We start from the raw sequence: 70,189 nt of genomic DNA, 5'->3' as shown, positions 1-70,189 counted from the left end.
GTAAACTTCTTTAATGTGCAGAACTTGCCACACTCTCTGTTTTTTTCTGAGTTGGAGGGAGTCAGGCATCTGCTCTGTGACTCATTGGATGTTAATTAGTGACTGGTGAGCTAAGCTGGAAACGATGACCGGTTAGCCATCGGAGTGCTGCAGAGAAGCTATTCGGATGTCTGTTTCGTTTCATTCGCCTTGGCTCACTATATTCAAGGGCTCACAGTGAATTTTCCCCCTCTCCCTCTCTTCCTGACATTCAGTTACCCTGGGTTTAGTGAATGTGGCTGGTGCGTGTATTTGTGTGTGTGTGTGGGTGTTTGAAAGGGGAAATGGGGAGAGAGAGGATGGAAGCATTCAAACCTGCCTTCAACAAACCGTACATTAACATGTTCTTGGCCTCATTTGGTCACCAGATATAGGAAGACGAAGGCACAATCCTGACTCAGGTGTATCACAGCTCAAAATAGAAGGATATACATAATTGCAAGCATAATCCACATATATAATCATCAGGGTGTTAGTAGAACTCTATAGTTCTCAAGCTCACAGTCAATTTTTATTTGTTCTGGTCCTTTACAAATGACTCCCTTTCTGGTGTCCTACAAATATATTTTCTTTTTTAATATTTTATTGATTTTTCACAGAGAGGAAGGGAGAGAGATAGAGAGCTAGAAACATCAATGAGAGAGATACATCGACCAGCTGCCTCCTGCACATCCCCCACTGAGGATGTGCCCGCAACCAAGGTACATGCCCTCGACAGGAATCGAACCTGGGACCTTTCAGTCCGCAGGCTGACACTCTATCCACTGAGCTAAACTGATTTTGGCCAAATATATTTCCTTTTAAAATAGTGCTGTATAATAAGGAGAAAAGATCTTGAGAGCTGGGTAATGTAGGAGGAACTTTAAATTTTGTTCTGCAGAGAGAGTGGGCCTAATCTGCCAAAATCCCAGTGGCTGTCCTTGATTCTGTCAGATAGAGTGCATTAAAAAGGCCGAGTAGGGCCTCGATGCTGTAGCTCAGTGGTTGAGTGTCCACCCATGCCCCAAGAGGCACCTGTTTGATTCCCTGTCAAGGCACATGCCCGGTTGTGGGCTCATGCAGGAGGCAGCTGATTAATGTTTCTCCCTCATCGATGTTTCTATTTCTATCTCAAAATAAAATAAAATAAAATTTAAATTAAAAAAATCAATATAAACATATTAAAAAAGAAAGGAAGAAAGAAAAAAACAAAAATGGAGTTGGGCCCTGGCAAGATAGCAGCTCAGTTGGTTAGAATGCTGTCCTGATATGCCAAGATTATGGGTTTGATCAAGGTTGTAAGTTTGATCCCTGGACAGGGCACATACAAGAATCAACCAATGAACCTATAAATAAATGGAACAACAAATCAGTTTCTCTCTCTCTCTCTCTTCCTCTTTCTAAAATAATTTTTAAAAGGGGTAGGCTTTTGTTTTTGTTTTATTTTCTCCTTACCATTTGTTTAAAAAAACTAAGCCTGATTTCATGGATTTGCAGAGTGATTTAGTAAATGAAGTTGAATGGAAGGGTACTCGTCTGCATGCATTTTTTAAAAAATGTGCATACATAACATTTACTATCTTAACCATTTTTACGTGTATAGTCATAACCACAATGCGATTTCACTGTCCTGTGGATTATAAACACCCTGAGGGCATATTTCCAAGGGTAAATGCCACAGCCTAAATCCCCCCTCATCCCCAGCAGTTAGCCCCGCACCCTTAGCTGCTCGCTGGACTGCTGGCTCAAATGACCAAATGCTCGGAGCCAACCTGGGGCCTGGGGTAAATCTGAGTTCTTGTGTTTCCCGAAGCCCAGGCATCCCGTGCAGATGCTGCCTGGCCTTGAAGAGCTGCCCTAAGGAAAGCGTCTGCCCCCGGGGTTATCCCAGCCATCTCTTCAGGAGTGGGGCTGGCTGGAATCCAGCCTGGAATCTGGTGGTCCCAGGCAGATTTGAGGAAGAGACTCGGATCCAGCTGATTCTGCCGCCCAGGGACCAGAAGCATCTGCCAGGTGCAGGGGGAGTCGCGGACAGGGCCCCTACGGGGCTGTAGGAAGAGCTTCCGCACCTTCAGCTGCGAGAGAGCCCCCAAGGGAAGGCAATGCCTCCGCCCCCATTCAAATTCTGATCTATTTTCTGCGTGTGATTTCTGAACTGATACTCTTCTGATGACAAGGGAATAAAGCGATGACAGACATCAATCATCTTCATGTGCTCAGTGGGAGAAGTTATCTATCTATCTATCTATCTATTTATAGGTATATAGATAGATAGATTTAGATAGAAATATATATTTATTTATTTTACTGCCTGGTAATAGAAGAGCAGGGTTTTACCCACCACAGGACAGACAATGTCCACCTGTTTCCTTGAATTAGCTTCATGTCACTGAGAGCAGCAAAAAAGAGATTGGGGCTGCATGTCTTACTCATAAATCATTCACTAGATCCTAAGGTAATCACCCTGTTTTTCTTGAGCATTTTTGTGCTCAGGCCACAGATTGCTGAAAACAGCTTGCTTGAGTAGCAAGACCTTTCTTTATGGATTTTTTTTTTTTTGGGGGGAAGGGAGAGGGAGAGAGAGAAAGATAAACATTGATGCAAAGCAAAACCTAGATCGGTTGCCTCTTGTATGCACCCGGACCAGGGATGGAACCCCCAACCTGGGCATGTGCCCTCACTGGGAATCGAAACGGTGACTCTTCAGTGCTTAGGCTGACCCTCAGCTGAGCCACACCAGCCAGAGCAGGTAGCAAGGCCTTTCAGTGGTAGAATATCTCATTGTTTCTAGGACCAGAAGCATTTATTTGAAGAACTTGTTGCCGGGCTGGGAGACATTAGAAGTGGCTCTTTCGCTTGCAGTGGGGGAATGAAGGTTCCTGGGCATGCGATGCATGAATTCATGAAGGAGTTTCAGATGCAGTCTGTGTAGTGCAGCGCAGAGCAAGACAACTCAAGTTTAAGGGTCTCCTCTGCTCCTTATACTATTAAGTGTCACATTGGACGAGTCACTTCATGCCCCTGAGCCACATATGCTTATTCATCAAATAGTCATTGAGCATTGGTGGTATATGGAATGAATGAATGAATGAACGAATGAATGAATGGATGGGTTTATTGAGCACCTGCTAGGCTCCTGGGACTGTGGTAGGTATCTCTTCACAATTTCCTTCTCTGTAAAATGTGGGTAATACTGTACCTGCTCTCTATGCCTCCAGGGACTCCATGGGACTCAAACGAGCTGATGTGTGGGAAAGTACTTTGGAAGCTGCAATCATATAACCCTGTGGAGGCCTGATACCTTTGCCGTTAATTCAGATTTTTCTACTTCCTCCGTTTTTATTTCCCATCCTCCCAAGACGATATGAGTTTGCCTGGGTGCGGCTCCATGGGGCTGATTATTCACCAGGTCACCCAACTCTTGTCAGACTCATAGCTGGGAGTGTAGCATTTCCTTCCAAACTCATGCCCTCAGGTGCACGTGTCATCTCAAAATGTAAAACATCAGTAAGAACACCAGTTTCCCACCTGCCATGGCTGGATTGTGGTTGGTTATGTGTGTGAATCATGTGAAGTCGAAGGGCAGGGTTCCGTGTCTTTGTGCTGCTCATTCCCGCATCGCCAGAGACAAGATCCGAGCCAGCAGGTGACCTGGATCTCCCGCAGCCAGAGTTAGACCCTCCAGGCCAGACCTCTTTGCTCTTTGTAAAAAGATGCTTGGGCCCAAGCCGGTTTGGCTCAGTGGATAGAGCGTCGGCCTGAGGACTGAAGGGTCCCAGGTTTGATTCCAGTCAAGGGCATGTACCTTGGTTGCGGGTACATCTCTAGCGGGGCTATGTGCAGGAGGAAGCTCATTGATGTTTCTCTCGTCGATGTTTCTGTTTTATAAAAAACAGGTTTAAAAGCTACTTACCTGGCAGGGGAGATACTATGACCATAAAGGTGGTTTTCCCAAGCTGAGGCTCACCCATTGCACCCTGGGTGTGCCGACCCCTGCAATTTTCCCAAATGTGGGGAACTTAACTGCATAATTTGCTTCTGAAAAGCAGCAAAAATCAAAGGCCTCGGCCTGGCCAAATGGCCCTGCTGCCTGCCTCCCCCACTTCCTTGTAACTCATAGTCCCCGCCTCCCTGCTAGGGTTGTGATGGTAATGACTAAAGTATCTAGCCATATGCCCAAGTAGGTACTACTCAATAAATACTGATGCTCTTTCTTTTTTTAAAAAAAAAAAGTCATGGGCACAACCACAATATCTAAGGAAATCCTTTTCTTTGTGCCTTGTCAAAAAAGACAACAATGTTATATTTTATTGTTCTTAGTTTCCTTTTATGTCATGAAAATCCGTTTACTGTTTTATTAAACGTGGTTATAGCGTTAAGAAAATCATAGGCACATAAACAAAGTTGGCGATAGACATTCAATTGTAAGAGCACACCATATGGTTCAAATATTGATCGTGGTACCCACCGATTTGTTTAAAATCGGCCCAGAGGATCACATACAGTAATTCTCAATTTGAAACATATCTCAGTATTCTAAGTGCTTCCTGACCCAGGAGGAATCAGGCAGGCTAGAGCATGTTGGGTGAAGAGTCACATATAGTCCATGAGAATATATAAAATGATTATATTTTATCTTGCATTGCACCGTCACATTGATATAATTATAGTGCAGCTTATGCGAAAGGCTCAGAATAGCAGAACACTGATTTAAATTGTAGTTTAGAATTTCTCAAATCACTGCCTTTTCCTAAGACGTCAATGTCCTCATGACATTGTCAGCCCAATTAAAAAAAAAAATCAAGAAGTATAGTGTATGGTCTGTATGTGCGGTCTTCATCATTTCTAACTAGCCACGTGGCTTTGGGCAAGTGGCTAGTTAGAAAATATTTTTGTACCTACCACATGCAAGGCTTTGGGATGGACTCCGGTGGCATGACTCAGATATGCCGTTAGCGGAAAAGGCATGTTGGGTAGGGACTTTCAATAAAAGTTAAGTACAGAATCTGCAATAGTTCTGGAAGCTTAGGGCATATTTAGGAGGGTGGACTAGCAAGTGGTTTGGTGTAAGTGTATGAGGCACGTAGGAGGGTGCGGGCAGCTAAGGTTGTTGGGGAGCTATTAATTGGATACAGAGGTCATAAGGGAGGCAGGTGTCCCAGATTTGGAATCTTGGTGAATTGGAGATGTCTTTTTTTTTAATTATTATTATTTTTATTTTTTAAAAATATATTTTATTGATTTTGTACAGAGAGGAAGTGAGAGAGATAGAGAGTTAGAAACATTGATGAGAGTCATCAATCAGCTGCCTCTTGCACACCCCCTACTGGGGATATGCCCGCAACTAAGGTACATGCCCTTGACCGGAATCGAACCCGGGTCCCTTTAGTCCCCAAGCCGACGCTCTATCCATTGAGCCAAACCGATCTTGGCTGGAGATGTCTTTTAAATAGCATTAGGAAACATTGCAGGAAGAGTTAGTATGGGGAAAAGAATGGTGATTTTGGTTTTAAATATACTAACTTAAAGCCCTAGCTAGTTTGGCTCAGTGGATAGAATGTCAGTCTGTGGACTGATGGGTCCCGGATTCTATTCTGGTCAAGGGCACATGCCCAGATTGTGGGCTTGATCCCCAATGGTGGATATGCAAGAGGCAGCCGATCAATGATTCTCTCTCATTGATTTTTCTATCTCTCTTTCCCTCTCCTTTCCTCTCTAAAATATAATTAATGAAAATATATTTAAAAAATATATTCTAAGTTTATATAATAATTACTAGTTGGATATCCAGCTGGAGTTTCCAATAGGTAGGATTAGAGCTTGGAAAAGCCACAGTAGCTGGAGCTATCGATCTGAGAGTTGTTGGAAGTGACAATTAAACTTGATTGCCTCTCTATTGATTAGGAGGAGTTACAAGTTGATAGAATAGTGGCAGCAAATAATGGTGGCTTAAGCCAAGCAGAAGTGTATTTCTTTCTTTCTCAGATAATGATTCAGGAGTAACCGGTCTAGGGCTGGTATGGTGGCTCTGGGAGGTCAGAGATTTATGCTCCTTCTACCTTTTGCTCTACCAACCCCAGGGTCATGACCTTGTTCATATGGTCCAGGATGACTCAACGTTTCCACATGTGTACCTCCAGCTGGTGGGAGGTGGGGAAAACTAGAAAAAGACATGGCCTGAAAGCATTATGGGACCAGAACCCTAGTCTGCAACTAGACACATGGGTTTCATTAAAATGTAAAAGGTCACATTTCTAGTCTCCCTGGCAGAGAAGTGGCCAATGGGAGGTGAGCAAAAGACATGTGAGCAACTTCTAGGCCCACCTTCTAAACATGTTTTGAATGTCAGTATGTCCTTGCATGCAGAGTCAGAGAGTGTAGGATTGTGAAAGCCCAATAAGGGGAGGGGGTCTTCTGAAGGAGGGTGAGAGCTAAAGATCTTAAAACAGTGGCCCTCAACCAGGATGGTTTTGTTTCCCAGGGGACATTTGGCAATTTCTGGGGACGTTTTTGACATTTGTGACAGCTTGGGGGAGGAGATGCTATTGGCTTCTAGTAGGTAGAGGCCAGGGATGGGGGTGAACAACCTACAGTGCAAACCCTCCAACGGCAAAGAATGATCTTGCCCCCAAATGTCAATATGCTGGAGTTGAGAAACTTTGCATTAGGACAGTGATTTTCAACCGGTGTGCTGCAAGATTTTTTTAAAACATGCAATACCTGACTATTTAGTTAGGGCCACTGACCTCTTTTTCCCTTCTTTCGTCAAATAAAAAAACGACAACAGCCAACACAACATAGCCATCTGTCTTGAACCATCCTATATAATAAAAGGCAAATGGTCCCCTTGACCAGGAGTTCGACCAGAGGGTGGGGCTGGCCAGCCAACTGCCTGCCCTCCCCTCTCTACACCCCCGCCCCCACCAGGCCCAATTGACAGGATCAGGGCTGGCCAGCCGGATGCCACCCGTGCACGAATTGTGCACTGGGCCTCTAGTAAATATGTAATAGCGTTACATCTTGTTGGTCACGCCACATAATAAGGTTGTGCCTGATTGGTTAATTCTTGGTACCAGAAATCCTTATATACAAGGACAAGCACCTGATTTTTTTTTTTTTTTAAAGAGTGTAAGAGAAATCCAAAGAACACCTGAACCTGCCCAGAGAAACTGGTGAAATATATATTTTTAAAAATATATTTTATTGATTTTTTACAGAGAGGAAGGGAGAGAGATAGAGAGCTAGAAACGTCAATGAGAGAGAAACATCTACCAGCCGCCTCCTGCACACCCCCCACCGGGGATATGCCCTCAACCAATGTACATGGCCCCTGACCAGAATCGAACCTGGGACCTTTCAGTCCGCAGACCGACGCTCTATCCACTGAGCAAAACCTGTTTCGGCTGTTTTGTTTTGTTTTAAATACTTTTTTCAATAACTTTCATACAAATTCTACCCACCCCCATGTTTGAGAGTAGGCATGGGAGTTAGGGAAGATCTGAGTCCCTCTGGGTCACGTAAAAGCAACTCTATGACTAAGAAGAAAAAACATCTTTGCGCCACACATACCCACGTGACAGAAGTTTATTCTCACTTCCCCCTTTCTCCTCCCTCAGCCGATCTGCAATGAAGGAGGGTAAAATGGTGATGGCGTGGGACAAGTGACTTGGTTTGAAAGGCAGAAACCGCAGGCCGGTGTTTGTGGGAGGTCGCCGACGAGGGCACCAGGGCAGGTACAGGAGGCTTAGGGGCCTTTGATGGTTGCTGAGCCTGGCAGGGGAGGTGGGGCCCCTGACCTCTGTCACTGTCTGCTGGGCGCTGGACGCAGGAGCTCAGCTCTCTAATCGCCCCATATGCTGATGTTATGTGGTGGCTCAGCTGTGTAGACTGAACTCTAGGAAGAGATGTATTCATTTTCAGATACCTCACCAGATTGCCAATTTCCACTCTGGAAGCATACGTTACCATAATTACTGTAATCCCAAGGCAGAGAGGCAGCTATTCCAGCACCAGGGCAGCGGCTACGGTTAGCACCAAAGCTCTCCACCTGCGGCTCAGGGCCTGGAGAGCCAGGAAGGATTTCCAAGAGCTGCTTTGCCCGGCACGCTCAGATTTGAGAGAGAGGGCATGCTGGGAACTGGTCCTTCTTCGCGTGGGGGAAGAAATGGAGTTCCTGGAAGAGTAGTTTTTCTTAAAAAAAAATTTTTAAATTGACTTTTAGAAAGAGAGAGAGGAAGGGAGAGGGAGAAACATTGATGTGAGAGTGAAACATTGCTCGGGCTGCCTCCTGCACACTCCCTACCAGGGACTGAACCTGCAACCGGGGATTGGACCAGCAACCTTTAGTTGCCCAGGGCAATGCTCAACCAACTAAACTATGTCGGCCAGGGCATGGAGGAGCAGTTTCTTTTGAGTTAGTGGCAAGAGTGTGCAGATAAGCACAGACCTTCGGTCCTGGGCTAATTGGACAGCTGGTAACATGTGTGGCGTGCAAACAGAATGTCAATCCCTCTTTTCTCTGGTCTCGCCCCATCAACACGCTTCTTGGTTTGGCTTGGTTTTTGCATCTTGCTACTCTCTATGTCACGGTTTCACTAATAAACTCTCTTTCACTTTAAACTCTTTAAAAAAATTCCTAAAGAATGACCTTAAACAGAAAGCAGAAGCTACACAAATACCCCATTCCCAGAGGTGGGGGCTAAATATCACTAGCGAAAAAAGAAGCCTAGCCAGGACCGGTTTGGCCCAGTGGATAGAGCGTCCACCTGCGGACTGAAAGGTCCCGGGTTCGATTCCGGTCAAGGGCATGTACCTTGGTTGCGGGCACATCCCCAGTGGGGGCTGTGCAGGAGGCAGCTGATCGATGTTTCTGTCTCATCGACGTTTCTAACTCTCTGTCCCTCTCAATTCCTCTGTGTAAAATCAATAATATATATATATATATATATATATATATATATATATATATATAAAAGAAAAAAGAAGCCTAAAATAACTTGTTACTTTGTCTCATATACTTGTAATATTGATTTAAAAAAATTCTTTAAAAGAAAACTAACCTAAAGTAAGTCTAAGAAATACCAACTAGATGCCAAAGGATGATCAGCTCATAAATAAATATGTGAAAATCCCCACAGGTGAGGATGTAGAGATGTGGGGGAATACATTTTCTTAAGAAGTTCTCAGCATAGGGAGTCTGATTTTTCCTGGCATTTTAAAAATAGCCCTTAAAATAAGAGAGAAAGGAGGAACTTTTGGTTGTGACCAAAAAAAAAAAAAAAAAAAAAAGAAAATGCTAGGTGAGGCAGAACAATTTTTCTGTCTGACACTGAAAAACTTTAGAGAACTTAGGACCCAAAACATCCTATTGGTGATGGCAGGTTGATGGCCTAAGAAGAAGGGGCATTTTAGGTCAGGGACAAATCTGAAGCTGTGCCTGGGCGTTAGACGATAAGGCAGACAAACAACGGGTTGCAACAGGAGGACCTGCCCTGTGAGATAATCCTGGCCCCCTGCCCCCTTCCCAGCTGCCGGGAGGGAGCAGATCTGATTTTTTTTTTTTTTTTTTTTTTTTTTTTTTTTTTTTGTCTTCCAATCACCTGAGCTCACATTAAGGCAGCAGAGGGGCCAGAGTTGTAAACACAGCTCTGCCACCCGCCAGGAGTGATGGAATGCAGAGTATTCTAGATATTTCTTAATGGTTTTCCCCCAATGATCTTCTCCAAAACCTATCACAGTGCTTTCGCACAATACAGATGTTCATTACGTGTTTGATGAATTGAATTTGGAGAAGAATTTGGGGAAAAGTTTAAGGGGTGTTTCACGACTTCACTCTCTCTGGGGTCCTGTCCCTGGGCCTCAGGGGAAAGGGTTCAGGCCGTCTCATCGATGTCTTGAGGTTGGTTCTAGACTCCCCAGTTGGGTCAGGGCCTCAGTGGAGCAGTGAAAAAGGAGCCATCCCCCCCCACCCCCGCCCTCCTTGAAGTCTCTCTTCATTAATAACAAGCACAGCTGAGTGGCAGTTACACACTTAGAAGCAAACCATTCTGATTTTGCCTGCAGAACAGAGGTGTCTCCCCTCAGATCTTGATTTCACCCTTATTTGCAGCAACACCATTTTTTTGTTTGTTTGTTTGTTTGTTTGTTTTTTACAGAGAGGAAGAGAGAGGGATAGAGAGTTAGAAACATCAATAAGAGAGAATCATCGATCAGCTGCCTCCTGCGCACCCCCTACTGGGGATGTTCCCGCAACCAAGGTACATGCCCCTGACCAGAATCAAACCTGGGACCCTTCAGTCTGCAGGCCGACGCTCTATCCACTGAGCCAACCCGGTTTCAGCGCAATACCATTTTGATTGGTGACAGGAAGTCCTGTGACTTTTCTCACCAACTTCCCCTGAGGATGCCGCCTTTCAGCTACACACACTTAGAGTATTTCTGCCCGTCCCCGTCCAATCTAGACTTGCTCAGAGGTTCAGTACTTTCTTTCCCACTTCCCAAGGTCTTACCCAACTGCTCACAGCTGGAAGCAGTCTTTGGGACAGAGCAGAAATAATGAATGAATTGTGGTTAGGGTTGAACACAGACATCAGCCTGGGAATAAGTATATAACCAAAGCCCTTGTTATGAGGAGGGTGGTGGGAAATAATTTTTTAACCATCACAGGTGGTGGTGTGGGTGCTGACTAAGCATAGACTATTTGTTTTACTAATTTTTTAAAAAAATATATTTTATTGATTTTGTACAGAGAGGAAGAGAGAGAGATAGAAAGCTAGAAACATCGATGAGAGAGAGTCATTGATCAGCTGCCTCTTGCACACCCCGTACTGGGGATATGCCCGCAACCAAGGTACGTGCCCTTGACCGGAATCGAACCCGGGTCCCTTCAGTCCCCAAGCCGACGCTCTATCCATTGAGCCAAACCGGTCTCGGCTGTTTTACTAATTTTTTAAAAAATATATTTTTATTGATTTTTTATAGAGAGGAAGGGAGAGAGATAGAGAGCCAGAAATGTCAATGATAGAGAAACATCGACCCGCTGCCCCTTGCAACCCCCCCCCCCCCACCGGGGATGTGCCTGCAACCAACTTACATGCCCCTGACCGGAATAGAACCTGGGACCTTTCAGTCCGCAGACCGACACTCCACCACTGAGCCAAACCGGTTTCGGCTGTTTTACTAATTTTTGTGTATGAAGGTACATTATTTACTGGGAACTATCAATGGCTGTGTTAAAAGGGCCACATAGAGGCCGTCCAAGGAAGGCAATATGATAATGATGAGCAATTAATTATAGTTAGTATAATTTAAAAAATATATAATACCCAAAGGACAACTAGAATGCATTTGACCTGCATTTGGTTCAGCATCTTTAATGGGGAGCAAGAGTAGTATTGATGAAAAAAAATTGTCCAAACCTGTAGAGAATTTTTATGAATTTATTTGAGCTAAAACTGACAGTGACAGTGCTGACAAGCAAGATCTCAAATGCTCTGGAGAATGACAGTTTCACAGTTTCTTTAATGCATGTGAAACTGAGGGAACACAGGGAGATTACATGTAGGTGGGAGAAGTCAAAGCAGGAATTCTGTGCTTTCTTGAGGGTGGTTACGTCTTTGAGGGGGTATTCATTCTGGCATTTCAAAAGCATATTAACCTAGATGCACAAGAACAGTGGAGAGGGCTGGCTTACAAACTTTTCCTTAGTGAAGTTATAGGCCTGGGGCATGACTGCTCACCATGACCTGCCCAGTTAGGAATTTAGAGTTTATTACAGCACCCCCTTGTCCTCCACAGTAGGATTCTACGTGCATCTGTGTTTGGGCTGTCACGTTGTCAGTACCTATGTATTTACTTGTTCTCTTCAGCTTAAGAAAAAAAATTCCGTGGTGTAGCAGGTAATATGTGTGTTGCATAAAAAATGTTCACTTCGGAAAACATGCATTTAATGGCAAATGTAAATAAAATTTAACAAGTTTTGCTATTAATATTTACTATGGAGATAAATGTTCAATAATTTTCAAATAATTAGAAACGTTTTTATAGTATTATATTGTTACTCTTGCTACATGTTATGGTTCTGTAGCCCCCCACCCCCAGAGCTTTTAAACAAAACAAACTCCAGGTTTCCTCCCTTCCAATCAAGTATTTGAGGAAAGCAGAATATAAATCCAATTTAAAGGCAAAGAAGCACAGCCGGGACTGGTTTGGCTCAGTGGATAGAGCGTCAGCCTGCGGACTGAAGGGTCCCGGGTTCGATTCTGGTCAGGGGCATGTACCTTGGTTGCGGGCGCATCCCCAGTAGGGGGTGTGCAAGAGGCAGCTGATCGATGATTCTCTCTATCCCTCTCTTCCTCTCTGTGAAAAATCAATAAAATATATTAAAAAATAAAATAAAAAAAAAATAAAGGCAAAGAAGCACAAAGAAAGGAAGTCAAATGGAATAAGCCCTTGTTATCCCAACTCCAAACTGGCAAATGGAGCATGTGGAATCAGTGCAGGATTTTCCATTCTGCACACGGGGGAAAGGAGGAAGAGAAAGGAGAGGGGTAGGAAGAGGTTAGATAGTACAGACCTGACTTTTTTTTTTTTTTTTTTTTTTAAATCCTCACCCAAGGATATTTTTCCATGGATTTTTAGAAAGAGTGGAAGGAAGGAGGAGGAGAGTCAGAGAGAGAGAAACATCGATGTGAGAGAGATAACATCGATTGGTTGTCTCCTGCACACATCCCGACCTGGCTGGGAACCGAGCCTGCAACAGAGGTACATGCCCTTGACACTTGAGTCTTCAGGCCAACACTCTTCCCACTGAGCCAAACTGGGTCAGACCAGTACTGACTTTTTAGGAACCTGGAAACATGGAGCTCTTGGAGGCAGTGAGGACTACCACTCCAGTGTTTTGTCCTTGCCATTCTTTAGTGCATGGTGAGATGTTGGATGAACAGACTCCAAAAGTGCAGCAGTGCGATGTTGCCTGAAGCTAAAAGCAAAAGAATCTGATTTCCTCATGTTGGGGGTGCCTCGGGTTCCTTGTTCATCGCACAGAGCAGCGAGGTGTGGGAAAATCCTCACCTCGGCATTGAGTTACCGAAAAGGAAAAGGGAACCTGAAGCGGAAATTGGAAGACCTGAGCTTATGACATTGGGCTCACAGCATAGCAGATATTTTTTGGTACAAGTTCTGAGAGGACTGAGGCTATTAGCACCATTAGCGTGAAGAAATCCAGGGGTTGAGAAGTGGTTTTCACAAGAGAGGAGTCAGGTGGCATTCTGGGCACTCAGACTGAGGGGATGTGTGGTGGACAAACTTTATAGTGACCATTGTTTGGCCTAAGGACTTCCTTAGTAACTGCCATTTGGAGTGTGTTTACTGCGCCAGGCTCCTTGCATAACTATCTCATTTAGTCATCCCCAAACCCCAGTTAGAGCATCATCATCCCAATGAACAGAAGAGAAAACGGAGGCCCCTGAGATGAATTTACCCAAGATCACTTGTCCGTTTCTTCACATGTAAAATGAGTTAATAACAGAAGTAGACTCCATTGCCCTCTGGTTTGATACAGAGTCGCCTGGGATGGTCATGAGCCACGAAGAGGCAAAGCCTTGGGAATATAGGGATCTGTTGTGAAGCAAGTTTTGCCTCTTCCCAGTGAATTTGGGTTTCTTTTTTCAAGGCGCGTGTGGATCATGACCTTCTCGGCGCCTTTTGCGCGGGCCACGGTCGCCCTCTGCCGACGCAGGAAAGAAACGCGCTGAGCGTGGCTGTTTCCTGGCCTGAGAGTCCTCCAAGACCCTCGCTGGCCTGTAGAGGGCGCCAACCGGCGTGCAGAGGAACACACTCGGCCGTCCCTTCCTTAAGCACTTCCTGTCTCATCTCTATGGTCCGCCCGGCTACGTCACGGGAGGTTCCCGGAGTTTTCAATTTATCGTAAACAAAAGGGACGCGCGCCGACCCGGAAGTGGAAATCGGAACCGGGCCGGTGTAGCTCCGAAGGCCAGCCGTGAGGAGGCGGGAGAGGCCGTGGCCATGGCGGTGGCTGTGGCCATGGTGGGAGCCGTCAACGGGACGGAGCTGGGCCCCGCGGAAGAACTCGCCAAACTCGAGTATCTGTCGTTAGTGTCGAAGGTGTGCACCGAGTTGGACAATCACTTGGGGATCAACGACAAGGATCTGGGTGAGCTCGGGCCTCCGGGTTTGAGGTTCAGGGAAGCGGAAGAAGTGGGTTGAGGGGTTGAGTGTGTGTCCATAGGAGTCTCTCTCTCTCTATGTCAGAGACTTGGGCACAGGAACCTGCGGCAGTGGCCTCCGCCTCAGAGCTCTCCCGGCGGAGTTGTTAGAAACCATTTTCTAGGGCTGTCAGTGAAACCCAGAGCGGCCATCGCTGCTTGCTTTTTTCCCCCCAGTCCCAAATAAATTAAGCAGCGTTAACAGCAGTGCATCGTTGTTGTTGTTGTTGATGATGATAGACATTACTCTTCTTGCACTTGCTGCTTGATGAGTAACTTTAAAATGCTGTTGTGGGATATCTTGGGGCGGCCTGACCTGGCCTAAGATACCCCACAATAATGACCTGTGAGGGCTTATTGTGAGGATCATGGGAAGCACTTAGCATAGTGATTGACATGTAGTAGATGGTCAAACAGTCTTAACCATTGGCACCTGTTGTTATTAAGTTCATGGTAGCCTGATGGCATTTGGTTTCCACTTATTGCCATCAAACAGGTAAAGGCAAATTCCAGCGTGGAAATGGCATGTTAGGACTGATTTATGTTCGTTATTCAGATCTCCCATGGTATTATTATTTGTTAGGATTAAAATCCGAATGAAATCATTCAAATTTTCTAGCAGGACTCACAGTTTGAAGCATATTATCTCAGCTTATCATAAAATTCACTTCTTTCCTGGAAGTCTCTTAATCATTAAGTAGCTCTAACATTAGAAGTTTCAAAGACTAGGCAGGCGATCAGAGAAAAATGTGGGGTGGGGGGGAGTGAGTCTTTCATTAACTTGGAGATTGTGCCATCCAGCAATTGCCCGACCCTCATATGTAGAGTCTGCCTTTCCAAAACCTGGAGAAAGCATCCTGTGCATGCATCCATTGTGAGTGTGTGTATGTGCGGGTGTATGTATGGGCTCATGCTTTCAGACATTGTAACCTCTAGCTAGTAGTTTCATGGAAGAGATTATGATAATGTGGGACAAGGAGGTCTTCCTCCCTTACGTTCACTCAGAGGCCTGGTGAGCCATTTTGTAGTTACAGCTTTTCAGTTGTGAAAATTAACTGGAGCCCTGGCTGGGTGGCTCAGTTGGTTGGGGTATCATCTGTACACCGAAAAGGTTTGGGGCACATACCTAGCTTTCAGGCTTGATCCCTAGTTGGGGCGCATATGGGAGGCAACCAGTCGATGTTTCTCACTCTCCCTTCTCTTCTAAAATTAATAAACGTATTCTGGGGTGAGGATTTAAAAGAATGAACTAGAATAAGAAGACTTTTCTGTTTACTAGATGGGATGCTGCCTGACTCATGAATCATTTAATAAAGCCAATGAGGTCTTTAAAAAAATTTATTTAAAAAAAAAATTAACTGGAACCTACATGGATAATCTCAGTACTTTTAAGTTCTCTTTCTTCACACCCTTGCTGCATGGAGGTCTTTGGTTTTTATGACTTTGGATAACATAGTTTTGTTTATAACATTTTTTAAAATGATTTTTTTGCTCAAGTCTCCATTCTTGTTTTAATTTCTTTTCTCATTTGCAGCTGAATTTGTGATCAGTCTTGCTGAGAAAAATACCACCTTTGATACTTTTAAGACTTCTCTGGTCAAAAATGGCGCAGAATTCACGGTATGTGTGTCTGGAGACCCCTGCTTTATTTTACTGTCACTATTGAATTTTCATTTTGATAGGATTTAATTAGGGTTTTGATAGAGAAAGGAGATACTTTGTACATACCATTCTAATACATTAAGTGTGTAATTTCTTATTTTTCAATTATATTCAGTATTATTCTATACCAGTTTCAGATGTACAGCACAGTGGTTAGACAATCAAGTGTAATGTTTTCATGCCACTAAGCAGTGGTGATGTAACTGGATTTCTTGTGATACTTTTCTAGAAAAATGGGGCAGGCAGGGATAACCACTCTTCTCTAAACTTTTCTTAGTGTTTTTAAGCACTGATGCAGGAGCTGACAATTTTTGTTCTGTTTGTTTTCAAAGGATTCTCTTATTAGTAACTTGCTGCGTCTCATACAAACCATGCGGCCTCCAGCAAAGCCTTCTACTAGCAAAGGTGAGCAGAGCTGCTAGCTGAGCTTAGCCTCCAGAATGGTTTAGATCACATGTGTCAAACACAAGGTCCGCGGGCCAAATCCAGCCCACCAGGCCTTGCAATGTGGCCCGCACCGCGCTGTCATCACTGCACTCCGCTGTCAGTTTATGACATTGTCAGTTTATGACTGTTCAGTAAACCATTCGGCCCGCGATTTAGGCTGGATTTTAGATTTTGGCCCCTTCTCTGATTGAGTTCGACACCCCTAGTTTAGATGGTCAAGCATTCTGTTTTCAGTTTTATGTAAATCTAGTGTGGAAGTTCATTTGTTAACCACTAAGAATATTGTATTTGTTTCACTTGTTGCAGCTGCTGAACAAGTAAATGTTGTAGTAAAATTTTTCAAATGACTTAAAATAAAATTAAAATTGTGAGAATTATAAAACATAACCAACCAAGTGAATACTGATGCACTTCCCGATGCCCACAAGTTTGTTGAGGTTTTATAATAAACTAGGTGCACCTTGAAAGGAACTGTGGGCCGTGAGTCTGTGGTGAGCACAAGGAAGGGTCTTCACCCATCCTCCATGCCCCCGCCCAGCCCCACCCACTGCAGCTCCTGGTCCCTGTCTGCTGGCAGCCCTCCTCCCTTTGCTGCTGCTCCCACGTGCTGACTGCATTGGCCCTGCTCACCCTGCTGACAGTGGGGAGCCATTGGGGTCAGCATCAGCAGCAGGTGCGAGCAGGGCTGATGTCATCAGTAGATGTGAGCAGTTATTGCTGCCCTGATTGCCCCGCAGGAGCAGGGGGAGGTGGAGAAGTCCTCAGGGGTAATTGGGGCTGGTAGTTGCTGCTTGCACCTGCTGAAGGTGCTGAGTGATTGGGACCGGCACCGGGCACTGGCAGCAGGTGCGAGTGCCCAGTGGGACCTTGGCATGCAGCAGCAAAGAATTTTCAGTAACCACCAGAGGCTTGCCCCAATGACTGACCAGTGCCCTGCCTTGGTCTGGCGCCCCTGCTCATCTCTTCACCATTCCGCCACCGCTGATGCTTGCCAGGTTCCCCGTGCACCTCCTGGTGTCAGTGCACATCATAGTGACCTATTGTTTGGTTGTTCTACCATTTGGTCTGTTTGCATATTGGGGTTTTAAATATAGATTTTTTTTTTTTTTTGAAAATTAAATTACGTTTCTAGTGATTTATAAGAGTAATATGTAGAAAAGTTCCATGTTCTGCTGTTAGTTTGATGCAAATCTCATGAAGTTATTTTGTTAGCCATTAAGAATATTAAATATGTCTTTTCTTTTAAATCCTTTCATGTTCTTGAATGAAACAAGATCCAGTTGTTAAACCCAAAACTGAGAAAGAAAAGCTGAAAGAACTCTTTCCAGTCCTTTGCCAACCAGACAACCCTTCTGTTCGGGTACGGATGCCATTTTGAGAATGTCTACTATAGGTGCATGTTATCCCCACCCTGTCTCTTTTCTTTGTCTCATTAGTTGTTAATTGTTCTTTCTCTTTTTTCCCCCCATTACTTATTATTTTAAGTTTTCCTTTATTGTAATATATTTTTCAAAGTGAAAATGTCTGATCACTCCCTGAGCACATATTATGTATAGAATAGTGTTAAAGGGTTCAAGAATGATATTTGAAGGAAATGAGATGAGGAATTGTGGAAAGCTGTGATTAGGGATATGAAATAGATATGAAATAACTTAAGGTTCTGGAACAGATGCCTGATGTGTAAAATTAGATTTTTTTTTGTTCCATTATCTGTTAGAGTGTCTAATTTTTGAAATGTTTTGGTTTTGAAATTTTATTTTAGCAAGTATTTATTGAGTATCTACTATGTGCCAAGCACCGTTCTAAGTGCCAGGGATACAGCAGTGAGCAAAATAGATTAGAGTTTCTGCCCTCTTAGAGATGGTTACATGTTAGTATTGGGATGGGGGCAGGAAATAAATATGTAAACTCCTCCAGCAGAGAGGAGATAGGCAGTCAACAAATAAGTACATATGTATGTATACGTAGCTGACAGGGATAAGAACTATAGAAAAAATCAAGCAGTGAAAGGGGAGAAGGAAATGCAGAGGGAGAGTTGCTTTTTAAAAATTTTAGCATCTATTTTCTATTTATAATCGTCATGTGCATGGCTTTCACAGAAGGGGCAATACCTAATTTCCTTCCGTAGCCTTGCATTAAGGACAAAGGGGATTTGCCAAATGCAGAAATGACTTCCAAGAGCCTTTGCTCAATCCTCTGCCTCCATCTCACATGGTGTTGGAAATCTCCACCTTCCCCCTGTCTCCCCTGCACCCCCCCACTTCCTTTACATAAGCTGTCGGCAGTGTAGAGACTGTCAGATTTGTAGTACCTGAAGTACAGACTCGTGTGTGTGTGTGTGTTTGAGCCAAACTGAGGACATTGTCAGAAAACAAGATCTCAAATGCTCCTGAAGTACAGATTTTTGAGTGATTTTCTTCCCCTACCTCTTCTCCTAACTTTGCTGCCGCTGCCTCTGCAGACCATGCTGGATGAGGATGATGTGAAAGTCGCCGTGGATGTCCTGAAAGAACTGGAGGCCTTAATGCCCAGCGCAGCGGGCCAGGCGAAGCAAAGAAATGCCGAGCACCGGTTTGTCCTCGATGCCCTCTCTTTTGGAAGTTTAGCGTACTGTGGTAGTTGAATTTTTCGGACCAGCCGAGTAAAATTTTGGGCTAGTTTACAGAATCTAGACTGGCCATTACCATATTATTAGATCTGTTTGAATTGTTCCCTGTCAAGAGTATGTGTGCAGCAAATGCTAAGATGACAGAAGTATGGGCGTAGAGGCTGAATATGTTTATGGCCTCATTCTTTATTAACCTGCGGGGATGTCATAGTTATTGAAACTATAATGCAGTTTAACTCTTAGAAGGCACTTATCCAGGTGCATGGCACTGTGCTGGGCGCTTGGGGATATGGAGGTGGAATTGGGCTGGTTTCTTTTTTACACAGGTGTTCATTGGTTTGTTAGGGACAAGACAAAGAAGAAGAAGCGGAGCCGGAGCCGAGAGCGAGACCGAGATCGAGACCGAGAGCGTGACCGTGACCGTGACCGTGACCGAGAACGAGAACGAGAACGAGAACGAGACCGCGATAGAGACCACAAGCGGAGACACCGGTCCCGCTCTCGGGAGAGGAATAAAGGGAAGTCTAGATATCGGTCCAGGAGCAGAAGTCAGAGCCCCCCCAAAGAGCGGAAGGACCGAGACAAGTATGGGGAGAGGAATCTGGACCGATGGCGGGATAAGCACGTGGACCGCCCTCCCCCGGAAGAGCCCGCTATCGGGGACATTTACAATGGCAAAGTCACCAGCATCATGCAGTTTGGATGCTTTGTGCAGCTAGAGGGACTAAGGTAATGGCTAGTGCCCTTTCACACCAGTAATGGGCAGAATTTCTTTTTTATCACTGAGGGCTTTCACATTATAGAAAGTTATTATGATTAATGACACTTAAATTAGCCATGTCAGTTGATTAGAAATTGACTTCACGTTGCAGAGCCATTTCTTCTTCCCTCTGTCTGCAGGAGATCTTCCCTTTGGCTGATTGAGACAGTTAAGAATTTGCTCAGTTCTTATCCCTGTTGCTTCCTCACGTTTTTGGGAGGGAGGGTGGCAATACTATAATGCTATTCTATTGTTTGACCACCTTCTTGTTACTTTCCTCTTGAGTTTAAGACCATTTCCATTTGTTCAGTTCCAACAAGCGTAGAAGTCTGTTGGGGAAAGGTATTTTAGACATGCTTTCGATGTGTCTGACTCCCTCAGGAAGCGGTGGGAAGGCCTGGTGCATATCTCCGAGCTCCGGCGGGAAGGCCGTGTCGCTAATGTGGCTGATGTGGTGAGCAAAGGCCAGAGAGTCAAGGTCAAAGTCTTGTCCTTCACTGGGACCAAGACCAGTTTGAGCATGAAGGTAGGTGAGATGTCCAGCCTGTAATCACATCTGATGGCCCAGGACGCATAACAGGACAGCAAGTGAGCTGGCTTCATTTCTTGTGTGCCTTAGGATGTGGATCAAGAGACTGGGGAAGATCTAAACCCAAATCGACGACGAAATCTTGTAGGGGAGACCAGCGAGGAGACTTCTATGCGGAATCCGGACAGACCCACCCACCTCTCCCTCGTCAGTGCCCCTGAAGTAGAGGATGACTCGCTGGAGCGCAAGCGCCTCACCCGCATCTCTGACCCAGAGAAGTGGGAGATCAAACAGGTTGGGGCCGTTTGCTTTCATAGCCACAGAGCCATTCAGTAGGTAGCATGGTGGTTAAGAGTGTGGGCCCTGGAGCTTGACGGTCTGGGTGACTTCTGGCCACTTACTATCTGTGTGATTCTAAGTTATTCTCCCTCCTTGTGCCTCCGTATGCTTTTCTGTAAAACAGCCGGTGGTGGACTTGTAGGGACTGAGTTAATAGAAGTAAACCTCTTAGGTTAGTGCCTGCATATATGGTGTGCTATGTAAATTTTTGTTCTTGTTTTTTGCATTCATCAGTAAATATCGGAACCTTGGGTGTCCCAGGTACTATGTAGATGCTAGGGCTACAAAGACATGGTCCCTGCCTTTGAGGAACTCCCAAATCCAGTGGAGGAGACAAATTGAAATAAAAAATTGTGAAGGTTTACATATTACATAAGGAATGTGTAGAATGCTATGGAACCAAGGAAAGGAGCAGAATTAGCAATAACTCTTCTGGGGAAGAGACACTTGAGCCAGGCTTTCGGGCACCATGTTGTCTTGTCCCCCAGGAATGGGGGATGTTTGAGGCTCCTGGGTTAGAAGAGAAGAAAAATCTTAGTTTTCTACATGAAACCTCTGTATGAATTCTACGAAAGAAGAGTTTTGATCTTAGCAAGTTACAAATGCTGCTTTCTGTCCTTTGGCTAGATGATTGCTGCTAATGTTCTTTCCAAAGAAGAGTTTCCAGACTTTGATGAAGAGACTGGCATTCTTCCTAAAGTGGATGATGAAGAAGGTAACTAGCCACTGGGATTGAGCAGGACAATGGATTAGGAGGAAAGTTGGAAAGTTGAGCTATTGGACAAGGTGGTTTATTTGTAGTATGGTCCAGTGGTTCTGAATCATTTGTTCCTTGGGTCTCACCACTCATCTAAGAACAAGGGTCTCTCCCTGATGGAAGCAAAAATATTCATGTTTCTGGCAAACATTTGTATATTATTATGCTTGTTGCTTATAATGTTTTCGAGATAGAAAATGTTAAATTATATTTTAAGAATTAAATTTGATCTCATATTCATAGTAATTGTTCTGAAAACACTGGGTCCACTTACATGAACTCAGAGTTGCCCTAGATACAATTTTTAACTCGGCCTATTAACAATTTTTTAAAAATGTGATATAGCCAAAACCGGTTTGGCTCAGTGGTAGAGTGTCGGTCTGCGGACTGAAAGGTCCCAGGTTTGATTCCGGTCAAGGGCATGTATGTTGGTTGCGTGCACATCCCCGGTAGGGGGTGTGCCGGAGGCAGCTGGTCAATGTTTCTCTCTCATCGACGTTTCTAGCTCTCTATCTCTCTCCCTTCCTCTCTGTAAGGAAAAAAAAAAAAAAGTGACATAATCCTGTAATATAACATATATAGTTTGTATAACAATAGTAAATGAGCACCTACTAAATGAACATCTACACACCTACCTACCAGTAGAGCTTTACTAGCACCTTTGACCCCCTACATGTCCCTCTGATTAGATCTTTCTTTCTCTGTGCAGACACCCTCTTAGATTTTGTGTTACTCATTTCCTCACTCTTACTAACATTTTACTATCTACATATTTGTCCCTAAACATTAGTTTGTTTTTTAACTTAATTTTTTCGATTCATTGTCATTCTTTTGTAATTATGTTGATTTTTATAGTTGTATCTCATTTTCATTGCTCTAAAGTATTGCTCTATCTAAATTTACCATAATTTATCTATTTTATTTTTGATGGGCATATGGGCTGTTTCTGGTCTTTATTTTACCTTTATGAATAATGTTATTATAAAATGCCTATATTGTCTCTTACTGCACATATGCAAGACCTTCTCTTTTTTCCTAAATATTGAGAAGAATTACTGAGTGGATGGAAATGTGCATGTTCACTTTACCAGTAGACCAAATTGTTTTCTAAAGTTTTTGTATCAATTTACATTTCTAATGTAAGTGTGACTGAGTTCCTTTTGCTCCACATTTTATATATATATAAAGGAAGGGAGAGGGGGAGAGAGAGATGGAAATATCAATGATGAGAGAGAATCACTGATCAGCTGCCTTTTGCATGCCCCTCACTTGGAATCGAGCCCACAAATGGGCATGTGCCCTTGGCCAGAATCGAACCTGGGACCCTTCAGTTCATAGGCTGATGCTCTATCCACTGAGCCAAATCAACAGAGTCCTATGGCTCCACATTCTTGCCAACATTTGATATTGTCCCTTTGTTCAACTTAATTCTTTCTTCTTTTGCATGTGCAACTCTATTGTGGGTTAAGAATAAATTCCATAGTTAAGTTGGATGGCAAGTACCTTAGTACCATCTAAGAATATCAGAGCAGCATTTCCACAGGCTTAATGTCTTTTGAAAGTAGCTCTGGTTAGTTCTTGGGTGGGTGCACAAATGCCCTAGAAATGGCTGGAGACCTGGGGTAACAAGACACCTGGGTATGGTTTTACTTGCATTTCTGTCCTTTTGACTTTGGGAGCCAAATTTGGTAATGATTGCTGGTGCCTATGGAAATTAATCCTTTTGAAGAAAATGGTTGGTCACTTGTCTCTTTTGTTTTTGACTAATTCTTCTTTTTGGGGGGACTTTTAGATGAGGACCTTGAGATCGAACTGGTTGAGGAAGAGCCTCCCTTCCTGAGAGGGCACACCAAGCAAAGCATGGACATGAGCCCTATTAAAATTGTTAAGGTGAGGAGTGCTGGGACTCTAATCTGGACTGGCCAAGTGAACTTCTTTCTTAATGTAACAATTCAGTTTTTCACAGCAGTTCATTAATCCGTGTAAGCAGAATTCAGGCCACAGGAGGTAGTATTAACTGTTGATTAGGGTCTAGAATATTTTTTATTTTAAAAGGATATTGACCCTGCTTTTGCCTTGTAATTCTTTTACTTTTTTTTTTTTTTTTTTTTTTTTTTTGAGGAAGCAGAGATAAATATGTGTGTTTGATCTACTATCACAGTTATGTCCAGGCCTTAGGGCTTGCATAGTCAAAGGCAATTTGGAAGGGTTCGCTTGCTGTTGGCTCCTAACATGAAACTATTAGCACTGGGTGTTGTGGCCTATCTGTTAGGAGGAGAATTCATGGAAAGTTAAGATAAAATTTTAGATTTGGAAATGGGTTATCTTAAAGGTCTCTAAGCCCAGCCTCCCATTCAGTGCTTGTATTCACCCATGTATCCTTCTGCTGTGTTCCTCCACATGGTCTTCTCACATCTGCTCGATATTGTTGGAGACAGGGAATTCACAGCCCTAAGGAGGCTCATTCCACCTGCAGGTGGATCTGATCATTAGTTCTTTAGGTGGAACTGAAATCTGTCTTCCAAAAGTGTCCACATTGGTCTTCATTTTATTTTATTATTTACTTATTTTTAAAAATATATTTCTTTATTGATTTCAGAGAGGGAGAAGGAGAGAGGGATAGAAACATCAATGATGTGAGAGAATCATTGATCAGCTGCCTCATGCACTCCCCCTCCCCCATTGGGGATCGAGCCCGCAACCCAGGCATGTGCCCTTGGCTGGAATCCATCCTGGGACCCTTCAGTTCGCAGACCGACGTTCTATCCACTGAGCCAAGCCAGCCAGGGCAACATTGGTCTTCATTTTAGTTCTTGGGTCCATACAGAAGAATTTTTATTCCTTTATTTTTAAAAATATTTTTATTGATTTCAAAGAGGAAGGAAGAGGGAGAGAGAGAGAGAGAGAGAAACATCAATGATGAGAGAGTATCATTGATTGGCTGCCTTCTGCCAATCAATGCCCCCTACTGGGGATCAAGCCTGTAACCCGAGCATGTGCCCTTGACCGGAATCAAACCCGGGACCTTCCAATCCGCAGTCCAATGCTCTATCCACCGAGCCAAACCAGCTAGGGCTTTATTCCTTTCTTATATGTTCTATCTCTCTTGGGGTTTTCAATTTTAAGTCAACATCTGCAATTCCTTCAGGATTTATTATTGTCCTTGTTCTTTTTCTCTGAATTAGCTACACTTTCTTTCATGTTGTCTGGAATGATGATATGAACTTTTTTCCTAGGTGGGTCTTATTCTTTAGATTCAAGTGGTTTAACATCCACCTTTTATTTCCTGCACATTCGATGCATGCTGAGGTCCCGCTCTAATGTTGCTTTGTCGTCTGTTGCCTTAGAACCCAGATGGCTCGCTCTCTCAGGCAGCTATGATGCAGAGTGCCTTGGCCAAAGAAAGACGGGAGCTCAAGCAGGCCCAGCGGGAAGCCGAGATGGATTCTATTCCCATGGGACTCAACAAACATTGGGTTGATCCTTTGCCTGATGGTAGGACCCTAAGAGGGGGGTATGAACTTAAAAAAAAAAAAAAATCTGACCCTTTAAAGTATGCTGGGAGGGGCACTGCCAGCACATACCAAAGATTTAGCCTTGGGTTTGGTGATTTGCTTTTTTCTTTAGTTAAAGCTTGTTTTTTTAAAACAAATGTTTAAAATACAAAATGTTTTAGTAACCCTGATAAAATTATTAAACTGGCTGAGTTTTTCTACTGAATAACTTAAAAGTAACATAGCTTTGAAACTTCCCTTTTCATATAATTTTTTGTACAATAAATATTAACTAACTGCTGGATATAGTCAGGACAAGTATTTTGTTAATTTGTGTTAGGCAACTGGGGATACAGCTGCTTTGATGAGACTTACAATTTAGTGGGGAATTTTATGTTTATCAAATAACTACCAAATAACTAACGAAATCATGACCAGTGCTGTATGAAGAAGTACAGATAGTGTAGTTGTCTGCAGTGGGTCACTTTCCTGGGAAGGTCTGTTAAAGGGGGCTAGGGAGGGTGTTCTAGGTTGAGGACCAGCCTGTGCTGAGGCTGTGAGGTGGGAAAGAAGGCCTGTGTGGCTGGAATACAGAGAGTAATGGGTGAGTGGTGGGGATGAAGGGGGAAGGCCAGGACTCGGTAGATGGTATTAGGAATTAGGGCTCAATTCTGAAGTTCACTGGGAAATGTTGCATGGTTCTTTTTTTTAAATATATTTTCAGAAAGGAACGGGGGGGAGGAAGAGAGAAACATAAATGATGAGAGAGAATCATTGATCAGCTGCCTCCTGCATGCCCCCTACTGGGGAATCGAGCCTACAACCCAGGCATGTGCCCTCCCCTTGACTGGAATAGAACCCGGGATCCTTCAGTCCACAGGCCGATGTTCTATCCACTGAGCCAAAGCGGCTAGGTCTGTGCTTAGTTCTAAGCAGGAGTGTGGCATGATCAGAGTTGCATTTCTAAAGGATTTTGAGAGTGCCCTGAAGAATGGCAGGAATAGACACTGTGATAAATTAGGAGGCTTTTATAATACTAGTTCAGAGGGGAGAGGATGGTGGCTTGAACACAGAGCTAGCAGAGAGGACGGATGTACTGGAGAAATCTGATTTGTTGAATGTGGAGGAGGGAATGTGGAGGAGGACTTAATATTGTCTTCAAGTGGGGTAGCTCGAAGACAATATTAAGTCACTTGTTTCCTTTGCAGCGGAAGGCAGGCAGATTGCTGCCAACATGAGGGGTATTGGGATGATGCCCAATGACATCCCCGAGTGGAAGAAGCATGCCTTTGGGGGCAACAAAGCTTCTTATGGAAAAAAGACCCAGATGTCAATCCTTGAGCAGAGAGAGAGCCTGCCCATCTACAAGCTGAAGGAGCAGCTGGTCCAGGTGAGAAGCCTCTTTATGATATACTGGTCTGGGAATAAGATGACATGTTTTAATTGAAATTAGCTGGACAGGTATGTGAAATGACTTTTCCAAAGGGGATAGGAAAAAATCCAGAACATTTCCAAGTGGGTTTTTTTTTTTTTTTTTTTAAATATATTTTATTGATTTTTTACAGAGAGGAAGAGAGAGGGATAGAGTTAGAAACATCGATGAGAGAGAATCATCGATCAGCTGCCTCTTGCATGCCCCCTACTGGGGATGTGCCCGCAACCAAGGTACATGCCCTTGACTGGAATCGAACCCGGGACCTTTCAGTCCGCAGGTTGACGCTCTATCTACTGAGCCAAACCGGTTTCGGCCCAAGTGGGTTTAAAAAATATATATATATATTATTTTTATTTTATCTTATTTTTTTATATATATATATATATATATATATATATATATATATATATATATATATATATATATATATATTTTAGAGAGGAAGGGAGAGGGAGAGACAGAAACATAAATGATGAGAGAGAATCTCATTGATTGGTTGCCTCTTGCATGCCCCCTACTGGGGATTGAGACCGCAACCCAGGCATGTAATCTTACGTCCTGGTTGTACTCTTACCATATGTAAACAAACTATTGTGTATGCTTTTTTCTCCTTTAGTGTTAGGACACACGCATTCAGTATTTCACTCCAGAGTAATGTGTGGCAAATTTTAATGACCGTATTTGTATTCTGTTGGCTTTCAGGCTGTCCATGACAATCAGATCCTGATTGTTATTGGAGAGACGGGATCTGGGAAGACAACACAGATCACCCAGTATCTGGCGGAGGCGGGCTACACTTCCAGGGGCAAGATCGGATGTACCCAGCCCAGGAGAGTGGCAGCCATGTCAGTGGCCAAAAGAGTGTCAGAGGAGTTTGGTTGTTGCTTAGGCCAAGAGGTACGTGGGTAGTGAAGCTGTTCTGTAAAGTCCCTGGAGAAAGGGGAAGGCCAGGTCTCAGATCTCTGTCTATAAAGCGGGAACAAATGCAGCCTTTTTTCAGGTTTCTCCTGAGGGAGAGGTTCTCATTGTCATCGTTGATATATTCAGCATCAAATCCAAGGTCGATTTTACTATAAGGAAATCACCGTACATCTTGGTTAAATTCTAGTCTATCAAGATTATGGTAAAGGTTTGACTGGGATGAATTCTTGCCTGGTGATTACACGACGGAGAGATTTGTGTCTAAAATTTTGAACTTCTGCTTTAGGTGGGCTATACCATTCGATTTGAGGACTGTACCAGCCCTGAAACAGTCATCAAGTACATGACAGACGGGATGTTGCTCCGAGAGTGCCTGATTGACCCTGACCTCACGCAGTATGCGATCATCATGTTGGATGAGGCGCACGAGAGAACAATTCACACTGACGTGCTCTTTGGATTGTTGAAGAAGGTAACTGGGCGCACTTTGGTGACCCTCCTGGCTGTTGAGAACTGAATTCTGGGGATTTGAGTACCTGATTTCAGAGAAAGTAAGGGAGAGGGGGAGAGAGATACAAACTTAAATGATGAAAGAATCATTGATCAGCTGCCTCCTACTGGGAATTGAGCTCATAACCCGGGCTTGTGCCCTCACTGGGAATTGAACCGGGACCTCTTGGTTCATCGGTTGATACTCAACCACTGATCCGCCGGTTGGGCAGGGTAGTCCTTTTTAATAAGCCATATCACATTTCTCTTTAGACAGTTCAGAAGCGGCAGGACATGAAGCTGATTGTCACCTCAGCTACGTTGGATGCAGTGAAGTTTTCTCAGTACTTCTACGAAGCCCCCATCTTCACCATCCCTGGTCGAACATATCCAGTGGAAATACTGTACACAAAGGAACCCGAGACAGATTATCTGGATGCCAGCTTGATCACCGTCATGCAGATCCATTTAACAGAACCACCAGGTAGGGGGAAAGAGGATTTTTTTCCTCTTAGGCCAAAAGTCAATGTAGTTATTTTTTTCATTCAGCTTTCTAAAAATGCCTTCCTTTCAGGCTTACATCTTTGAAATGGTGGTGATAAAAACAGAAATAAGATTGGTGTGCAGAATTTAATGCACCTATTTAAATGTAGATACGAATTATAAATAAGTAAATAGAATAAACAGATTAAAAACCTCTTTATTAGAGGTTGGGATTTGAGTGTGTTCTCTGTCATTTGGCGCTCTATTAATGTCATCATGGGCTTTGGATAGAAGACACACACAAAAAGTAAATTAATGCCCTGTTCTCTTCTTAGGTGACATCTTAGTCTTTCTCACGGGTCAGGAGGAGATCGACACTGCCTGTGAGATCCTGTATGAAAGAATGAAATCCCTGGGGCCTGATGTTCCAGAGTTGATTATCCTCCCAGTGTACTCTGCTCTTCCCAGTGAGATGCAGACCCGAATCTTTGACCCAGCGCCACCTGGCAGCAGAAAGGTAACCCTGGGCAGAAATGAAGCTCCCTTGTGTTGGCCCTAATGGGGATTGCTCAGATATATGTCAGTCTTGTTTATTATGTCTTAGAGACTGCTCCAGTCAGTTTGTTAAGGAATGTGAGTTTTGTATGTGAACCGTGTTTATCTTCTATTTTCATTGGACAAATATTTTTTGAGCATCTTTCCGGCTTTGGGGTAGAACCAGGGTGGGCAGTTTGAAGACAGGCCTCTCTGCTGTGAGGCATCCACCAGCAGATGTGCCTTTAACCCATAGTGTGAGAGAGCTACCGGTGCTCTGGAGACCAGAGCAGGAATACTCAACCCTGTATTCTTATGGGAAGTAAGGGTCCAAGCTAGTCTTGAAGAACACGTGGTTGTTCATCTAAGCAAGAAGAGTGGGTGGACAGGTGTTTTGAGTAGACAGCATAGCCTGTGACAGCCTAGCGCAGGGGTCCTCAAACTTTTTAAAGTGGGGGCCAGATCACGGTCCCTCAGAGAGCTGGAGGGCCGGACTATATGAACTACTAATTCCTACTGTAACACCTTGGCTGCGCTCACTGCCCAAAAAACCTGGCGGGCAGGATCAGACTCCCCTGGGGGCTGCATGTGGCCCGCGGGCCGTAGTTTGAAGACCCCTGGCCTAGAAGCAAGAGAGAGTGGCCATTTCAGGGAGCTGTGAGGTTCCAGGATTTGGAACTGACTGTGCATGTGCACGTGTGTGTGAGGTGCTGGGAAAGAAGAGAGATGGATTTTTTAAAAATAACAGCTTTATTGAGATATAATCTTCATAACATGCAAGTTACTTCTTTAAAGTATACAATTCAGTGATTTTTAGTATATTCACAGAATTGTGCAATCATTAATTACCATTGCTAATGGCAATTAATCATTAATCACTACAATTTTAGAACAATTTTAGAACAATTTTATCACCTCCCCCCAAAAACAACAACAACAACACACACTTGATCCTTTAGTGATCGCCCTCTATTCACCTCTCTGCTCAGCCTCTGGAAACCACTAATCAATTTTTTGTCTCTCTGAATTTACCTATTCTGAGCGTTTCATATAAGTGGGATCATATAATTTTGTGGTCTTTGGTAACTAGTTTCTTTGATGTAGCATGTTTTCAAAGTTCATTCATGTTCTAGTATGTATAAGTACTTCATTTATTTTTATTGCCAAATATTCTATATAATAATAGCCTAATATGCTAGGTGTCCAGTCATCTGGTCATCCGTTCAAACAATCAAAGTATAATATGCTAATGATATGCTAAGGCTGCTCAACTGCTCACTATGATGTGCACTGACCACCGGGGGGCAGATGCTCCAACTGGTGGGTTAGCTTGCTGCTGGGGTCCCGCCAGTTGGGACTGAGTGCTGAGCTAGATGAGCTGGACACTCCCTGGAGCCCTCCTGCAGTCCCTCCCCAGCTGGCCAACCTCCCCCGTCCCTCCCCGGCCCCAATCGTGCAACGGTGGGGTCCCTCAGCCTGACCTGTGCCCTTTCGCAATCTGGGACCCTTGGGGGATGTTGGAGAGCTGGTTTCAGCCCTATCCCGCAGGCCAGGCTAAGGGACCCCACTGGTGCTCGAATTTGTGCACTGGGCCTCTAGTTGTAGAATATTATTCTATATCCAAAATATGGATGTACCACATTTTGTTTATCCATTCGTTAGTTGATGGATTTAGGTTGTTGCCACATTTTAGCTATTATGAGTAATGCTGCTATGAACATTTGTTTACAAGTTTTTGTGTGGACAAATGTTTTCATTTCATTAGGAATGAAAAGCAGATGGATTTGAAAAATATTAAAGAGTTAGACTGGACAAGACATAGTGGGTGCCTGCAGTGTAGGGGAGAATGGCAGGGGAGAAATCAGGAATGACTCCAGGTCTCTGGCGTGGGCAGCTGGGTGGAAGATGGTGCTGAGGAGGGAAACCTGGGAGAGGAGCAGGTTTGGGGGGAGAGATTGTGTTTTCTTCTCTGTTCTGTTCCTGATGATTAGACTTTTTTTTTTTTTGAGAGGGCTTCTGTAACTCTGTAGCAGGTAGAAGCCTCTCAGAGCCAGTAAGGTGCTGGCATGATTTGAGATGTTCTGGTGCCCCTAGCAGTGATTTTTCCAAGCAATTGTGTTTTATTAGCTGAACCTCTGGGTGGAGGAGCAGTGGCAGTGCCAAGCTGAGACCAATAATTTTCTAGATCACATATACCGCTGCATGCACACAAACTGTGAAATTCCTCTGCTGCCTCATGGTTCATTTTATGATTAGGAAGAAGAAAAACTCCCTCTTGTTCCGCATACACAAACAGCCCATTCTGTGGTCCGGATGTCCCCGTGGGGGGAGAAAAACCTCATTTTGCCCTGGCACATGTGATGCCAGGAAGTCTGTGCTTTCCCAGGGTACTAGAAAATTAAAATTGTAGTAATCAACACTGGATCCAGAAAATGAGATATGTAGCCATTTGTATCAAATGAAATTGGCTTTGAGTGGCCTTTGCTTTTTCCTATTCCACTTTTCCTTTCAGGTACGCACCCCCCTTTCCAGTCCCAAGCCAACCCTTAAAAGGAAGGCACCCCCCCCCCCCCCCTTTTGAAGCCAAACTGAGATTAAGTGCTCTCTAATCCTGTAGAGCGGGAGAATACCGCACACTCGTTTGGGAAGATGTTTGAGTTCAGAAGTCCTATTTCCTACCTCTTTAAAGTATACAACTCATCGTGAGCCTGCTTAGCTCAGTCCAGCTGTGTCCCCTTCATCTGCAGGTCGTGATTGCCACCAACATCGCAGAGACTTCGCTGACTATCGACGGCATCTACTATGTGGTGGACCCTGGATTTGTGAAGCAGAAAGTTTACAATTCCAAGACAGGGATCGACCAGCTCGTGGTGACTCCTATTTCTCAGGTATGGCAGCTTCTTCCGACAGCTTTCCTGGAAATCCCCGGCAATCCATTTCTGACATTTTTTTTATGGTTTTATATTTTGAACTTTATTGTTTTCAAAGATGAACTTTTAAGGTGCTGGGTACTTTCGTGAGATAAGAAAGATTTTGTGTTGCTTGTTTTAATCTTTAGAATAGTGTTTCAACATTAAAAAGCCCCATAAATTAGAACTTAAAATAAGTTTAAATCCTAGCATTATAGATTATCTAATATGGATAGTAAGAACCTATTTTTAAAGTACTGTACTTAGTCAGAGATATCTGAGATAGTAGCAATTCATGAGATGATAATATATTTTTTGGTAATTATGAAATAATTTTCTGCCTAAATTATATTTAAAAATAAATAATCTGATTATTCTTTTTGAAGGCAGTTTGGCTACAGTGTAGCCAGCATTTAAAAAAATAATTTCTTTAACCTAAGAGTTCCAATATATCTGAAAGTTAAGAATGGTTTAATACATATCTAAAGATAATGCAAAAGGATGTTCACTGAATGACTGTTTATATAAAAAATAAAAACTGGAAAAATTCCTTCCAGAGGGAAGTAGTTTAATAAAATATGGTATATCCATGCCATAGAATGTGATATGGCATTAACATGGTGGTGTGTATCTATATTTAATGACAGAAACATATAACTGTGATATATTATTTGAAAGAAGTGAGCTACAAATTAGCAGGAGTAATATAATCCAATTTTTGTTTAAAAATAGATGATGAGCACTTGTGCACAGTGTGTGTGAACCTGCCTGAGACTTGAAAGCATGTGGTTGAAATGTTAGTTGAGGTTATTTTTCAGTGGTGCTGCTGCTTACTGTGCTAATGGGTGAAGTACTTTTTTTCTTTACACTTTAAAAAAAAACCACACGTTTTTATTGATTTCAGAGAGGAAAGGAGAGGTAGAGAGAGGTAGACACATCAATGATGAGAATCATTGGTTGGCTGCCTCTTGCATGTCGTCTACTGGGGATCGAGCCTGCAACCAGGAATCAAACCTGGGACCCTTCAGTCCATAGGCCGACGCTCTATCCAGCTAGGGCCATCAGGCTATTTTCATTTTGCAACTCAAGTAATAGTAGCTAACACTTGCAGGGTACTTACTAAGTGCCTTACCAGGCACTGTCCTGGGTGCTTCACTTACATGAATGGATTACATTCTGTGTCAATATTTTGAGGTAAATATTATTATCCTCATTTCTCAGATGAGACCAAGACAGAGGGGTTAAGGTCACACAGCTGGTGGAGCCAGGATTTGAGCCTGGGCAGTCTGTGTGCTCTGTACCACTTCTCGGGGTAGTGCAGGCAACGCACAGAGATGGAGAAGTTAGTTACACTTGCCCTCTCTCATTTGGAGAGATCTTAGAATGCTGTGGCATCAGCCACCTTGTGTGGTTGCCAACTGCCTTTGAGTGGTTAGTGACCTTTCATACTACGTCCTTTGTTTGGAGCTGACATAGGAATTTATAAATCCTGTTACCATTTGTAAGACAGGTGGTTTTGTCAAAAAATGGGCCCCTTCAGTTTGCTGTTCAGGGTTTCCTAGCAACCTGTGTCTAACTACATATATATATATATATATATATATATATATATATATATATATACACACACACACACACACACACACACACACACATACACACACACACACACACACACATACACACACATATTTTTAAATGTTTTTATTGACGTTAGAGAGCAAGGAAGGGAGATGGATAGAGAGATAGAAACATTGATGAGAAAGAAAAATTGATCATCTATCTACCTTCTGCATGCCCCCCACCGGGGATTAAGCCCTGACCGGTAATTAAACCAGAGACCTCTTGGTTCATGGGTTGATGCTCAATCAATTGAGCCACACCGACCAGGCCATATCTATATTTTTTTAAATTCAAAAATTAATACTCCTCTCCTCTAAATACAGAAGTAATATTATATTATTTCTGAGAAATATAAAATATTTTAAATTACCCATAATCCTACTATCACTACTGTCATAATTTTGATGTTTTTCTTGTACACACCTTTTTTCATATTTGTTTATTTCATGATTGTAATTCCAATAGTCTAGTAAGTATGTTTTGTATATTTTTGTTTAAGTATTTAATTTTCCTGGTTATTAAGGTAATAGGTGTTCAATATTGGATATTGATAAAGTAAAGAAAATAGGACCCATCTGCAAGCTTACTGTCAGTTAGTCGCTGTTTACACTTCAGGGTATTTTTCCCTAGCTTTTTCCTTCTGGTATAATACTTTATACAAGATCATAAAGTTGTTTTTTTTTTTACAAAATCAGTATTATATTGTTTTGTAACTTGCTTTTTCACTTAACATTTACTTCTGGCATTGAGGATATTAAACCTGATTTTTAAAATGGCCATAGTCATCATTGGTATATTAACTATTTTAGTTCACTTACATTTTTGGCATTGACTGTCATCTTGTTTTATGTTGTGCCACACTCTTTTGAGGTATATTTCTGTGATCTTTATAATATTTCTTCCATTCTCCTTGTCTATCTGTATTTGCCTCACTTGAACAAGCTTTCCTGAAATGTCGAGTGTTGGAGAGGGGATGATAATAACATTGGTAGTCTTGGAAATGGTCCTAAAGGAAGTGAAATAAACCCCATTTTGGATTTTTGCCAGTAGTTAAGTCCCCCTCTTTTAACGGATTTCCTGGGTAAGGCTGTTAGGTGATGCTTAACAGATTTGTTACTTTTATGTGCTCACTCCTCTAGGCCCAGGCGAAGCAGCGAGCTGGCAGAGCTGGGAGAACAGGCCCGGGGAAGTGTTACAGGCTGTACACAGAACGAGCCTACCGGGATGAAATGCTGACCACCAACGTGCCGGAGATCCAGAGAACCAACTTAGCCAGCACGGTGCTTTCGCTCAAGGTAGGAAGCCCTGTCTTGCCGGAATGGGTTGGTGGCACAGTCCAGTGCTGTGGCCGTGGTAAATTGATCTGAGTCTTAGGAACCTTGTCAAACACTTTAGTACCCTCATACAACCATTCCCTTCGAGTGAAATGCAAATGGCCGTGATAACGGCCTTTGCACGGTGTGTCTAGGGCTAAGCTGGCATGTTTGCTGTGAACACATTTTTTTTTCTTTCCTTACCATACTAACCAGCAGAACGTTTGCTTGTAAAAGATTTTAGTTAGGAGCGTTTTCTGAAAGGATATTAGAAAAATCTAATCAGTGCCAAACTCTGGACAAACAACTTCCTTCATCCCTTTAGCTTTCGGATTCAATTCTGTTCTTCTAGAACGGAAGCAAAACTCCCAGTCCAAAAACTGCAGAGGGAGCTCTCAGTGGAGGTTTCAGACTGGCTCTCTTGGGGCTTGGTTTTCATTCTGAATCATTGCTCTTCCTCCCTCAGGCCCCAGAGAGGACCTTCATCCTCCTTTGGCAGGGGGAGCCACAGGAGTAATTTTCCAGATGATGGCACCCCCCCAACCCCCAACACAGATGCTACCCTGGAGGCCCGGCACTTCGCTGGTGCAGGCGGCTCTGTTGTAATCTATTATTCATTCCCTGGGAGAGAGGCTACAACGGAGCTTCACAGGAAAACTCGCTCCAGTCTCCGGAGTGAGAACAGAGAGGCCTGTGTGGCTCAGACTTCTGCTCCAGGCTGTGTGTTCTTAACACATTTACCTGCGAGGCCCTCTAGTCGGTCTTCTCCTCTCGAAAGGGAGTGCTATTAATAGTATCTGTTGTGGAGATAAATGAGATTATGCCAGGTAAAGGCAGTTGGCACATTGCTTACTGATTGCTAACATAATTTCTTACAGTCATTGTTCCTGCAGTAAACATTTATTGGAACACCTGCTGTGTTTATGGTCACAATCAGTTTATAGGAAAGACACAGAAAGCTCAGGTCTTACCCCATCACCCTGTGTACACACTTGGTTAAAACAGCATTCATTTGTTTCTTTTATTCATCAAATTAGGATAACAAATGCATTGATGGCCTGCTCTGTGCCAGGCATGGAGCCTTGTGTCAGTGTATCTCACCATTATGAACTCTTTAGAGTAGGGGTAGTATCTCAGTCATCCTCATATCTCTGCCACTGAATATGATACAGGACACTTCCTAGAGGCACAGTGGAAATTACGTGTGCAAGAGACAGGGCAGTCTGGCATATCGTCTTATTTTTTTTAAATCATGGTGAAATACATAACACATTACCATTGTTACCTTTTAAAAATGTACAGCTCAGTGGCATTAATTACATGCACAGTCTGTGCAGCCATCGCCTCTACCCATTTCCAGAACTTTTCTATCATCCCAAAAAGAAACTCTGTACCTATTAAACAACGATCCCTTTTCCCTTCCCTCCAGCCCCTGCTAGTCATTATTCTACTTTCTGTTCTTTATGAATTCAGTTCATGTAAGTAGAATCAAATAATATTTGTTCTTTTGTATTTGGCTTATTTTACTTAACATAATGTTTTCAGAATTCATCATGTTGTAGCATGTTTTAAAATTTCATTCCTTTTTAAGGGTGAATAATATTCCATTGTATGTGCATATCATGTGTTGTTGATCCATTCATCTGTTGATGGGTATTTGGGGGGTTTTACCTTTTGGCTATTGTGAGTGATGCCACTGAACATTAATGTACAAGTATCTGTTTGAGGCCCTGCTTGCAATTCTTTTATATATCTGGAATTGGAAGTGCTGGATGATATGGAGATTCTATGTTTTTCTTATGGAGGAATCACCAAATGTTTTTCATTCCCACCAGCAATATATGGGGATTCCTATTTCTCCATATCCTTGCCAATACTTATTTTCTGTGTGTGTGTGTGTTTTTTTTGTGTGTGTATGTGTTATTTAATAGCCATCCTCCTAGTGGTATGAAGTGGAGTTTCATTGTGGTTTTCATTTGCATTTCCCTAATCACAAGTTATGTTGAGTATCTTGTCTTTTTTAAATGTATTTTTATTGATTTCAGAGAGGAAGGGAGAGGGAAAGAGAGATAAAAACATCAATGATGCCGAAACCAGTTTGGCTCAGTGGTAGAGCGTCAGTCTGCGGACTGAATGGTCCGGGGTTCGATTCCGGTCAAGGGCATGTACCTTGGTTGCGGACACATCCCCGGTAGGGGGTGTGCAAGAGGCAGCTGTTTCTCTCTCATCGACGTTTCTAGCTCTCTATCTCTCTCCCTTCTTCTCTGTAAAAAATCAATAAAATATATTAAAAAAACAAAACAAAACAAAACAAACAAAAAACATCAATGATGAGAGAGAATCATTGGTCGGCTGCCCCTGCATGCCCCACACTGGGGATTCATTCCACAACCTGGGCATGTGCCCCGACTGGGAATCAATCCGTGACTTCCTGGTTCATAGGTCGATGCTCAAACAATGAGCCATGCTGGCCGGCTCATTGAATATGTTTTCATGTGCTTCTTGGCCATTTTTAATTTTCTTTGGAGAAATGTCTATTCAGGTCCTTTGCCCGTTTTTTAATTGTTGTCTTTCTGTTGTTGAGTCGTATGTACTATCATTTTGAGGAGTGTTTTTAAAAAATATATTTTATTGATTATTTTACAGAGAGGAAGGGAGAGAGATAGAGAGCCAGAAACGTCGATGAGAGAGAAACATTGACCAGCTGCCTCCTGCACACCCCCCACCAGGGATGTGCCCGCAACCAACGTACATGCCCTTGATTGGAATCGAACCCGGGACCTTTCAGTCCGCAGACCGACACTGTACCACTGAGCCAAACCGTTTTCAGCTTGAGGAGTGTTTTTAAAGTTTCTAAGAAAGTACATGCTTTCTACTAGTCTTGAGGTTTGTGTGGCCCAGCCCTGGAGGTTGCTGCTAACCTTGCTGATGGCTTCCTGATTGCAGTTGAAGAAACAGGAAAGAAAGCCAATAAGTAGTCTTTTTTTCACTGGTGAGGCTGACCCTCCCATCACATACTTTCTTCCCTTCTCTTCTAGGCCATGGGCATCAATGACCTTCTGTCCTTTGACTTCATGGATGCCCCACCAATGGAAACCTTGATCACAGCCATGGAGCAGCTGTACACCCTGGGGGCCCTGGATGACGAGGGCCTGCTTACTCGCCTGGGCCGCAGGGTAGGGACACACGTAATTTCTGGTGCTTTTGGAAGGATCCCCTGGCCAGTCTTCTCCACGCTTTGTTTTGTGCAAAATCAAGCTCTGAGGCTCTGGATAAGTTTTGAGCACAATTCTAGATGTCTGTTTTTTTTTTTTAACTGCATTTCCCACTGTTTTATTTTTTTATTGATTTTTAGAGGGAGGAAAGGGGCAAAGGGGGGAGTCATCGCTGCGAGAGAGAAATATTGATCAGCTGCCTCCTGCATATGCCCCGACCGGGACTGAAACCGCATCCTGGTTATGTGCCCTAACCGGGAATCGAGCCCGCAGCCCTTTGGTGCCTGGGACAGTGCTCCAGCTCACTGAGCCGCACTAGCCAGGCCTTAAGACTGTTTTTTATAGAAAAATAAATTTCACCCACAGTCAGTTTTACCTTGGGATATATTATTGAGTCTAGCCTTAATTTTAAAAGATGTCTACAAAATTCCCACCTCCTGTAACAGTAGTTATGTTCTTGATCGCATGTATTTCATTGGGATTTCTTTGGGAAATGAAAACAGCAATGTCTTCTGATAGAGACAGGCATCCCACGTCCTCATGCTTGGTGAACCTCCTCTGGTCTGCTCACCAGTGTCTCACGTTGGCAAGTCCAGATGGAGCTTCCTCAGGGTAGCAATTGTACTTTCTTCTTCTCCCTCTAGATGGCAGAATTCCCTCTGGAACCAATGCTGTGCAAAATGCTGATCATGTCTGTGCATTTGGGCTGCAGTGAGGAAATGCTGACCATTGTGTCCATGCTGTCCGTGCAGAACGTTTTTTACAGGCCCAAGGTAGGGAGTTCGGTCCCACGTTCATATGGAGATGGTGGCGAAGCTGAGTGAAATCAGCCATTGCCACTCCAGTGCTTCATGTGGACGCTTACAGGGCCACGTAGGGCTTCCTGGAACTGCTGGGTGTTCATTTAGTAGCTGCTGGGCGGAAAATAAGCTTCTTTCCCTCTGTTGGGCAGGATAAACAAGCCCTCGCCGATCAGAAGAAGGCCAAATTCCACCAAACCGAAGGAGACCACCTCACCCTGTTGGCCGTGTACAATTCTTGGAAGAACAACAAGTTTTCCAACCCTTGGTGCTATGAGAACTTTATCCAAGCTCGTTCTCTGCGCCGGGCCCAGGACATTCGCAAGCAGATGTTAGGCATAATGGACAGGTAACATCTGGTGTCTTTTCCCCATTTTGACTTCATGTCTGTTCATCTCTAGATGTACTGTGGAGCTATTGATTCCTCACATAACTCTTTTCCTTCAGCTTTTCCATTTTTGTTATAATCCTCTCCATGAAAGGGTGCAGCTGAGAATCACTTCAGAATGTTCCTGGGGCCCTGGCCAGTGTGGCTCAGTTGGCTGGAGTGTCATCCTGTGCCCCGAAGGGTTGTGGGTTTGATTTTCAATAAGCACATACCCAGGTTGTGGGCTTGATCTCCAGTTGGGGCATGTGTAGGAGGCAGCCGATCCATGTTTCTCTCTCACATTGATGTTTCTCCTCTTTCTCTCTCACTCTCTATATCAATCAATAAAAAGTTTCTGAGAGGAAGATGATTTTTTGTTGAAAAAAAAAATCTATTTACAAGCATCTGAAACATTACTAGTCACGTTAAATTAAGTCCTTCGCTCTTACTGTGTCCATCTTGCCCACTTGGCAGAGCTGCCCCTTCTACTCTTAGGGCTGGAAGAAGGGTCCTGGGGCCCCAAGATGGGGGTGTTGGGCACCGTCATCTTGGAAGATAGAATCTCTGCAAACAGAGTTGTCTCACATCTCTGTCCTCTCTCGATTTATTTTCCTGATAGGCACAAGCTGGATGTGGTTTCCTGCGGTAAGTCCACAGTCCGAGTGCAAAAGGCCATCTGCAGTGGGTTCTTCCGAAATGCTGCCAAGAAAGACCCGCAGGAGGGTTACCGGACCCTGATCGACCAGCAGGTGGTGTACATCCACCCTTCCAGCGCTCTCTTCAACAGACAGCCGGAATGGTAGGTGGGCAGGCCCCGGTCTGTGAGCCGTTCTGGGCAGAGAGAACCTGTCGATCTATTGGCACTTTGTGTTTGTGCCTTTGCTCCCTTCCCCCCAGCACTTCTATTCTCACACTGCTTGTATTTCTAGGGCAGTGGAAGTGTGAATTAGGCACAGTCAGACCCTTTTGAGAGAAATAAAATCATGGGAATGAGATGTAGGAAGGATCTTTGAGATCATTTAGTGAGGTGGTTTAAATTTTTTTTTCAAGTAGCATTAAAAAAAAAAAAAGTAATCTTACCTATCCTAATATAAAGCGGATTTAAAACCATCGTGCCGCCATGGTAGAAGGGTTGCAGATATGGAGTCTTGCCTGCTTGGCTTTCACGCATCTCCTTGTGGCAGCTCCTGAGGCTCCTCTTCAGGGCCTGGAGTTCTGCGGAGACAGCCTGGAAAACCACTGTCCGTTTCACAGACAGGAGACGGGTCCGGAGAAGTGGTGCGATCCACTCTCTCAGTGATAGTTGGAGCCAGAGCCAGGGCTAGAACACATGGTTCTGACAGCTTTCTGTGCTTAGAGGTGTGCGGCCTCCTCAGGATTGGAGTGTGCTTGTAATAGAGAGACTGCAGTCTCCCGGGGGGTCAGGCAGGAGAGCTGAGAGGGTAAAATGCAAGCTCAGCGGCGGCCCCTCAGGGACCAGGGTGACCGGAGACTTGATCCTGTCTTGTCCCCTCTCAGGGTGGTGTACCACGAGCTGGTGCTGACCACGAAGGAGTACATGCGTGAGGTCACCACCATCGACCCCCGGTGGCTTGTGGAGTTCGCTCCCGCCTTCTTCAAGGTCTCCGACCCGACGAAGCTGAGCAAGCAGAAGAAGCAGCAGCGCCTGGAACCCTTGTACAACCGCTACGAGGAGCCCAACGCCTGGAGAATATCCCGGGCTTTCCGGCGGCGCTGACGGCAGGACTGGTTCGCCTCTTGTGGCGCTGGCCCAGGCCTTGGCCTCACTCTTACTGGTGAAAAGCTGACCATGAGGATACGATCTTAACTGGACATTTTCCAAACTTGATTTGCATTTCTTCCCTTGTGGTAAAATAGAACCAGGGATTTACGCCTGGTTTGACCAGAATGTCCCGTCCACACTACCCCAACTCACTGGGGCCACCTGGAGCTCACAGCCAACACAGGGGCACACTGAACCGTCTCCTAGAAAGGCGTAACCCGTGCGGCCCTGGGATGGGAAATGCGCTGTGAGCATCGGACACCTGGACACGCAGACAGATGGACACGATGGGGACCCTGACGCCCCAGCGGGTGCTGTGTGCAGGAGGGAGCCATGAAGCTCATTGAAAGTGTTGGCCCCACTTCCTGCCCCTGTCCAGCCCCTGTACCTTCCCTTGACCTGATAATATTTATTTTCTTAAGGAAACAAAAATGGTTTCTGTGAAGATTTCTTTGAGTTGAAAGGTTAGGATATTGGCCTGGACTCGGGGTGGGGGTGGGGGGATAGTCTCTGGGGCTTTGGTGTACCAGTGGGGAGCCCCCTGAAACCAGAGCCCAGGGCCTCTGGAGGCTGAGAGTGATGCACAGCGCACATCTCCAGGCTTAGCACCGCGCGGTCCCATCCACGAGTGACCTCTTCCCGGCACAGGCTCTCGGGCCTGGCGCCCGAGTGCTTACAGAGGCCGCACACGGAATGCAGAGGCCGTCCCCGGCTCTGCCGCCTGCCACACCCACCCTGTGCAGCGGGTCCCCTTTCCTTTTGAAGCTTGCGAGTAATCACAAAGCTTTTATTTTGTTTTCCCCGAGGTCCTCCATGGGCTTCAACAAAGGGTTTTTATGGTCAGAGCTTCCCCTCCCGTGTCCCAAACAGAGAGCCAGCATGACACCTCTCAGAGCCGGCTGGAGCTGCCCAGCGTCTGTGCTCCGAGTCTCTCACTGAATGGTGTGCTCTTAGCATTCGTTGTGGAATAACCACTTCCCAGTGCCAGTTATTTTAAAATTTTTATTAATTGATTTCTTTTGTAGAGAGAGACAGAAACATTGATTTGTTGTTCCACTCGTTTATGCATTTGTTGGTTGCTTGTATGTGCCCTGACCAGAGACTGAATCCACAACCTCGGCATATCATAACTGAGCTACCCAACTGAGCTACCCGGCCAGGGCTTCTCACTGCTTCTGAGAAGGAAAAACAGATTTTTTTCCTTGCTGCCAGGCGGGTTGTGGGACGTCTGGCAAGCTGTTCTGGATGTGGAGCTCGTTCAGAAGCTCCTAGGCAGTTCGGCACCTTGTATGTGGCCTGCACCACCTCCCTCATTCTAGTAAGTTCTGAAATTATGTAAATACTAGAACTGCCATCAAATTGTAGCCAGACATTACAAGACTATGCAACCTTGTGGGAAATGACGGAATGTAGGCTGTCATTGGGCCGCAGACAAATCTGAAGACACAGTTCAGAGAATCCAGTGCAGAGGAGTACAGGCCAGGGAGTCTGCCCACAGGTCCCGGCTGCTCTTGAGCTGAGCGCGAGCCTCCAACTCTGTCCGAGTGCACTCCCAGGAAGCCCAGGCCTGTCATTAAGGGCAGGGGATGTTTGTGTGCCAACACGGAAGGCCTTATGGGCAGAAGAGTGCAGGGGCCGACAGGAAATGGAAAAGCCGCATTGGCTGGGCACCCGGCTCCCCAGTCTTAATTCCAGTCCAGGTCCAGCTCAGGAGCCAGCTCTGGGCTTCGTGGCCCACCTGTCCCAGGTGAGTGACCAGCACTGATGGCATTGGCACTCTGAGACCGTATTCCCTGAAGATGGACTTTTGGGTTAAGCTCAGGTTGAGGAGGGGATGTTGAACAGGTCAAGGTGAGAGACAGGGCTGGTCATCTTTCTGGGTTTTGGTACGAAAAATGAAGGACCCTAGCTAGCTCTGTGGGTGTCCTTGAACGTCCCCCTCCTAGGTGCTGGGGTAACGGCTCTGCTGTCACAGCATGGTGGGGTCCGACCTGACTGCCCATCAGGAAACGGCATGCCGGCCGCATTGCCCAGCCCACTCAGAAGGGGGCTTCCAGCGGTTCGGAAGGACTCTGGCCTGCTGCTTCCTCACAATGGGCCCTTGTTTCTCTTCCTTGAACCAATATTACCCCAGGTTGAGTGACAACCCAGCAGAGGATGTGGGTCTCATGCAGGGAGCTGGAATCTTCTTGGCCATTAAAGTCTACTGTTCACTGCACCCCTGCGGGAGCCCAGCTCAGGAGCTTCCTGCCCTGCACATGTGCTGAGTCTGTGCTTGTTTGTGTGTGTGTGTGTGGGGGCTGCCCCCAGGGGGCATGGGTAAGCTCTGCTGCTGGGTCAGGCTTCTCGGCCCGGGTTCACCTTCATCAGGTCTGGAGCCCGATTTTTTTGGCTCTTTCCTTTGGCCTGAGGAATTTCCTCGGGGGGGAAGGGGGGTGGGGAGAGTGTTGTAGCTGACTCCCTGGAGCAGTGCCTCTCCAAGTTTAAAGCTGTGAACAGAGTTGTGGGGAGCGGCTTGTTAATGAACATTTTAGAGGCCAGAGGTCACAGGTCTCAGCCTGCGAGATATTTTCTGTGATGCAGATTCTCATCTAAATCCCAGTGTCACGTGCAGGTGCTCAGGACCTGTTTCCATTCAAATTTTACACCTTCTTGCTGGGATATCCTGGCTTTAATATGGAATGAAATTTTATATATATATATATATATATATATATATATATATATATATGCTTAAAATTTTTCTTTTCCTTGCTCTAAATTTTAGAAACATCAGTACATTGATATTTTGTTTCTAGGGGAATAAGAAGTTGCTTTTTATTTGTAGGTGGTGCTTGAGAGGCATCCCTTCCTGTGGGGACTGTTGGGTGTCGGCATTAGTGCTGAGCAGGAACTGAGGTGTGGCAGGCGCTGGAGGACAGGGCAGTCCGGCCTCAGCGTGGCTGTGGCTCGGATTTAACTGGAGAGCGCCTGGCTCCTGGGAAGCGGTTTGCACAGGGCCTGGGTGGACAGCGGCCTCCCGCTTACTCCCCAGAACCCCTTGGTCATACTCATAGTCACACGCCTTTCTCTGGGTGTCACCGCTTTCTCAGCCTTTCCTTCCCACTCCCCCCCCCCTCCCCCCCGAAAACTCAGCTCCAGGGCAGGAGAGCCTGCTGTTCCCCACTGACCTTCCCCCCAAAGATCTAGGTCCTTTTCCTACACTGGCCAGAACCCAGGGCTCGTTCCACCGCCCTTCACCCTCGTCTGGGTGTCTTTTCCCGTTCTCCAGACCCTCTCCAAACTCTGTCCCCAACCTCAGCAGAAACAGCAATCTGGAGCCACGGCAGGAGGGGGAACACACTGTTCACGGATCAGCTGTGGTCACAAACCACAGGCCAAATCCTGCCCGGACACGCTCCAGGAGCCCTACCCCACAGGGAGATGGCCAAGCACTGGCCTAGATCACAAAGTGCCCTATGCACATTAGTTCAGGATCTTCCCATAATAATCCTGGGAGGGGGAAAGGATCACTGAGCCCATGAACCCATTTTCCAGAGGAAAAGGTGAACTGTCCTTTCCCAAGAACCATTTGGTAACTTGTGTCAGGGAAACACCCCAAACTGGTCATCTGCCTCAAGGTCAAGCTCTTTTAAACCGGGCCCTTCTCCCCTGGCAGCAAAGAGGACACGGGACGGGAGAAGCAGGGGCCTTTATTAGGGTCTGGCAGACGTGGGGGTGGAGGTGATACCCCAGGCCTGGGCCTAGGAACAGGCAAAGGGCCCTGGGAGCAGGAACCCAGGCCTCCCTGCCCCCACCTCTGGGCAACAGAGCACCAAGAACTGACAAGCAGGACCCTCCAGGGCCACAGCCTGGAGTGGAGTGCAAGATCCAGGCTTCTGCCTCCCCGCAGCGGGCGATCTGGGGAGCCCAGAGTGTCCTCCCCACCAGGATACAGTAGGGATGCTTCTTTGTCCCCCGGAAGAGAACAAACGCTTGTTCTCTGCGATGGGGGAGGGGCGGGGCTTGGGCCTCTCGGATGGACCGAGGAAGAGGCCAGAGGTGAGACCCCTGGGAGTTTCTGAGACTCCACCTTGCACTCGCGGCGTCTCCACGTGTCCTTCCCGTGGACTCTGGTGCACCGCGCAGAGTCTGGGCCAGGGCGGCTGGCTGATAGGCCAGTGGGAACCTGCTCCAAGACATCTGTGGGTTTCAGAGTGAGGGTTTCCCCGACACCAGATTCATCTCTATGTACACAGGACAGCGCCCCGGTGGCCAGGGAGCAGCCGCCAGGGGCTAGTAGGAGTAGCCACCCTTAGGGCCGAAGGGCTGGGCGGGACCGGCCAGCTCTGGGAGGTAGGCGGGGCTCTCGTCCAAGTGGGACAGGGGGACTGTGTCTTCCTCACTGACCGGCCTGTCGAACTCGGCCTTGAGAGCCGGACGCTGGTTGTCCGGGAAGGCCAGGGAGAAGAGGGCCTCGGGCTCGCACACAAACTTGTATACGTAGCGCTCTCCGGCCACCTGTGGGGAGAGAGGGTTGGGTCCGTCTAACGCTCTCCGGGTCCGTGCAGGGGTGGGGAAGGGGCCTAGGCACATGTGCGAAGTTCACTTCTCTCCATACTCGTTCCTCTAAGCAGCCAGCTCCCTTCTGGGGTTCAACTCTGATCTCAACCTCTCCAATGATGTGGACTTCCTAATGGTTAGCACTTTCTTGGGGGGATTGTCCACAATTTCTTGTCCCTTCCGACTGGCTCACTATCTCTGCTCCTGCAAACTCCCGAGAAGGCGCCTCTGTCCCCCCTGCCCCCCACCCTCTTGTCCCCGGGCCCTTAGCCCCTTGACCTTCTGCATGATGCCTTTCTCGTAATAGTATCGGAGGGAGCGGCTCAGTTTGTCGTAATTCATGGCGGGCCGGTTCTTCTGGATGCCCCAGAGCCTGGCGACCTGCGGGGAAACAGGAGGATTTGGGGATGGCGACGCTGGCTCAGCAGAGGAAACGTGAGCGGTGGGTCAGAGAAGGCACTGGAGATTTCCAGTGCACAACGCTGAGCGGGTCAGGCAAATAAGCACCGGCTCAGAGACCCCGGTTTGGTAAGAACTCGGCAACGATGATGGTGAAGACCCATGCCACCCGTTCCCAGGCTCGCTCATCGCCAGGCCCAAGACCCGTGGGAAGGAGGGGAGGGAACGTCGGGGAGGCCCACCTCCTCAGGCTCGATCAGCTTGAACTCCATCCCCCGGCCCGTCCAGGCGATGAAGTGAGCGTTGGTTGGGTCATCCAGCAGGGCCACCAGGAACTGCCACAGCTGCAGGGCGCCCCGGCGCTGGTAGGGCGGCCCCTCTCGGAATGCTCCCATCCCTTCCTGCTTGATGTCTCCTGGGGAGCACAGGGAGCAGGCGGGTAGGGCTTGCGCCTTTGGGTCCCCCTGGCAGCCTTCTCTCCCCAGGGGCCTTTCCGGGCCCTTTCTCATGAAAATGTCATGTGATTCCCAGGTGACACAGTCCGAGGGCACAGAGAAAAACCTGACCCTCTCATGAACAGTCACGTCTCTGACCTTCAAATCTCTCAGGGACGACACAGACATCCTCTGGGAATGGTCGCACAGGTTTCTCATAGCCATAGCCTTGAGGAGGAAGGTGGGGGGTCACTCAGATCTGGGGGGGGTTCACCGACGAGACCCCAGAGTGTCCAGAGGGATTCCTGGTCAGGAGACCCTCCCCCCCGTGGCAGGACCCCTTTCTGACCTGGAGGACTTGGCAGGGAGCGGGGGCTGCCTTACCCATGGTCCCGTCCCCTGGAGAGGGTCCGGGGAAACCCTCTGCATGGAGGTACATTGACGCACACCCGGGGACATCTGGGGGTAGAGAAAGAAGGGCGATGTTATTGGCGGCTGGGGCGGAGGTGGGGGCAGCAGGCCTACACACACTTAAGAACTTCCTGCCAGCCTGCTTTCCGGCTCTGTTCCCAGCTGCCTGCCTGCCTACCCCGGTCCCAGGGGAAGTTCACCCAGAGGGGGTGTGAGGCTGAGCCAGAGGGCAGGGGTGGCAGCAGCTGGGGTGGGTAAAGCTGTTCCACAAGGCCCAGGATTCCAGGGAGCAGCTGTTTCCTGTGAGTTTGGGGGGAGGAGGGAGGGATAGCGATGAACCTCCGGGGAAAGGGTACAGTGTCCACGTCTAAGACTCCCCTGGAATGGGCCAACCTCCGGTCAGCAGGTCAGATTCCCTGCCCAGTGTGCTATATGAGGGAGGGAGGAATCCATGGAGGAAAGGAGAGTGGGTGGGAGGGAGAGAGACTGCACGGATCTGTAATTAGGGAAGAGGCAGTGGGCACTGGGCCGGGTTTTTTTTTTTTTTTTCCAGCTCTGACAGCAGAGCCCATTCCACTCCGTTGGATTCCACTCCACAGGATGGAAACATCCCCGCTCCACCTGGAGGAGTTGGTGGTGCGAAGCCACCCATTCAAGTTCCAGCCCCTTGGCCCTCCACTCCCACCTATGAATGAGACGGTGAAACCTGACACCTCCGGGAGGAGGCGGGAGCGTGGGCTCATTCATGCATCCATTTTGTGAATGGAATTCCTGACTCCTTTCAGAGGAAGCTGGGGGGGGAGGGGCGGGAGTTCAAGGGCAAGTAACATGATCTCCTCCGGTCTACATCCTTTGAAGGTCAGCGGCAAGAGCGTCTCCCTCCGCTTTCCTGCATCTCCCTGCTGGCATGGCTCAGGCTTAGGCCCCGGGCGGAGGAGAGGAGTGCCCTTCTGGCCCTCACTCAGGCTCTGTGGTTCCTTCCCCTGCCCCTAAAAGACTGTGCTGAGCATCAGAAAAAGGGGAAATGCGAAAGCTCTGGCCAGCTCTGAGCCTATTCTAACGGCTGGATATTTTCCTCACGCAAGTGCATAGCAATTCAGTTGGGGATAGTAACAGTGTAACGAGCCAAGGTTTTCTGGGCCCTTCCTCACTGAGAAGGGCCATCCTTGTGCACTCGGGGCCTTAAACTACTGCTGTTGATGAATATATGGCTGAGTGCATCTCACTCCGGTAAACAGGGTGGAACTAGAGTTTACAGCAGCCCCTACTTCCGGTATCCAGCTCTGGCCAAGATGGCGGGCTTGAACAGGTTGTATTAACCCTGAGTCCCAACTGGGAACTAGGAACCTGGCTAGTTTCAAGTTCATGTTTCTCTTCATTCAAATCCCTTCGTATTAAAAAAAAAAAAAAAAAATGCTTTTATTGATTTTAAAGAGAGGAAAGGAGAGGGAGAGAAACATCAATGATGAGAGAGAATCATTGATCAGCTGCCTCCTGCACATCCCAGACTGGGGATCCAGCCTGAATTGGGAATTGAACTCTGACCTCCTGGTTCACGGGTCAACCCTCAACTGATGAATCACCCTGGGCTCCCTTCCTATTGTTAAGCATCCCTGGGACTGAGAATAACCTATTAATCTTTGTATCCTCTAAATTCACAAATTCATACTCCTCCAGCAGTACTATGGACTCTACAGGTGATTAAACTCTCAAGCACCTGTTAAATAGACACAGAAAGAAATGGCTTAACTTGCCTATTACATCACATGCTACCTGAGGGGTAAGGACCTACATCCCATTTATTTTTTTATCTGAATATAAAGCTTGCTGACTGAAAAAAAATGACAATTCTTTCGAACCCATGAAGAAAGTGAATGGGTTGGCTTTGTGAACTAGTAAAAAGAGAGGAAGATAAAGAACTTGGGGGAAAGACGTTCTGGGGGGTTATCACATGCCACCCCGCCCAGCAACCTCACCCCGACCCCTCCCACCTGAGAGGTCTCTTACCCGAGTCATAGGCGAAGTCCGTCTGCTCTTGTTTGATCACCACCCCCGCCCCTGGGTACCTGTGCCCATTGACCCCACCCTGGCCCATGGCCAGCTGTTCGTACAGGGGGTCCAGGTATTCCTGCTTGAAGCTCTGCTGGGGGTAGGGTGGGCAGGGCTCCGACAGCTGGTGCTGGTAGGGGGTTGGGAGGGGGTCCCGGCCCCCTCCCTGAGAGGAGGTGAAGGAGTGGCACAAATCCAAGGGCTGCTGGAAGACAGAGCTGGACAGGGGGGGATGGAGAAGGAGGAGAGCATTAGATGAAGTCCTCCCCAAAGCTTGCAGAGTGGGCTCCAGGGTGGGTGTGGGTGTCAATATCCCTCCCCCCCTACCTCCCCCCACACCAGGTCACTAAGGGGCAGATGGAGGACCCTCAGCTCCCATTCTGGGGGGGTCTCCTTACCTATGCTCCCCGAGGTACCCATGGCCAGGGGGGGGCTGGGAGGTGCCAGAGGATCTCACGAAACTCCGTTGTTCTGCCCGGGGATAGGGCGGCAGGGGCGGCTGTCCGGGGGCACCGGGGGCGGGGGACTTGATGGCGATTTGTCTAGGGGGGTCATAGGCACTGGAGTTGAGGGGGAGACGGGGGTGAGGGGGCAGAAAAGCCAGGCGAGCATCTTCGAACCCTTCAGCCATCCCCAGAGAAGTCAGGGCACGGGGTTAGAGGAGAAGGAAGAGGACAGGGTGCCGGGAAAGGAACGGCAGGAGCCAGACAAGGCCCCGAATGACTTTTTCACCCTTTGTACATGCTCACGCGGGGTGTGGTCTTGGGCACACTGCCCCGCAGCCCAGAGCCACTGACTGGGCTTCTTCAGTGGGAACAAACGTGGCCAGCCTTCGCACACAGCCCCGGGGCCCACTCCTAACTGCTCGGAGGATACCCTCCCTGCACCGCTCCCTTCCGGGAGCTCGGAAATCCTTTCTGTCCTCTCACGTGCATTTATTTATTTATTTATTTATTATTGATTTTTTACAGAGAGGAAGGGAGAGGGACAGAGAGCTAGAAACGTCGATGAGAGAGAAACATCGACCAGCTGCCTCCTGCACACCCCCAACCAGGGATGTGCCCGCAACCAACGCACATGCCCCTGACCGGAATCGAACCCGGGACCCTCCAGTCCGCAGACCGACGCTCTATCCACTGAGCCAAACCGGTTTCGGCTCACGTGCATTTCATTTCAACTGCTGCCTCTGCTCACGAGTGCCCCTCCCTCCTCCGTCGCGGGGCGGCCCTCACCTGGAGTAAAGGCACTGCTCGCCATGGTGGTAGGGGAGAGGCGGCTTCCTGCTGCAGGACAGGGCCGGGTCTGCGCGGGGACTCTGGGGCTCCTTCTTGATCCTGGTGGTGGGGCTGTGGAAAGCTACTGTGGGGGTGGAAGGGGGCAGAGCGGGCAGAGTGTCTCAGAAGAGGCAGTGAGGGCTTCCTCCACTCGCTGCTCTCCGAGGGCCGGCTGGGGGACCGGCACAGCCTGGGCCCTGCTCTGGGTCTCCACACGTTTAAGCATTAAGCAGTTTGGCTACTTGTACGTTATGTCTAGTTTTATCCATCGGGAAAATGTCTAATATTAACCAAAGAAATGGTCCCGAATTCAACATTTCACACAATCCAAAACCCACCCCAAAAAGACACCTTTGTAGGGGCGAGCACTTTGAATCTCGGGCCTGTGGTTTTCCCGAGCGCCCTGGAAAATTCCGAGGGAGAGGGATGCTTTCTTATTTGGAGCTGTAAAGAATCTTCCTCTTTCTGGTGGAGGCTGGGTGTGAGCCACTCACATGTCAGCTGACGAGCGTTATACACAGACTCCTAATTATCTGTGAACATGGGCCTGGCCTGTGGCCTCTGCTGGGTCCTCAAACTCCAGCCACCAGGCGGAGGAGCAACGAGTTGGGTCCAAGTTGGCAGAGTGTGAGGCTCTGTCCTACTGCAGCCGGGTCAAATGCCTACTACCAACCCCATCTGTTATCTGCTGTTTCCGGGTCTGTGTGCCCTGTTTCATTTCATTTAGGAAGACAATTGAGAGCAAAGTATCTGACATTAAAGCAGGAACTATTGACATTTGGGCCAGATAATGTTTTGTTGGGCGGGGGGTGGGGGTGAGGGTATCTCCTGAGCATTGTATAGGGCAATGGTCGGCAAACTCATTAGTCAACAGAGCCAAATATCAACAGTACAATGATATTTTGAGAGCCAAATTTCTTAAACTTAAACTTCTTCTAACGCCACTTCTTCGAAATAGACTCGCCCAGGCCGTGGTATTTTGTGGAAGAGCCACACTCAAGGGGCCAAAGAGCTGCTTGTGGCTGGCGAGCCGCAGTTTGCAGACCACGGGTATAGGGTATTTAGTAGCATCCCACGATACTCTCCCCACTAGGGGCCGGTAGCATCTAGTTCCAGTGTGGCAACTAAAAATGTCTACAGACATTGCTAATTGGTTGGGGGCACGAGATAGCTCCCAAGTTGCATGGAAGTAACGTGGAATGGTAGAACTGGGCCCTGCTGAACTGGCCGAAGCCTGCCCACTTCGGAAACCAGGGGATGGCGGACCAGAGAGATGAAGTGCCTGCTCCGAGGCCACACAGCTAAGGTGGAGAAAGCCCCATTGGAGCCAAGGTCTTTGAGTCCAAACCCGAGAATGGGGAGCCCTGCCCTCCACCCCTCTCTTTAGGAGAGAACGAGTTGATCTTTTGTGATTCTCTGTTCCTGTGACTCATTTCCTGCCCTTCCCCACTCCCCATCCCCTCTACCCAGGGCCCTCTACTCACAGTTCTCTGAATGGAAATCAGGAACAAACTGTTCATCACTATCTGGTACCTGAGCTGCGAAGAGAGGTCAAAGGTGAGTCTAGATTGGGGGTTGAGGGGGTGGGGGTTGGGCCTTGGATGGCAGCCCCTGGGAGCTACCATTAAAGCAGCCCAGCAGATCAGCACCCACCCCAAAACAGCCTTCCTAGAAAGAAAGGCAACTCCGCACCAGGTCCTAGCGCCCTCCATCTCTGGCTCCATTGAGACCCTGGAGGGGAGAGGCTGCAGATTCTCAGAACCTGTCTGAGCAGATTCCAGTCTTTTCCAAGATGCTTTGTCTTTGTTCCCTCCATGTTTCCGCAGTGAAGACAGCCCTGCCCCTCAGAGTTTACAAAGCCCTCTCAAAGCAACAGCAGTCACCGCTGGGATGGGCAGGCATGACAAGGAGTGAGAGCCTGTGGACTTTGAATCACAGGGGAGATTCTGACTCTGGGCAGGAATCTGCATTGTATACAACCTACAAAGTGAAATCTAGAACTCTAGATCCCAGGAAGAGATGGAACGGAGAAAAGAGGGTGGTTGGAGGCAGGTTAAAAAAAAGGGATGAGAATGGAGGGGAAGAGGCTGGGGATCCTGGGAGGTCAGGGCCTCATCCCTTTGATGTGCAGCTAGGAGAGAGAAGGGCTCCCAAGCTTGGAAGTTCTCAAAGGAGCATTCCCAGTGTTCCAGCGTGGGAGGTGCTGGGTTTGGGATTTCGGCAGCAAAACTAAACTAGAACAGTAGCTCACCCATGGCCTCCAACCTGGACATCTGGGTTGATTCATAGTCCTTATCCTGGTCTCACCAACTCCTTTAGGTGGGTCTACCGCTGAGTACCTCCCCTGACTCCAGAGTCTTTGCCCAGGTTTGCCCCTCTCTCAAGACTAGGTTATAACAGGAAGGGAAAAGGAAGACACCAAGAACTTCCTGATAGGCCAAGAAGAGAGGGGCTCAAAGGTGAGGGGCTGGTACCCAAGGAGACTGCTCTCAGGTTAGACCGTGGAGAGGCTGATGGATAAGATGATCAGAATCAGGAATGGCTGGTAAGGGTGAGGGTTCAAGGAGACGGCTGGAGAACACCCTCACTCGTTCTCGCCTGTACAACTAGACACCCCATTTGCGAAGGCTCCATAGTATCTTCCTTGGTGATTTCAGCCACAGCCTCTAATCAAAACTCGCCACTTCCACTCTCACCTGCTAGTCAGGTGTTCTCCACATAGCTGTCAGGGCCACAGAAGTCAAATCCCTTCGCTCTCCTGCTTAAAGTGCGAATCCCAAACTCTTCCCCTCGGCCTCCAAGGCCCCGCATGGTCTGATGCGTTTACCTCTTTGACCTGCCTGTGCTGGCCCTTTACTCTCCCAAGCGCTGGTCTCTTTTCAAAGCTCGTCAGCTTGATCCCTCTTCCCCAGATCTTTGTCTGCCTATTTTTTTTCTGGCCACCGAAGTTTTAGTTCACTTTGTCACCTCCTCAGAGGTCTTCTCTGACCACCCAGCCCAGAGGTCCCCCTCCCACTCCTTTCTTGCATCCGTTTTATTTCTTCCCCAGCACGACATGGGAACCTGAACTTATTAACTATGTTCACGTATTTATTGTCCATCTCTTCTACCAGAAAGGCAAGCTTGCTGAGAGCATGGGGCTTATCTGTCTTTTTTAAAAATATATATATATTTTATTGATTTTTTACAGAGAGGAAGGGAGAGGGATAGAGAATTAGAAACATCGATGAGAGAGAATCATTGATCAGCTGCCTCTTGCACACCCCCTACTGGGGATGTGCCCGCAACCAAGGTACATGCCCTGGACCGGAATCGAACCTGGGACCTTTCAGTCTGCAGGCCGACGCTCTACCCACTGAGCCAAACCCGTTTCAGCTTATCTGTCTTGTTCATCTGATTCCCCAGTGCCCCAGGAATGGCGTCTGGCTCACAATAGGCTCTCCACGCATTATTTGTCAACTTTGTGAATAAAGATAGAATGACCTCTGTCCTCAGGCTGATGGGAGCCGGGATGGTAGGCCTGGGAGCAAGAAGGAAGAGATCCCAACCAACCAACCAACCAGCCAACCAGCCCTTCCTCACCCTGAGGGCTCCCCTCTCTCCACCACCAGGTACCATTTGATTAGAGGCAGGTCCTCCGGGGAAAACCCTTCTCACGTGGCACACGTTAGGCGGTGGCAGAAAAATTCTTCACCAACTTGCTTTAAATATCATGTTTGGTCTTGAGTGCACGCCACTCTTTAAAACTTAAGAGTTTTATTAAAATAGATGTTTAGATCCTAAAATGGATGTTTATAGGCAGTTGACTTCTTGACAGAGAGATTGGGCAGAGGGGGGTTTAAGAATCAGGAGCCACCAACAGCTAAAGACTTGATGAAACCTCAACGTAAAACAACTCTAAAGTGATCAAGTAAGTCAGTAGGACATGACACCCCTTGGCAAAAACAAAAACACACACAGGGAGCACACGTCTTTTCAGAAGCCCCACTCTAGGGCACAAAAGCAACCGTTTCCTAACTGGCCCGGATCAAGAGCCTGGGCACATTGTTAAAACAGGGATTCCAAGCCACCCCCAAGTCTCATTCCATAGGCAGTTTTATTTATTTTTTTCATTTAAATATATTTTATTGATTTTTCACAGAGAGGAAGAGAGAGGGATAGAGAGTTAGAAACATCGATGAGAGAGAATCATCGATCAGCTGCCTCCTGCACACCCCCTACTGGGGATGTGCCCGCAACCAAGGTACATGCCCTTGCCCGGAATCGAACCTGGGACCCTTCAGTCCGCAGGCCGATGCTCTATCCACTGAGCCAAACCGGTTTCGGCATAGGCAGCTTTATTTTTAACAAGTGCCGTAAGAATGGGCATGATTGGTGCAGGCCCACGTTCGCCCATGCCGTGCTCTCTGGCCCAGCCACAGGGGGCTGGACGGGGTACCGGGAGCGGGATGAGCAGCATTTCCCGCCCTGCTGCACAGGCGAGGCGGGCCTGCGGGCGGAGGAGGGGGTGCAGACCCCGGGGAGGCTGACGCACACGAGTCCCCTCTGGGGCTTCGTTAGCTGCTGCTTTCCTCTGAGGTGACGGCTGGGGCATCTCCCACTGACGTCACATGCCAGCTCACATGAGAGCCCTAGGGCTCGTCCTGCCCTCCCTTCTAGCCCAGGCCTGAAGACGTGGCCAGGATCTCCGCTCCACAGCAGTCCCGGGGGCTGAGGGCCACCCCCGCACACAGACCACACTCCAGAGGAGGCCGTGCCATCCTCTTCCCGGGGCCAGGACAAGTCAGTGGAGGCAAAGGGCTGTGGCCTGAACCCCAGTCCCTGACTGGCCCTTCCCTAGATCACTGGCTTCTCCCAAAGGGGCGGGGCAGGGCCGCAGTTGCTCAGAAACTATTAACAAAGATGGAAATAGGGACGGGAGGCCCGGCCCGGTTTGGCTCAGTGGGTAGAGCATCGGCCTGTGGACTGAAGGGTCCCGGGTTTGATTCCGGTCAAGGGCAGGTACCTCGGTTGCGGGCTCGACCCGGGAGGCAATCAATTGATACATCCATGTTTCTCTCTCTGTCTCTCCCCCTTCCTTCCACTCCCTCTAAAAAATCAGTGGGAAAATATGCCGGGGTGAGGACTGACAACAACAAAAAGAAATAGAAACAGTAATCTTTAACACTGCACCTCACCTTCCTGGAGAGCAGATTTCTAGTGACCATGTTTGGTCCTGAGTGTACGCCATTCTTTATTTATTTGTTAACTTGGCTGAGATTTGGCTGCCAAGCCAGTGTGCCAGTCTTCCCCCAACCCCACCCTGGCACTAAGGTCGCGGTTATCTGCCTGTGGGCATGGCAGGTGCTGAAGGATGGGAAACGTGCCAAGCCAGCAAAATGCCCAAAGAGAGAATTTTTAGGGCACATCCTTCCCACGAGGAGGCTGGGGGTAGTAGGAGAGGAGGGGCTTGGGGACTTCCCAAGCAGCTAATTCCACCTCAGATGAGCCTCTCACCATCGCCACGTAAGCCCCAGCACCATCTCCCCTCCCGGGGCCCAATCGCGGGAGGAAGGGGCCTTTTAAGGAATCCTAGTGGAGAGGCGGGAGCCATTCCCCAAAGCTTCTGCTCCTTTGTGTCAGCACTGGCCTCAGCTCCCACCCTTCCCCTGCCCCCATCCTCTGTTCGGGAAGGAACCAGTTCTGTGCCAGTGGAGGAGACCTCTGTCCCCAGGAACCTTCTAGAAGAGATGGAGCCAGAAACATGTAGAAGGAGGTGTTCTTGCTAAAAGACTGGGGGATGGGATTAACCCCATCTCTCCCCACAGACAAGCTAAGGCTCTGGCGGGCATACCCAGGGATTCACCCCCCCCCCCAATTCCTTTACTTCACGGCAGCACACGAGTAACCCCCCCCCCCCAGCCCCCATGCACACCCTTCCCACAAAGGGTCTCCTTTGGGTTTACAAAGACAATGGGGGAAACCAAGGGCAAGGGGACTGGAGACCTCGGCGGCGGGGGGACTGAGAGCAGTGATTCTTAGGAAAAGGGGAGCAGAGACCCACCTCTGAGAATCTCATAAGGGCAAGGATCATTCTATTTCTAGAAAAACCCACATTCCTTTGTGTATGGCACACCCCAACATTTCACCGTGTCAGAGAGCGCTAGGCCCCCTGCAATTCCTCTGCAGAGCTCCTCGGCTGCACAGACCCACACAAAGGCCATCGATGGCCGGGAGTCAGCGTGTCATTGTTCCCCAGGGCCCCCACAAGCCGGGAAAGCAACCCTGGACCCAAAGCAGCACACCTTTTGCCATAACCAGCGCGGCATGGGCTCAGCCTCCTGAGCTTGCGTTTCCGGACAGCAGCCGGATCCTTTCTCCGGCAACTCAACAGATCCAGGCACCCCGAAACCAGAATGCCCTCTTGGACTCACTGTACCCCCCTTTGCTCTATCTAGAAAAACCCCAACCCCAAAGACAGCTGAACTGCCTGCCCCTACAGAACCCCACTCACACTCACCCCCAATGATGACCGGACAGACTCCGAACCCACAATCACATCGACCTGGATCCAACCTGGGCATCCATGGACTGTTTCACAATCCTCGCACCCCCAATCCCCCCCCTACACACACACACACACACACACACACACTACAAGGACCTGCTGCTGCTTTCCAAATTGGGGCTGTAGGAAAGATTCAGGCTGAGGGAGGCCGGTTGGACTCCAGCCCCCATTCCCACAGCTGCACCCCATTTCTGGCAGGTTTCCAAAGGGGCTGGCCCCTCCCTGCCACCCCAAAGCTCCCCCTGGGCGGCAGGGGCCACTGACCTGGTGGGAAGAGGCAGGAGAGGAGGCTGGGGTGGTGCTGGGGTGGAGCAGGGGGGCAGGGCCCCGGCAGCTGCATCTGTCTCCACAGAGAGAATGCGAAGGAGCAAGCGGCCTCAGCACCCCCCCTCAGGCCTGGCCATCCATCGCCAGCTGGGAACCTGAGCTGCTCCCTCAGAAGGAAGGAGAGGGAACCAAGGAGATCCCAGCGCTGGCGCCCCCCCCACTCCGTCCTACGATCCCCACCCCCACCTCCCCACCCACTGGATTTAAATGCACAGACACTTGCAGGACAGCAGCATGAAGCACACACGCTCACCGTCGCACACTGACACACGCAGAGAGACACACACGTACAGTCAGTCCCCGGACCCCCTCCGCCAAGGGGTGGGGCTTCCGAGGTGGAGAGACGATGATGAGAACATTTTCCTCTCCTTCCCATTCCAACCCGGGCACCAATGGACCAGCGGCTGCCCACATGCCAGCCTCTGAGCCCACTCCTCAGCCCCGGGAGGTGCCCACTGCGGGGAGCACTGGGACCCTCAGCTGACAGACAGACAAGGAGCCTGGTGAGCCAGACAGAGATCAGGCGCTGGGAAAGGAAGTCTTTGAGAGACGTGGAAACTGACACCTCTGCGTTCCCCAGCGCCAGCCCAGCTCCGGAACCTCGGGACCTCAGGAGGAGGCTGGGCGGGCTGGGCATAGCTCTGCCTGTAGCTCGCAGCTGGGCACCCGGGGCTTGCTGAGTCTGGAAGATGTGCACGGTACCCCAGAGCCCCCAGAGAGCCACGGATTCCACAAAGTGTTTCCAGCACTTGCTCTATGCGAAGTAGTGTAACACCTATGTTTTTGGGGACACCACACTGGTCAGGACAGATGTAGTCTCACTCCAAGGACCTAATCAGGAATCTCCCCTTCCTACCCCAAGCCTTTATAGAGGGTTCCGGAGGAGCAGGGTTTGAGCTTTAAAACAATCACCAAGGATGCCCAGACGGAGGGCTGGGGAGATTCTAAAGAAGAGAAAAGCCTTCGGAAAGGTTTCTCGGTTTCCAGAGAGTTAAAATAAGGGACCCTGAGATGGGCCCTTCCTCCTTAGAGACCAAACGCCATTCGCCTCCTGCCTGCAGCCCCACCAGTGACACCCTCAGGCCCCACCAAAACACACCAATGCCTCCAACCAGGAGACCCCCGAACGCTCCCCACTGAGCCAAGGCCCAGCTCCTGACCCCACCTCAGCCAGCTTGCAGCTACAGCTAACCCACCGCACACAAGTGGGGGAATCTGCCTGGGGAGGAGGGATTCAGGAGGAAAGGAGGAGGATCCGTTGCCATCAGAATTACAATCAAGGCTATTAGGGGAAGGGGGGGGCTCAGAGCCCTCTTTGACAAAGTGCTGCAAAAAAGAATTAATTTAAACGTTTGTTGTTCTTTTGGCTCAGACAGAACGTTGTTTGGCAACTGGGAATTGGGAAGCAGAGGAAGCAAGAATTTAGGTAAAAACCAATGTTTTGGCAACTCCTGAAGATACGTAACAAATTAATTGCTCTTTCTCCTCATCTTCCTGTCCCTCACACCCCTCCCCCCAACGCCCCAACACACACCTCAGCCCGGCGGCGGCTGCCAAATAAACTTTGCAAATGAAAATTTCAACCAGGAAAACGGGCCTGGGGCCAAGTTCCATTCAAATAAGCAAATACCCCACACAATGGTCTGATTCATCCCCAGGCCTAGTTACACAAGCCCGGCTCAGGGCAGAGAAAATAAATATCAGTATAAGTGTCCATGCTGGGTGCTGGGGACCAGAAAGGCAGGGGCCTTGGGGAGGGGGCACTGGAGAGCTTCTGAGGCCAGGGAGAGAGGAAGTGGGCTGGGTTGGAATAGTGGGGTTGAGAGCACCCCCCCCCATACACACACACACACACACACACACACACACACACACACACCCCAGTAATGGAAAAGGTCATAGAACTACTCACCTTCAGCGAGCCACGTCTCCTGGAAGTGACTTAGATCCTGGAAGAGATCTGAGGGGTGAATAATGGAATTGGAGAAGGTGAGGTGGAGGTGATGGTGAGAGAGGGGGAACCCCAGCGAGCCCGGAGACCCCCCTCCGGGCCAAGAGTGACCCGAGTCCCTTGGAGGAGGGCGAGTCTTTTTGGCAAAAAGGGTGGGGGCTCCAGGATCGGTCCTTTGGGGAGGGGTGTGTGGTGGGGAGGGGAGCGGTGCTCTCTCCGGCTCTTTACCTTCGGAGTCGGGGGGCGGCAGGGAGCCGGGGTCCATGAGTTTCCCCTGCGGGACCATCAGCGCTTCGCGCAAGCTCCCATTTCCGGGAGATTTCTACGGGGAAGGAGAAGAATGCCCCTTCATCACCCTGAGGTCGGCTGGTCTAGGCGGCGGGACGGGGTTCTCGGGGTGATTCAGGGGCCGGGCAACCCAGGACCGACCCCCTGGGGCCTCGGGGCAGGGGCTGCGGGGCGAGGTGCAGGGCGGGGGCCCCCCCGAGCGTGGAGGCGGGCGCGGCGCTCACGCTGCAGAAGGTGTAGGGCACTTGCTGGTCCAAGTATCCGCCTTTCATCCTCCGCTCCATCCGGCCGCTCCCTCCGGCCGCGAGGCCCGGGCCCCGCGCGGGGGCAGAGACCTGGGAGGGGGGCGGGCTGCGTTCGCACACCGTCCAGGGAAAGCAGCGGGGCGGGGTGGGTAGGTAAGGGCGACGGGGAGAGGGGACCGTCCCCAGGCTCTGGGTCCGACGGGCAAAACTTCTCCGACTCACTCGGGCGATTGGTGGGGTTTCGCTTGCCGAGCTCGGAGCGCCGTCGCCACCCCCCTCCCGCCAGAGGAGGTCCCACCTGCTCCCGGGAGCCGGCCGGGCTCGCGGTTTCGGCTGCTTTCTGCAGCCCTGCTCTACCCGGGCTCGGTTACATAAGACGTGCGTGTGTGTGTGTGTGTGTGTGTGTGTGCGCGCGCGCGCGCCGAGGAGCGGGCAGGGCGCGCACCATCCGCACGCCCACAACTCCCGCGCCCCCTCCAGCCCTGAATTCCCAGCGCCTCCCTCTCACCGCCGCCCTGGAATCTGCGGGGGTGACAGTGAGAGCGTGGGGGTGTGTGTGTTGAAGGCGAGGCAGGGGATCGCGGGCAGAGAGTCCCTCCCTCTTCCTCCCGCAGCCTCACCTGAGGCCGGGGCTCCTGTGCTGGAGACGCGGGGGGTCCTGGGCATGCTCCGGGGCGGCGGCGAGGCCGCGGGGCTAGGCCGGAGCGCGGCGGCCCGGGCCTCGGGTCCCCAGCGCACGAGCTAGTTTTCCGGGCGCGGCGGACAGTTGTGTGCCCGGGGGAGCCGCCGATTGGTGCATTTCCCTTGCCTCTCGGCCCAAGCTCTCTCCCCCTGGCCCCCCCAAACCCGTTCCCTTTGTTTCATTGACTTTTGTGAATGAAACCCCAGGGCCGGGCACGTCCGCCAATCCGGAGACTCGCATGGCCAAGCCGAGGGGCGGAGTTTCCCAGTCGCGGCGGCCAATCAGAAAGCAGGGGCTGCTTCCTGGCTTCATTCACTGCCCGGGCTCTCATTCATAAAAAAATAAACTCGCGGCCGGAGTTCATTCAGAAAGAGCCGAGAGGGAAAGAGGGACGCCGAGGACTCGATGGCTCCTCCGAGGGGCTCGGCGGCGGCCCTGGGTCTGAGGCTCGGCGAGCCCCTCCGCTGGCGTCTGCCCGCGTCCCTGTGCCTCTGCATGGACGTGGGAGTGTGATCGTGTCTGCGTAGGCGCCCTGGGAGGGGAGGTGAGCGGACTTGTGTGCCCGGAGGAACAATAATAATTAGCGCTTATGAAACGCTCCTCTTCCACGTGCTCATTTCATCCCCATAACCTGGCGAGGTGGCTCTATTGTCTCCATTTTGCGGAGATGGAAAATGGACACCCCGAGAGGGGCGGTGACTAGGCTGAGGTCACTCGGCTGCTGGGGTTTACGGTTCCCCATCGCCCACGTCCTCCTGTACAGCCAGCCCTTTGAGGCCACTATGAAATAAACTAAAGCTACGTGACAACAACTAATACACAGTGGGCACTCCATAAATGTGAGCTGGCGTGGAATCCAGGCTCTCCCTCAAGGGTCTGTGCTCTGCAGAGCAGTTGCGTGACCCACTTTCTAGTAATTGCGGCAGAGGCCCCAGCGTGGACCTCAGAAAGGACAGCTCCCCTCAGCCATCTTTCCTCTTACACACATGCGGATTAAGGAGCCAAAGCCCAAAGGGATCTGATGATCTGGGGGGTAGGACTGATTCCTGTTCCAGCCAAAAAAAAAAAAAAAAAAAAAACACTGGCAATTATCTCTGTCACCTCATTTATTCTCTTTATTCAGTAAACATTTATGGTGCCAGACACAATGCTGGGTGCCAGGCAAACAGCTGTGCCCAAATCAAGCACGTGGGAGCTGGGCTGCTGAGGCTGCAGCCAGGGGGACACACGGGACATGACACACACACACACACACACACACACACACACACACACACACACCCCGCCTTTTTATTTTTCCAGAGACAATTCTCTGGGTCTAACGTGGATGCACGTCTTTGCGGAGAGCCTGGTTTAGCTTGCTGCCTGTTTGTGATCTACACAAGAGACTGGCCAATCCCCAGGTCACTAGTAGCTGCTTTCAAATCCATCGAATCCAACGCCCCACTTTACAGAGGAGGCACCGGGAGGTCCAGAGAAGGAGATGATACATTGAGCTCTTTCCTCAGGTCAGGGACAGAGCGGGGACTGAAACACCGAAACTCCAGCACCCGTTTAGGGCTCATTCCGTGAGATCATCTTGGGCAAATGAAAATGAATGTCCCTCTCTTCTCTGCTGAGATATTCTTTAAGGCTCGTGTCTGCTGCCCCTCCTCCAGGAAGCCTGCCAGGCAGTCTGAATCAATCCCTTAAGGACACACCACATTCCTGCCTGTGTCTCCAACAGGGCTGCCTGTTATTCTGCCTCATGGTCTAGTCGTCCCTAAGGATGAAGACTTCTCCAGGGCCCGAAGGAGGTCCGTTTGCCTCTGAAATTCTCCCCCCAGCCTGCTTCATGCTTAGGGGGTCTCACGAGATACGTGTTTGGTGAATAGGGACAAGAAAGGCAAGACGAATGTAACTTAGCAGACACCCTGCCCAAAGGAGGAGAGACAAGCTCAAGCAAATCCCAGCTCTGGGCTGGATGGAACCAGTTCAGGGAGGAGTTTGTAACGTCTCCGGGCTAGGAGACGTGGGGGAGGAGGACAGGATTCTTCCCGAAGGCAGCTCTGATACGGCTCCAAAACAATGAAGAAAATTCTGGTGGGTTCTAGAGTGGGCACTCAGGTTGGGTTTTTTTTTTAGGGGTTCCCAGCTGTTTCTGAGGGTGGCCCCTGGCTCATCCCCACTCCCCATGCAGGGACCTCCTCCTCTGGCTCTGGCTCAGGCTCAGAGTAAGAAAAGGTGCCACTGTTGCTGCCACTGCTGTTCAGCTGGCCTCCAATTCACCAACACCCGGGCTCATCACCTTGAGCTCTCCCGGGAGAACATCTGAGCCTCTCCCAGGGTTCGAGGTAGCTGGGGAGAGGAAGGAAGAGAGAGGCTGGAGATTTCTGTTGGCGTCACATCACAATGACCAACTCCCACTCAGCCGTGCTCTGCTGCCAGGGCTGGACCTGCGTGAACTCACGCAGGCACTCACAGCAGTCCTGTGAGGCGTCGTCCCCATTTTACAAATGAGGAAACTGAGGCCTCAAAGGTCCCCCAAGGGTCCACTCAGTAGACTGAGGACACCCCAACCAGACCCACAGGCACAAAGACTGCTTTTAGGGAGAAGACACAACAAACCAGATGGAGGACAAGCCTGGGCCAGAGCACACCCATAGACACACCCGGATGAAGGATGCTCACAGTCTTCTCCTGGACACACACAGCAGCCTACCTGACACCTCCCAACCCAGCTTGGTGGGGTTTCCTCCCCTTTGGTATGTTGGAACTGTTATCTGACCAGTTTCCCAGGAGTCTAAGTTACAAAATGTAAATATGGGTCTTAGATATGCAGATGTTCAGACCAAGGCAGCCTGAGGCCTAGCTGGGGCTGTGAAGGGAGGAGAAGCTGGATGAGGCCCCGGGATCAGACTGAGAGGCTCAGGATGCATTAGAGAAGCAGGTTCTCCCCCTGGGGCCTCCAGATGGGGCAGCGGCTGGGGACGGGGTGACCTGGACAACCTGACTGTGAAGGGAAGACAGAATGTCTGGAAGAGCCGAGTCCCAAGGCTTAGAGGGTGGGGCTCAGAGGCTCACCCAGGGACGGCGTGGTAAGGCCAACGGGTGAGGTAAATGGCTAAGTGGTGTCCTCTGATCCTTGAGTGTCTCCCGGACTGGACCGGTCACCAGGGGGAGTGAACCAGAGAGCAGGGCCAAGCGGTGGGGATGGAGGAACATGGGGTCTTCCTATGGGCTGGTGAATCAGAACTTCCTTTTTGTCCTCAGTTTCACAGTCCCACTTTCACGTGGCTTCCTCCAAACTGCCCGGGTTCTGAACCCAGGGATAATAGATATGTAGTCCCTGAAACCAACTGCTTGTACATGTGTGTGTGCATGTGGGCGTGTGTGCATTTGCTGAGGAGAGGGTCCATCAGGGGTCACCACAGAGCAGGGTTGTGAAGAACCACTGCTCCATGTCTTTGCAAGATCATAGATCTTGTCAATATTATTACCTTACAAATGGTTGGAGCCTGGCCGGTGTGGCTCAATGGTTGAACGTTGATCTATGAACCAGAAGGTCGCAGTTCAATCCCTGGTCAGGGCATATGCTTGGGGTGCTGCCTGGACACCTGGTGGTGTGGGACATGCAGGAGGCAGCCGGCCAATGATTCTCTCTCATCATTGATGTTTCTATCTCTCCCTTCCTCTCTGAAATCCACGAAAATATATTAAAAAAAAAAAAAAAAAAAAGAGTCTGTGAGGCCAAGGAGATCAAGGGTGCCCCCAGGAAAGGGACTTTTATTTTTTGGGGGTGCTGGTGACTTTAGTTGTTCAGAGTTGCTGCCTACAAGCAGCTCAGGACTCCCCCACGTGCAAAGCGGTTCCTTTCTGTCCTGTCTCCTCCCTCAGTGGTTCTGATGTCAGCCCTCTGCTTCCGGACAGAGCAGCCCGGCTCAAGAACAGGCTCTCTCCGAAAGCTGCAGGAATAAGATGTTCTTTCTTTTAAAAAGACTTTTAAAATGATTTTTTAGCCCTAATTGGTTTGGCTCAGTGGATAGAGCGTCGGCCTGCGGACTGAAGGGTCCCGAGTTCGATTCTGGTCAGGGGCATGTACCTTGGTTGCAGGCACATCCCCAGTAGGGGGTGTGCAGGAGGCGGCTGATCAATGTTTCTCTCTCATCGAGGTTTCTAACTCTTTGTCCCTCTCCCTTCCACTCTGTAAAAATGAATAAAATATATTTAAAAAAAATTGACTTTTAGAGAAAAAAAGGAAGCGGGGGGGGGGGGGAGAGAGAAACATGGATGTGAAGATGAAACATCCATCTGCTGCCTTCTGCACACCCCCTACCGGGGAATCGAGCCCACGACCCTGGGCATGTGCCCCTCAGACTACTCCCAACTAACCCGGCCACGCCGGCCAGAGCAGAGTTTATTATTCTTTTTTGAATTTCATCCCTTTCTGTCAGAGTGACAAACGGACAAATGTCAGCCGGCGGAAGGATTGGGATGGACTCGGTGCCAGCTGGGCAGAGTCCAGGATGCTCCCCTCTTTAATTAAGTGCGGATTTGAGCGATGAGGGCCCCAGCGCCCACTGGGCAGGGCTCTGCCCGGGGAGGGCCGCTTCCCTCTTCAAAGATTTAAACGCCCTTTATTCCACTCAGTCTCTCCTCGGCTCTCCCAGTGTCTATATTTGCTCTTGTCATCACGAATAATGGGCACTCTGGTGGCTGCCCCAGCTCGCTGGGCAGCGGCAGGGAACCCCATAGCTGGCAGAAGCCTGGCAGCGTGGCTCATTCTGCACTCTTTTTTTTCTTCTTCTTCAGGGAATGGTTATGGGGGCGTGGGGGCCAGGGATCCCTGGTTTTATTTCCGAGCCCCTCAAACAGAAACTCTTTCTCCTCCTTTGTCCCTGTCTATTCCCTCCCCCCACCCAGCCCTGACTGCTCCTGAGGCTCAGGGCTTCCCCTGGGGAGCCCGCTGCTGCAGATTTATGTCTCATCTATCTTGCTGCCGACCCCAGCCCAGATTTATCTGGTAATTTACAGCCACAGGTGTTAATTTACGACCTGGGGCCACGAAGCCCCGAGCCCAGGAAATGACGCTTTCTTTTCACTCCGTGGGGACCGAGCTCCCAGGGGGAGAGGAGAGTGGCAGGAAGGGAAGGACTTTGGGGGAACCCATGCCGAGAAGACTCCATACCTAACCAGAGGCGGGGACCAGGCGTGCTGGGTCCCCACTGTAATTTCCAGAATGTGGTGTTTGCACGCAACGCTTTACACCTGATTGTCTTCCCGAGCCTCTGCAGAGAATGTTGTCTTATTATATTTTCCCAGCATTCTTCCAAGTGGGTATTTTTAGTTCCACTTTTTTATAGAGGAGCACTCTAAAGTTCAGAGAGCAATGTGCCTTATGTCACCCAGGGTTGGGGGGGCGGGGAGAGGAGATGGGACCAAACCACCTCCAAACTCCTTTTCCGGGCGCCCCTCAGCTCCCAGGGCAGCGGCTTCTGAGAGCCGAGAAGAGATGAAAGCACATGATCCCCAGCCCTCGGACATCCTGACCCCGCCTGACCCTCCCCGCCCTGACATTTCCTTTTCGTGTTCATTTCCGTCTGCCAGCCCCACGCTCAGGTTCAGAGATACCTGTTCGGGGCTCGTTCACAGTTGCCTTCTTCGGGGGTGGGTCGGCGTTTTCTTAAATTGCACATCAGACGTGAGCAATTTTCCACGAAGGGAAAACTGATGGGGGCGGGGGCGGAGCGTTTTGCTCCTAGAAATTGAGAATGTAAAGTATATTTAATTAAAATGATAAATCTGATTTTCAGTTTTGTTTTTACTACTGCTAAAACTAATCTATTTTATGCACGTTCGCAGAGGCTGCAGCCATCAAACCCGAGAAGATTAGAGCTGGGAGACACCTGGGGTCTTTCTGGGCCAAACCCCTCCTTTCAGACAAAGAAACTGAGTCTCCCGCGGGGAAGGGGCCCCGGAAGTCCCAGGGTGGTGTGAAGGGCGGGGTCTTCCCTGCTTACACTTACTGGGGTCTCTCAGGAGAGGCTCCTCTCTTTAAATATCCCCCCTTCGCTCCCAGCCCCCACTGCAAACTCCTGTTTGGCCTCTGGAGTCCCTTCGGCCACCTCCCCCTCCCCGGTTGGTACCCAATGACTTTTAAACCCACCTCCCTCCCTCTGACCCAGTGTGGCTTCCCAGGCTGGATTCTTATTCCGGGTAGATCTCATTTGTGAGATTTTAAATGGTACTTGGCTCTCTGTTTCTCTCTCTGCCTTTACTGCAAGGTAGTAATCAGACGGCTGTTTCTCTCTTCCCAGCTATGTCTGCAGCGTTGAAAACAGAAGCTATTGAATCCACATTTCATGCTGCGTTTGCTTCAAACAAGGTTGTGAATGTTTTTTTTTTTTTTGTTTGTTTGTTTTTAATTTGAGAAAGGTGAACATCTTGAGCAGGACTGACCACCACATGGTATGAAATGCAGACATCATATAATGATCTCTCACATAATTTTATTTTAACTTTCTAGAGGCAGCCAAGCTATTCGAGGTCTTGTGCATTCTTGGTGACATAGACCATATACACATATACAACAATTAGAGACCTCACACACACACACACACACACACACACCAATCCCTTCTCCTTTGTTTACACAAATGATGTGGAGTTGTGAGCACTGTGTCATGAACATAACAAGAGCAACCCCCCCCCCCCCACACACACACACACACAACACACTCCATCCTGACAGAGCCTGGTACAACCAGAGAACACACCGTATGGGCCAAGAAGCAATTTATGCAGCTGGACTGGAGCTTCTAGAAGTTGTTCTGCATATTGTTAGGATGGTTGTGTCCCTTCCCTCATCTTAAAGATAAAGACAATATAAACCATAGAATAAATTAGAGGGAGTCCAGACAAATTTCCCTCCTGATGATCAATACCAAAGTTTTGTTTCTTTGTTTTTAAATGGTGCCTCTACTTTGGTGGAGGTCTGAGCACAATCTTGGTCTGACTGGGGTTACCTGGCATGGGTGTTGAGATAGACAGGCCCAGGTTCAAATCTTGCTTGTGCCTCTGAATAACTTTGTGATCTGGACGAGTTAGTTAATTGCCCTGAGCCTCGCTTTACTCATCTGTGCAATGGGGACAATAAGCTTGGTTCTTTTTTCTAAAATTGATTTTAGAGAGAAGAAGGGAAAGAGAGAGAGAGAGAGAGAGAGAGAGAGAGAGAGAGACTTTGACTTGTTGTTCCACTTATTTGTGCATTTATTAGTTGATTCCTTTTTTAAAACGTATTTTATTGATTTTTTTTTATAGAGAGGAGGAGAGAGGGATAGAGAGCTAGAAACGTCAATGAGAGAGAAACATCGACCAGCTGCCTCCTGCACACCCCCTACTGGGGATGTGCCCACAACCAATGTACATGCCCTTGACTGGAATTGAACCCGGGACCTTTTAGTCCGCAGATAGGTGCTCTACCACTGAGCCAAACCGGTTCCTGCTATTAGTTGATTCTTGTATGTGCTCTGACCAGGGATCGAACCCCAAACCTTGGCTTATTGGGACAATAAGTTCTAGCTGTAACCAAGTGAGCTACCCAGCCAGGGCTAAGATCTACCTTGGTTCTTCATTTCAGTTACCTTGTACCAGTGAGGCAACTGGAGATAGTCTATTGTCAATGCTGAGTTAACAGGAATGAGCCTCTTTTATTTTATTATTTTTAAAATATGTTTTTGTTGATAGAGAGATAGGCAGGGAGAGGAAGATGTAGAAACATCGATGAGAGAGAACCATTGGTCACCTGTCTCTTGCACGTCCTCTACTGGGGAATCAAGCCTGAAACCCTGGCATGCGCCCTGACCAGGAATAGAACTGGTGCCCTCTTGGTGCATGGGTCAGTGCTCAACCACTGCGCCACACCAGCCGGGTGGAATGAGCCTCCTTTAAACCTCTCTCTGTGTATGTATGAGCACACCCGGGCAGGTCTCTGTGGCCATCCCCTTCTCCTTGCACATCCTCGCTTCACTGCCTCTCCTGCGCTTGATGTGTGGGGCTGACGTTTGGGTGGGGGGTCAGGTCTCCTGGGCGGTGCTGGGCTCGCTGGAGGATCAAAGGCACCCATGGGGGGAGGGGCTGAGTCCCAGTGACCTGAGAACTGCTTTCAGGGAGATGAGTCAGGCATGGTTGCCAGGGGGAGGAGAAAGCAGGTCCCTGTGGATGGGGAGGTGGGTGGGGGGAGCTCTATTCAGCCAGACCTGCATGCTGCCCTCTTAGGGAGCCTCAAAGACTGCCTGGCCGTGGTTCTGGTGCGCTAGCTCAGCGGCAGTGGCCTCTCTCACGTACTGGGTGTTGGTGGCCGGGCTTGCTTGGATCCCATGGGAGATGGCATTGAGGTCCCCAGGCCCTAGTCTGCAGTGGCTGCTGGTATGTGTAAGCTTCTAGGGGCAAAGGGTCCCACCTTTGCCAGAGAAGTGGGGGTTCTAGTTAAAAGGCAGGAGGTGACTGTCAAGGAAAGGAGGATTGTGGGTCCTTGTGTGTGTGTGTATACGTATATACACAGGTTACAATGATCATTGCCAAGAAGTCAGAAGGCTGCAGTGATTTTTTTTAGAAGGAGGAGTCCCCTCTAAGAGACTCTAAGGTTGTGCCCAAGACTGCTGGGATGCCGTGGGAAATGTCTTTCTGGGGCCTGGGAAGATGGATAAAATGGAGGGAACAACCCAATCTACTCAATCCGGTTTCCGTCAGAACTCTTCTTTGTCAACGTCTGCCGTAACCCCAGCTTCCATTCGGTCTCAGCGAGGGTTTCCCAAAGTCTACTTTGTGCCAAAGCTTGTTCTTGAGGTCCCTCAGCAATGGGTCATGTCCCTGCCCCGGCCCAGAGGAGCCCGCCATCTGGTCATGGGGCTGTGTAGGTGAAGACTCTTCTAGGGTATCATGAAAGGGGGTTGTGGGTAGCACGGACCCTCTCAAAAATGCTGTGGGAGGTTAAAGATGTACTGCCGTTACCCCCTTATTATAGTTGGGAGCACACAGGGTCAGGGAGGAGAGGGAACTTGCCTGAGGCCACCCAGTGGGGAAGGGGCTGAGCCAGCCCATGAACACTGGCTTGTCTGGTTTGAGAAGCCAAAGTCCTACCCACAGTCTGAACTTGGGTCCGCTGTTCTCGAGGTCCCTCAAAAACGAGTCAGGCCCTCACCCTTGCCCAGAGGAGCCCAACATCGGGTCATGGGGCTGTGTAGACTGGTGAAGACTCCAGGGTATCCTGAAAAAGGGGGGGGGTGTTCAAAGGGGAGAGAGACCTCCACTGGGAGGACCAGAGGAGACTTCTCAGAGGAGGTGGCGGTGGGGCTGGCACAGAGGTGGGTGGGGTTTCAGTGTGGGGTTTTGGGGAGGGGGTTCCAGGTTCAGGGAATATCAGGACCAAAGGCTAGGGGAAGACGCCAGGTGTAATGAAAGGGGGTCGGGGGAGGCCAAAACCCCTGAGATATTTGCCTGGGAATGTTCTCTTTGGAATCCTGGCTCTGCGGCCACAGGCCTGAAGTCCACACAGCTGAGTGAGGAGTTTCAGGCCAGTGGGAGAGAAAGAGGCTCCGGTGGGCCCAGGCCTGAGCTCACCTGGAGCTCTGAATGCATTTCCCAGGGCTCAGGCTGGCCTGGGTGCCGGGGAACCCCCTTTTCTTCCCCCTCTCCATGGAACCTGAGCCTCTCCCCGCTGAGATTCCAGGTCCCGCCTGTGGGTTTTCCGTGGGGCTGTCACACCGCGGGAGGGAAGGAAGAAGGAGGGAACTTGGTAAGCAGGCAGATGTGGCTTCTCCTCCTCAGGCGGGACCCAGGGCCCCTTTCTGGGGCGGAGTGGGGGGACTTTTACCATCGGGAACCTGGAAGACCGAAGCTGGGGCCCAATGGGAGATCTAGCAGCAGACGTCCCCAGCAATGAGCCCCAGCCATCTAACCGGGTCCCTGGCCCCTACACCCGTGCTCAGCAAATCCCGGTGAACCGAGGAAGAGGCTGCGGGGGTGCTGGGGGCGGGTTTGCCCTCGGAGGTATGGAACAGGCCTCTGCCTGCCAGAGGCTTCCTGTCTAGTCGGAAGGTGGGTGGGAGCGGCGGGGTAATGGTCTAATAATAACAGCGTGTTTCACAACACGAGTCTAAGGCACCAGAGGCAACCTGGGTGAGGTCCGTGTCAACACAAGGGTGGGGGGCCACTCCCGGAGGGGCGTCCCCAGTCCCAGCGTAACGAGGGTCTGAGCTCCTTGCCCTGCTCAGCAGTGGCTCTTCCTGGAGGTCCTTCTGGGCTGGACCCCTTGCACCCACAGTTCAGGTGTCCGGCTCTATTTTTGCT

The 70,189-nt window shown here is 48.6% G+C and overlaps 2 protein-coding genes across 9 annotated transcripts; one reads left to right on the top strand and one right to left on the bottom strand.

Moving 5' to 3' along the window:
- Positions 1-13,959: 13,959 nt before the first annotated feature.
- On the top strand, positions 13,960-41,143 carry DHX8 (DEAH-box helicase 8). The gene is made up of 23 exons (XM_084863763.1): positions 13,960-14,191; positions 15,778-15,863; positions 16,238-16,310; positions 17,627-17,712; positions 18,814-18,923; positions 19,306-19,689; positions 20,102-20,246; positions 20,340-20,543; positions 21,216-21,303; positions 23,138-23,235; positions 24,693-24,840; positions 26,048-26,229; positions 26,977-27,171; positions 27,482-27,667; positions 27,958-28,168; positions 28,503-28,684; positions 31,449-31,589; positions 34,373-34,528; positions 37,585-37,722; positions 38,406-38,534; positions 38,714-38,910; positions 39,548-39,727; positions 40,447-41,143. The coding sequence occupies exons 1-23, from the start codon at positions 14,044-14,046 to the stop codon at positions 40,664-40,666; spliced, it is 3,687 nt and encodes a 1,228-aa protein (XP_084719889.1). The 5' UTR covers positions 13,960-14,043; the 3' UTR covers positions 40,667-41,143.
- A 3,244-nt stretch (positions 41,144-44,387) lies between these two features.
- On the bottom strand, positions 44,388-59,963 carry ETV4 (ETS variant transcription factor 4). 8 transcript variants are annotated; one of them, XM_084863764.1, is made up of 13 exons: positions 59,799-59,963; positions 59,075-59,268; positions 58,874-58,967; positions 58,607-58,654; positions 51,305-51,358; positions 49,779-49,905; positions 48,945-49,106; positions 48,505-48,764; positions 46,471-46,545; positions 46,246-46,314; positions 45,895-46,067; positions 45,533-45,634; positions 44,388-45,211 (listed from the first exon to the last, which is right to left on the bottom strand). In XM_084863764.1, the coding sequence occupies exons 1-13, from the start codon at positions 59,842-59,844 to the stop codon at positions 44,987-44,989; spliced, it is 1,629 nt and encodes a 542-aa protein (XP_084719890.1). In that variant the 5' UTR covers positions 59,845-59,963; the 3' UTR covers positions 44,388-44,986. The 8 variants fall into 8 exon arrangements, with proteins under 8 accessions (XP_084719890.1, XP_084719891.1, XP_084719893.1 ...); XM_084863765.1 differs by having other exon boundaries at positions 48,945-49,088; XM_084863767.1 differs by having other exon boundaries at positions 59,158-59,268; positions 59,799-59,925.
- Positions 59,964-70,189: the final 10,226 nt, after the last annotated feature.

This window comes from Pipistrellus hanaki, assembly GCF_964339955.1.
Source record: "Pipistrellus hanaki genome assembly, chromosome: 16".
In the NCBI taxonomy this organism is placed as follows: Eukaryota; Metazoa; Chordata; class Mammalia; order Chiroptera; family Vespertilionidae; genus Pipistrellus; species Pipistrellus hanaki.
The sequence above is the reverse complement of the archived record's forward strand: the minus strand, read 5'-3'. Positions and strand labels throughout refer to the sequence as shown.

What these genes read in the sequence shown, in the direction of transcription:
- ETV4 (XM_084863764.1), bottom strand. Translation starts at nt 59,844, where the DNA reads ATGCCCAGGACCCCCCGCGTCTCCAGCACAGGAGCCCCGGCCTCAG. An exon ending in CACAGGAGCCCCGGCCTCAG is followed by an intron (nt 59,269 to 59,798) that starts GTGAGGCTGCGG and finishes CCCCCCTCCCAG; the next exon opens with GTCTCTGCCCCCGCGCGGGG. An exon ending in AGCTGATCGAGCCTGAGGAG is followed by an intron (nt 45,635 to 45,894) that starts GTGGGCCTCCCC and finishes GTTTCCCCGCAG; the next exon opens with GTCGCCAGGCTCTGGGGCAT.
- DHX8 (XM_084863763.1), top strand. Translation starts at nt 14,044, where the DNA reads ATGGCGGTGGCTGTGGCCATGGTGGGAGCCGTCAACGGGACGGAGCTG. An exon ending in GATCAACGACAAGGATCTGG is followed by an intron (nt 14,192 to 15,777) that starts GTGAGCTCGGGC and finishes TCTCATTTGCAG; the next exon opens with CTGAATTTGTGATCAGTCTT. An exon ending in GGTTGATCCTTTGCCTGATG is followed by an intron (nt 24,841 to 26,047) that starts GTAGGACCCTAA and finishes TTTCCTTTGCAG; the next exon opens with CGGAAGGCAGGCAGATTGCT.